The sequence below is a fragment of the Bombina bombina genome, chromosome 4 (assembly GCF_027579735.1).
Source record: "Bombina bombina isolate aBomBom1 chromosome 4, aBomBom1.pri, whole genome shotgun sequence".
NCBI lineage: Eukaryota > Metazoa > Chordata > Amphibia > Anura > Bombinatoridae > Bombina > Bombina bombina.
In genome coordinates, this window is record NC_069502.1 from 947,504,466 (window position 1) to 947,576,554 (window position 72,089).

At 36.6% G+C, this 72,089-nt stretch overlaps 1 protein-coding gene across 1 annotated transcript; it reads right to left on the bottom strand.

The window, feature by feature from the left end:
• Positions 1-23,261: 23,261 nt before the first annotated feature.
• Positions 23,262-52,178, bottom strand: MALL (mal, T cell differentiation protein like). The gene is made up of 4 exons (XM_053709291.1): positions 51,998-52,178; positions 31,961-32,131; positions 26,442-26,588; positions 23,262-23,865 (listed from the first exon to the last, which is right to left on the bottom strand). Exons 1-4 carry the CDS (start codon positions 52,103-52,105, stop codon positions 23,803-23,805), a joined length of 489 nt encoding a protein of 162 aa, XP_053565266.1. The 5' UTR covers positions 52,106-52,178; the 3' UTR covers positions 23,262-23,802.
• Positions 52,179-72,089: the final 19,911 nt, after the last annotated feature.

Sequence of the window (72,089 nt, forward strand, 5' to 3'; positions counted from 1 at the left end):
TAACTAGGGGTTGCAAAAAATAATCTATATACTTTGACATATTGTTGCATAAGGACCCAATCCCTGATACTATGGGCCTACCAGGTGGTTCCCTAGCATCCTTATGCATTTTAGGTAGATGATAGAAGCACTCAACTTTTGGGTATGCTTCATATAAGTAGCCAAATTCATTCTGATTAAGTATTCCTTCCTGTTTAGCCTTACATAGGAATTCGAATATTTCTTTCTTATAGTTCTGGGTTGGATTGTAAGTTAAGAGTTGATACGTATCTCTATTGTTCAATAATTTATGTGCCTCTTTCAGATAGTCGCCTCTATTTTGGACAACCAGACCCCCTCCCTTATCTGCATTCCTATATACTACATCATAGTCATCCATTAGAATTTTTAATGAAGCTCTTTCTTCTTTAGTTAGATTATCATTTTCAAACTTCCTTCCATAGGATAATTTACTAATATCCTCACAGACCAATTTACTAAATATTTTTATAAACTCACTCTGCATATTTTGAGGGTAAAAAATAGATTTTCTCTTTAGGGGGCAGTGAGCCATTTTGGTATAGTCTTCCTCATATATAGAACAATTTAATAGTTCCTCATCTGGATTCATATTAGACATGTTTTGGGTGAGGTTTTCATTGTCCAAGACTTCTAAATTTGCCTGTGTTGTTAGATCATCCTCACTTAGTTCCATGTTATCAGTCATATTTATCTTATCATAATATCTCTTAAGGGTTAATTTCCTAATATATCTCTGTACATCTATGAATAATTCAAAATTATTTGGCTGAGAGATAGGGGCAAAGTTTAATCCCTTGGATAGTAATTTCATTTCATTTTCTGAAAAAGTCTTATCCGATAAATTGAAAATTAACTGGTATCCTGTTTCTAATTCCAACCATTTCTGTTTCTTTTTTCGTTGTTTGTTTCCCCCTCTACAGCCTCTATATCTTCTAATTGTCTTTTCAGTTTTCTTGGGGTGTCTAGAGCTATTGTGTAAGCCCCCCCCCCCATTCTGTTTTGCCCCCTTGTTGCCAGGGGGGAGTTCCTAAAAAATGCCCCTTATTATGATTTCCCTGTCTTTGTTCTTTCGGGGACCAAGTCCTAGACTGATACTCATGGTTGGTATTAATCCCTCTAAACTTAGGTTTAGCTCCCTGATAGTTCCACCTGGGACTATAATTATCATACACCCTCTCCATGTGGTTTTCATTAAAATGGAATCTATTAGAGGTCTCAATATTATAACTATCCCTGTCATTATGATTCCATACACTGTTAGGTGTTCTATACCCACCATTTTTATTAGTGGATTGTCCCTTTTGTTGTTGTTTTCTATTACTATTTCGAACCCTATCCATATTGCCTCTGTGTGGATCATGTGAATCATATTTATTCCCATTTTTATAGGGTATACGGTTGTTTTTATTTTTATTTGCATGTTGATTATTATCATGCACTCTTTGTTTCTGATTATCAATAGGTATAGGTAGTGTATCCTGTATAGTATTAGATTAAGTCCAACTACTCCTAGGGTCATTCTGTTCTACCCTGCTGGTATTATCCTGTTGTTTATAAGTATACACCCTATCATTCCTAAAATCCTCAAGGTCCCTCCTTAGTTCTTTTGCATATGAATTTATTTTAGCTGCTCAATCTCAAAGAATTATCCCCAAATTTCTTTGTTTCTACATTACTCCCATCCATAATTATAGGTGGGTTCTCCATAAATATTTAGTAATAATACGTTTGATAGTGTAAGTTGTATCTTACTAGCAATATACAATTAATAATAAAAACAGGTAACTAACTTAATTGCAGTATAAATACAAAGCTGCAGCCCGTATTGAAATGGTATTAGAAAAACAAAAGACAAAAGGATATACAAGGCGCTGCTAAAAATGCATACATAATAAAATTTCCTAATGGTCTAATTAATTATATTAAAAATTATTTACAAGTTGTGCCCCTGTTATAGAACAGAGAAAACATTTGATGCAATACAGAAATAAAAAAGTTCTTACTGATCCTCCAAAGTCAATTATATGACTGATCAAGATCAATGGTCCTTTAAGGTATTATATATGGGCTGCTCCTTAAATAAGTCCCATCACGAACTTAGCACAGGAATCTAGAAAAATAGAGAATAAAGAGCGCCCAAACGCATCTAAGTGCAGACAGATAGTACAAGTTTATTATACCAAGTAAAAATAACACACATAAGAATCGCACTCACAATGTTTAAAAATAATACAAGCAGTGTATTATATCACCCGCTTTGTTTCCGGTCTCTTCCACTCCAATGTCTCTGTGTGTGACGTCAATTCCCCGGATGGATGTGGGCGTGTTACATTCAGAGCCAATCAGGTGACTTCTTCCGTGAATGGACCCCACGCTATTGGATAGTTATCGTGGGCTTGTAGTCCTAGTACGGATCCTCCTTCAAACGATACAATGAGTCTCTCCACACAATAGAATGCTAGAGAAATAGTAGCATGTACCTACATAGAGACCTAAGTCCTCAGCCCGCTCGGTGTTAGTTAATGGATAAAATATAACACCATATGCGGCCTCACCGGACTTTAACAAAATAGCAAAATAGCAATGTAATGAGCACTAGATGTGCCCCCTCATTCGACGTACGTTTCGTTCCGTGCTGGAACTTTTTCAAGAGTGTCAATTGCCTCTAACTGCCTGCCTTTTATAGGCGGTAACAGCCATTAATTGATAGCATTAACTGTTTCATTGACTTATATCCTAAACTGGGGATTTTAAAATGTATAAATGAAATAAATAAACACTTACTATTATTAACTGCATCGCATTACAAACAAATATATACCATCATTTGATCTTCTATTGGACAGATATGCACATGTTTTGTGAATATGAATAAATATTAAAAATACAATAGAATAAAAATGTGCTTACCTATACCTTCATAAAAATCGTAAATATTGGTCTATTATAAAATGTTGAACCATCTAAAAATAAATATATATTACATTTAAAAACAAAGTAATACACTTAACAATATATAAATACAGATTAAATATTATACCTTATAAAACATTACATTAAAAAGGCCTGTATATCCAATTCAATATTTAACCCTTGTGGATAAAGACACTCCAACTTTGTTATCCAAAATGTTTCTCGTTGCCTTAGCCTGAGTAGCCTATTAGTATCCCATATATTAGGAGGGACCCATTCTATAAATTTAATTTCTAAGTCCTTTGGATCGCAATTATGGGCCAACTTAAAATGCTGGGATACACTGTGGGTATCCAACCCCTTTTCAATATTATTGAGATGTTCCCTGAATCGATACTTTATCTTACTTTTTGTTCTACCTACATAGATATAATTACATTTACACTTAAGATGATATACTACGTGGGTACTCATACAAGTACACCTATCCTTATTAGAGAAATTTCTTGAATTTTCAATAACATTATGGTTATTGGGTATATGTGGACACATTACACAGTCTTTCTTTTTACATTTAAATGTACCTGTGCTAGTCCCCCAGTCAGATATCTTTACTACTGGCTTGCTTTGAAGTTTACTCGTAGCTAAGATATTTTTTAAATCCCTATTCTTCCTAAACACCATTTCTGGTCTCTCTCCCAAGGATTTATTTAGAATGGGGTCTAATTGTAACACCTTCCAATGCTTATTTATTATACCCTTGATCTTATAGTGTTGATTATTATATCTTGTAATGAATTTAGGGTTTTTTTCCTCTATTCCCTGTTGTTTGTTCAATTTCTTTTTACTTATTCTTTCTAGTAATTGTTTTCTGTCCATTGATAGATAGATAGATTAGACAGACAGATAGATATATAGATAGATAGAAAGACAGAAAGATGATAGATAGATATCTCAGAGATATTATTTTTTTAATCTTATGCCTTCATAATAAAAGTGAAATTGATCTGCAAAAGTGCAATTTAATGTTTATCTGCTCCTGCCTTAAGTTCTTAACTCACCTGGTTTTTGTGTAATATAAATCATTTTATAGTAAGATGTCGCTTTTTTTTTGTATATGGGTCTAATTGCCCACAGTAAAATCTATCTATATTTACACTGCTGAATTCTTATTTACCATCCCATAAATGAATGGTCGGCAAACTAGTATTACCGCAATATGAAAAGAACTATTAGCTGTACAAAGGTGGCTTAGAGGTCAATAATAAGAGATGAATTGTACAACACGGTTTTAAGGATATAACATTTCCTAGCTTTGTTTACTAGAGATATGAGTAAAGGAAACTCAATCTTAGTTTTTATGATTTTGAGCACGTGATAGTCATCAGACCTCATATGCTTCCAGATGAAATATGACTCCCTTTGAAAATCGAAGTTTTAAAAAATCCTCTTCAGCACTGTAATTAAGCCATTCACACCCTCACAAACAGATAAGTCAGGATATGTGTATTTCACAAGTTTGCATAACACCAGTTTAACCTGTTACAATTATGAAATGCAACACTAATTGTCCTGTTTTCCGTGAGTGTCATCTCTACACACCTTTCAAGGGAGGAAGCTACTGTTTGAACTTTCACATGTTGACAACTAATGATGAAGACAAATTATTTTTTTCCAGCTGTTTTATCTAATATAAATGATAATATTCAGCTGAATTTGTGAGACAGCTGTTAATGGGAAAACAATCTTTACAATACTTTGAGATTGTAATACATTTTCAATTATGTGTTAAAAAAAACCTTTGTGATATATATTTTTATTATTTACTACAATGCCTGCATTTTAACTGTGAAAACCACAGGTTTTCCTATTCTAAAATATTAAAGTGCACCCAGCAAACTTCACACACCGACAACTGTAATATATATGTCCCTAAATGACCTCTGCAGAGATGATAATATAGTATACTGCAAAACAATAAGGCCTAGATTCAGAGTTTTGTCGGTAAAAACCCGCGTAGCTAACGCTGCTTTTTTTCCCAACGCACCCTTCCAACAACGCTGGTATTTAGAGTTGTCTGAGGGGCTGCGTTAGGCTCAAAAAAGGGAGCGTTGAGCCTAATTTAGCTCCACTTCAACCCTCAATACCAGCGTTGCTTACGGTAGCGGTAAGCTGGGAAAACGTGCTTGTGCACGATTTCCCCATAGGAAACAATGGGGCAGTTTGGGCTGGAAAAAAACCTGCAAAAAAGCAGCGTTCGGCTCCTTACGCAGCCCCATTGTTTCCTATGGGGAGACACTTTCTAAGTCTGCACCTAACACCCTAACATGAACCCCGAGTCTAAACACCCCTAACCTTACACTTATTAACCTCTAATCTGCCGCCCCTGCTATCGCTGACACCCGCATTATATTATTAACCCCTAATCTGTCGCTCCAGACACCGCCGCAACCTACATTATCCCTATGAACCCCTAATCTGCTGCCGCCGACCCCTATATTATATTTATTAACCCCTAATCTGCCCCCCCAACGTCGCCGCTACCCAACTACACTTATTAACCCCTAATCTGCCGACCGGACCTTGCCGCCACTATAATAAATGTATTTACCCCTAAACCGCCGCACTTCCGCATCAGCCAATCAGATTTTTTTCTACCTTAATTCCGATTGGCTGATAGAATCAGCCAATCAGAATTGAAGGGATGCCATCTTGGATGACGTCCCTTAAAGGAACCTTCATTCGTCGTTAGTCCGTCGGTTGAAGAGGATGGCTCCGCGTTGGCTCCTTTGAAGATGGCTCCGCTCCGCTCCAGATGGATGAAGATTGAAGACACCGCCTGGATGAACTCTTCTACTGGATGGAGGACCTCTTCTTGCCCCGCTTGGATGAAGACTTCTACCGGATGAAGGACCTCCTCTGCGCACCTTGGATGAAGAATTCGGCTCGGCTGAGTGAAGACAACTCAAGGTAGGATGATCTTCAGGGGGTTAGTGATAGGTTTATTTAAGGGGGGTTTGGGTGGGTTAGAGTAGGGGTATGTGGGTGGTGGGTTGTAATGTGGGGGGGTATTGTATTTTTATTTTCAGGTAAAAGAGCTGATTACTTTGGGGCAATGCTCTGCAAAAAGCCCTTTTAAGGGCTGGTAAAAGAGCTAATTACTTTTGTATTTTAGAATAGGGTAGGGAATTTTTTATTTTGGGGGGGCTTTTTTAATTTATTAGGGGGCTTAGATTAGGTGTATTTAGTTTAAAATGCTTGTAATTCTTTTTTATTTTTTGTAATTTAGTTTTTGCTTGTTTTTTTGTTATAGAATAGTTTATTTTATTTTAGGTAATTGTAGGTAATTTATTTAATTAATTTAATGATAGTGTAGTGTTATGTGTATTTGTAACTTAGGTTAGGATTTATTTTACATGTAATTTTGTATTTATTTTAACTAGGTAGCTATTAAATAGTTATGAACTATTTAATAGCTATTGTACCTAGTTAAAATAAATACAAAGTTGCCTGTAAAATAAATATAAATCCTAAAATAGCTACAATGTAATTATTAGTTATATTGTAGCTATATTAGGGTTTATTTGATAGGTATTTAGTTTTAAATAGGATTAATTTAGTTATTAATAGGAATATTATTTTGTTTCATTTAAATTATATTTAATTTAGGGGGGTGTAATTAGTAATAAGCCCTAGGGGGCTTAGAGTAGGTGTAATTAGTTTAACATTCTTGTAATATTTTTTTATTTTTTGTAATTTAGTGTTTGTTTGTTTTTTGTAATTTAGTTTAGTGTATTTAATTGTATGTAATTGTAGGTAGTTTATTTAATTAATTTATTGATAGTGTAGTGTTAGGTTTCATTGTAACTTAGGTTAGGATTTATTTTAAAGTTAATTTTGTAATTATTTTAACTAGGTAGCTATTAAATAGTTAATAACTATTTAATAGCTATTGTACCTAGTTAAAATAAATACAAAGTTGCCTGTAAAATAAATATAAATCCTAAAATAGCTACAATATAATTATTCGTTATATTGTAGCTATATTAGGGTTTATTTTACAGGTAAGTATTTAGCTTTAAATAGGAATACTTTAGTTAATAAGATTTAATTTATTTCGTTAGATTAAAATTATATTTAATTTAGGGGGGTGTTAGGGTTAGGGTTAGACTTAGCTTTAGGGGTTAATACATTTATTAGAGTAGCGGTGAGGTCCGGTCGGCAGATTAGGGGTTAATACTTGAAGTTAGGTGGCGGCAATGTTAGGGAGGGCATATTAGGGGTTAATACTATTTATTATAGGGTTTGCGAGGCGGGAGTGCGGCGGTTTAGGGGTTAATACACTTATTAGAGTAGCGGAGAGGTCCGGTCGGCAGATTAGGGGTTAATAAGTGTAGGTAAGGTGTCAGCAATGTTAGGGGCAGCAGATTAGGGGTACATAGGGATAATGTAGGTGGCGGCGGTGTGCGGTCGGCAGATTAGGGGTTAAAAAAATGTATTATAGTGGCGGCGATGTGGGGGGACCTCGGTTTAGGGGTACATAGGTAGTTTATGGGTGTTAGTGTACTTTAGAGCACAGTAGTTAAGAGCTTTATAAACCGGTGTTAGCCCAGAAAGCTCTTAACTACTGACTTTTTTCTGCGGCTGGAGTCTTGTCGGTAGAGGGTGTACTGCTCACTTCAGCCAAGACTCTAAATACCAGCGTTAGGAAGATTCCATTGAAAAGATAGGATACGCAATTGGCGTAAGGAGATCTGCGGTATGGAAAAGTTGCGGCTTGAAAGTGAGCGTTAGACCCTTTCCTGCCTGACTCTAAATACCAGCGGGCGGCCAAAAGCAGCGTTAGGACCCCTTAACGCTGCTTTTGACGGCTACTGCAGAACTCTAAATCTAGGCGTACATCTTTTTAACTTGTGATTGTAGGTTCACATCAGAGCGCCTGTGCTGCAAAATTTGTAAACCGTATGCACAGCTTCATAGGCACTCTCCACTGACACAATCACATCATTGAAATCATGTGATCGCATGAACGATCTCGTGATTTAAGATTTTCACATATTTGTTTACATTGGAACTTTGTTCCGATGTAGACAAATAAGTCAGAGGACTGGAAGGGGTTAATAGATTGACAAACAGTAAGGGAACAAAAATATTTCCTATTTTTGTTTCATACCCAGAATTCATAAAGTTTGGGTGCATTGAACCACTCCCCCAGAATCCTTATTGAATGGTTGTTGTTGGGTTTTTTTTCTCATCTATTTATAAAATTCAATTTCATTCAAGATAAAATTTATTAAAGAGAAAAATTGTTTTAATTAATTAAGTTTCTGTCCTAAATAAAATTACTTTTTTAAACCACTATGGAAGCTTGTGGCTATCCACCAATAGAGCTTTTTTTCCAGGGAGGGAGGAAAAAAACTAACAAACAAACAATTAAATGCCTTAGACATAATAATATCAGTGGTAACATGCAGCAGAAGATAGTTGCTTGTTGTACACAAGAGCTGCACATTATTTTTAAAATTGTGACATCAAAGAATTCTTAGATATAAGTAGTGAAATTCTGTGGAAGGGAGGCCTGTTGCCCTTTTGCCTGTACATTCATGCTCTAAGGGTTATTATCACCCACTAAGTAATTTTTATTTAGGGATCAGTTTTTCACAAAAACATAATTTATGCTTACATGATCAATTATTTTCTTTCGGAAAAATGATGGTCATAAGGGCTCCATAACATATGGGATATATTTCCTAGGAGGAGGTCAGGAAAATACAAGAGCTTAAAATCCCTCCCACCTCCAATCAGTTCAAGGAATAGCTGAGCAAAGGATATAGAATAGGAAACATATAGGTAGGAAAGCCAAAGCAGGGTCTGTAGAGGTGTCATTAGAACTGCTGCCCAAAAATTGTAATAAGCGTAGCCTATGGACCATCATCATTCCTATAGAAAATAATTTATTAGGTAAGCGTAAAAAATGATGGTCCTTAGGGCTCCATAACACATGAGATTAATACCCAAAGCTGATGGTCTATGTTATGGAAAGGGTGGGACATTTTTTTCTGGCAGTTTCTTCGACACTGTGGCCTGAAAGACTTCACTGACAAAATCTGCTTGCGCAGATGCAAACACATCAAAGCGAAAAAATTTGGAAACAAAATGCAGGGAAGATCATGTTCAAGCATTGTAAATCTGCTCCAAATATGCATCATTTTTAAAAGCCCACTATGTTGCAAATGCTCTAGAATGAGCTGTAATATGCTTAGGATGTGACCTTCCACCACCAAATAAGCCTTGTGAATCACTTGTTTGTGCCATGAAGCCAACTCTACCTTAGTAGCCTTTTGCCCCTTATGAATCCCAGAGCAGAGAACAAACAAAGTAGAAGTTTGTCTGAATTCTTTGGTAGCTTGAAGATAGAGCTTTAAAGCTCTGACTATATCAAGATTATGCAATAGTTACTCCTTAGAGCTAGCAGGATATGGACACAAGCAAGGAACAATTATTTCCAATAAAACTGCCTTAGGAAGAAAATCATAAGTAGTATAAAGTACAGACTTGTCTTTATGAATAATTAGAAATGGTGAATCACAGGACAAGGCTGTGAACTCAGAAACTCTCCTATCTGAGGAGATTGCTAACAAGAAAAGCACTTTCCAATATAAAAACTTTATATCAATTGAATGCATTCGTTCAAAAGGAGGGATTTGTAATACGGAAAGAAAGAAATTACAGGGAGGAGAAATAGGTCTCACAACTGACCTAATTCTAACTAGCGTCTGGACAAAAGTCTAAACATCAGGAAGTTTGGCTAACTTCTTATGAAAAAGAACAGATAAGGCAGAAATTTGACCTTTTAGGGAGCTAGCAGTCAAATCCTTGTCAAGGCCATCCTGTAAAAACTGATGAATTCTAGGAATCCTAAAGGAATACCAAGAAAACTCTCTTGAAGAACACCACTCAAAATATAGCTTCCAAATCTTGTGATGATTTTTTGTGTCACAGACTTTCCAACCTTAATCAAAGTTTCAGTGACTGATTCTCAGTAACAGCTATGTCTCAAAACTAGGTGTTCAACCTCCACAATGCTAAACTAAGAGATTTGAGATCCTGATGGAAAAGAGGCCCTTGAGACAACATGTCTGGTCTTAGAGGAAGAAGCCATGGAGAAGATAAGGACATCTGAACTAGATTCATATACCATGTTCTAAGGGGCCAGGTTGGAGCAATTAATATTACTGAAGCTGACTCCTGTTTAATCCAACTATTGACTTTTGGAAGAAAAACAGGTATGCTAGATGAAATTCCCATGGACATAACAAGGCATTTATCATGTGTGCTTTTGGATTTCTTTTTTTATCTTGCACAATACCTTGGAAGCTTGATTTAAGTAAGAGTCCATCAGATCATTGTTCCGGTAAAACCCATTTGATTACTATGCAATCAAAAATGTCCTGATGGAGAGATGACTCTTCAGGATGGACCAATTGATGGCTGATGTAATCCACTTCCAAGTTGTTCATACCTGGTATGTGAATTGATACAGGGAGCAATGACTCCTCTCTGTACAAGACAGAATCTGAAACACTTCCTGCATATCCAGTGGATAGTGGGTTTCACTCTTGATGATTTATATAGGCCACCACCATGGCAAAATGGCCACCGCCTTGAAATGGATAAACTTTTCCGCTTTCAAGAGGGTCCATGACTAAATAGCTTGAAGAATCGCTCGAAGTTCCAGAAAATTAATTGATAACATCGCCTCTAGAGGACACCAGACTCCTTTCACACCACGCCCCAGCCTTAAATACTGGCATCAGTCATAACAAAAGCCCCAGATGGGTGAAGAAAGACGTCTAAAGGTTCAAAGAGGGACCGTGTATCCACCAATAGATATATTGTCTGACAGACAAATCCAGAGTAATCTGCTGTTCCAATTGCAAATAAAATTGTGCCTAAACAGATGAAGAGGTCGCAAGTGAAGTGAAGCCATATGAAAAGCGTCCAAAGCCGCAACCATAGCTGGTTTTAAACTCTCAACCTTCAACTTTCATGCCAACTTAGATAACCCCTGCATCATAGGACGTTTCCCAAAAAAGGTTTAGGTTATCTGGTCAAATAGGAGAAGTCATCTTCTAAGAGAAGGAACACTCCCGGTCTCCTGAAGGACAAAGGAATACATTCTGAAATACATAACCTTATGCATAAAATTATACTAAGTTTATCAATCTGTACATGAATTAAGTATCAGCAAATACTATACGCCTGCATATACTATATAATATGTACATATTCAGTTAAGTAATATGGATTGACTGTTAGAAAAGCACTATATATAGATTATTAGGTATACCGTAGATACTGGAAAGATATGTTAAGATAAGCAGAGACTGCATATACATAAACATTTGCAAAGTGAGTACACTATGTATGTTGCTAATAAAAATATTCATGGTTAATATTCAGTAGCAAAGTTCCAGTGAAAGTAAGTCGAGCAAACCAGCATATTTAAATAAAACGTAGCTTTTATTCCACAACTTTAAAAAGCAGGATCACAGTGACATCCTATGAGAATACTTTACACCTCGGGGCTGGCAGGCTTACGCGTTTCGGCATTGCGCCGTAGTCATAGCATAGTTTGCCAGTCCCAGGTGTGCAATTTATACACAATTCCATTATTCTATTGGTTAAAAAATAGATAGAAGGACATGTGGTTAAAACAAAACACGCCCACAAGGGTAACTGTTTTATAACCGTGTAAGAACAAAGTGGTTTATATGTAACAGAGCAAAACACACATATACGTTGGAGATACATTAATAAGGTGACTTGTTAGTTAATAAATCCACACTTGACATAGGATCAGGTACAGAGACGAATTAAATAGGTCTGCATTCCCTTATTGTTATATAACCCTTGCAAAAGATAGTGTATGGGAACTACAAGTACTATTGCAAAAAAGCATAATTATACATGATTGCTCATACACAAACATATATAAATAAGAACATCAATAATGTGTATTTATAATATATATTTATAATATTGATGTGGTGGCTGTAATAGCCACGGTATTGTAGTTACCCAGACACTAATATCATACAGTACAAAAAATGAAATGAAACCTATAGCATGAGAAGGGAATGGGAATAGCTATCAGCTAACACTGTTGCTAGTATAATGGATTTATATATATTCCACACATGCACATAGTATAATATAGATATACATACACATACAGGTGTGTGCCAGCACCCAAAAAACTACTTCCATCACTCGATAAGCGTATAGGGAAATACACAAATACACCAATATCTGTATATATATATGCATATGCAGAGTACACAGACCTGTACATAAACACACACATATGCACATGTGTAAAGTGGTCTGATAGGGGACATTAATAGACAATATAGTCAATGATCATGAGTATCCAACTTGATGATTGAACACACTGTTTTTCGGATATTACTAATTCACATATACATACAGAACTGCTTCTGACCGCTAAAGTAAAGTGAAGTGAAATTACACTTTTGAATCTAGCAACACTGGGTCACACTGTGAACTAGGCTATATGGCTTTGGGTATATTTTTGAACTTTACGTATATGTTCTGAAGCATAAGTTTTGGTCAGCTTTGGTGCTAGTTTTTCCCCTCCTCTTTCTCTTTTTGGTTGTTTTTTAATATTCAGTAGCTACATAATAAAACCTATGTGTATAGACATAAATTACACATATAATAGGTATAAAAGAGATACTAATAAGTATCTTCTATAGAGGATCTTCACTGTTATACTGAGAACTGTAGAAGTCCTGTACGACTTTATTTGGAATTAATTATGCAGAGTAAGATGTATTAAAGTATTATGTGCACTGCTACACATGCAATAAATATATACACCTTATGTAGATCTGCATATACTGCATATACGAACACATGCATATGTACTTACTTATAAACAGATATTTAATGATGAGTAATATGTAGAAAGACATATATATATATATATATATATATATATATATATACTGTATATACACTAATATATATGATCACATTATATGCACGAAGCACAAAGAAGAAACATATACTGTTCTTAAATAGCTATATATATATATATATATATATACACACAGAAATTCACATGGAAAATAAATGCATTGTTGTGCAATAAGCATATACAGTCTATCATATTAGCATACACCCATAAATGTGTATATCACAATACATTTAGTACATTACTGCAAATTTAATTTGTAAGTACAGAAAATGTACTACAGTATACAATACAAACCTATCTGCATAGGCACAGTTTAAGTGAAAGCAGTAACATGCTATATCACCTCTATGTATAAGCATTTCTCCTTAATTAATTACATATAAGCAGTATGCTGTTTTTACTTACATATAAGCATTACTATTGCAGATAGGTGTAAATGTATTAAATACATATTAAATACATATAGACTGTAATAGAAGGTAATCATCAGAGGACCTTAACACAGTAAATATTAAGATATGGAGTTTGATGCCCCTGTTTCCGCGTGAGCCTTCAGGCTCACTGTAAACAGCAGTTATGAAGCAGCGGTCCACTGCTCTATAACTGGTCCACCTGCTTTGAGGCTGCGCACATCAATCCGCCCGATCCTATACAATCGTGCTGAATGACACCCCCAAAGATAAATGCCGACAGCGTATTTAGCATGTCGGACAGACCGATGATAAATTGGCCCCAATGTCTGTAGTTTCAATGAGACCCCTAATGGTAATTAAATTTGAAGTACAAAGCTCTGACAGAGTTGATTGATCTGGCTTACAGGAAATAAGTTGCAAAATACACAAAATAAAGTAGGGGGAGGGTTATCAGTAGCTGATTCCTCTACGGTGTTAATACTAATATCAGTGGGGACAGAGTCAGTTTGTTCCATAATATGTGTAAAGTTAGAGTACACAATGACACCAAACATACCCCCTCTGACACCTTTATTTTCAATTTAGTGATTGAACACTAAAGCCCCATTATAAATACTAATAGACCCCCCAGACAGGTCCTGCATGGGTTTACTCACCCCCTTCCTGTGATAGGAGCAAGGATTTATGATAATATATGTGCGTATTGCAGGCCAAAAAACGCATTTCAAAAAAGTTATACATTGATTTGCACCATGGCCAAGACCAAAAAGACCAAAGAGCTGTCCAAGGATGTCAGAGACAAGATTGTAGACCTACACAAGGCTGGAATGGGCTACAAGACCATCGCCAAGCAGCTTAGGAGGTGACAACAGTAGGTGCGATTATTCGCAAATGGAAGAAACACAAAAAACTGTCAATCTCCCTCGTTCTGGGGCTCCATCCAAGATCTCACCTCATGGAGTTTCAATGATCATGAGAATGGTGAGGAATCAGCCCAGAACTACACAGGAGGATCTTGTCAATGATGTCAAGGCAGCTGGGACCATAGTCACCAAGAAAACAATTGGTAACACACTACCCCGTGAAGGACTGAAATCCTGCAGCACCCGCAAGATCCCCCTGCTCAAGAAAGCACATGTACAGGCCTGTCTGAAGTTTGCCAATGAACATCTGAATGATTCAGAGGGGAGCTGGGTTAAAGTGTTGTGGTCAGATGAGACCAAAATTGAGCTCTTTGGCATCAACTCAACTCGCCGTGTTTGAAGGAGGAATGCTGCCTATGAACCCAAGAACACCATCCCCACCGTCAAACATGGGGGTGGAAACATTATGCTTTGGGGGGGGGGTTCTGCTAAGGGGACAGGACAACTTCACCACATAAAAGGGATGATGGACGGGGCCATGTACCGTCAAATCTTGGGTGAGAACCTCCTTCCCTCAGCCATGCATTGAAAATGGGTCCTGAATGGGTATTCCAGCATGACAATGACCCAAAATACACGGCCAAGGCAACAAAGGAAAGGCTCAAGAAGAAGCACATTAAGGTCCTGGAGTGGTGGCCTAGCCAGTCTCTAGATCTTAATCCCATAGAAAATCTGTGGAGGGAGCTGAAGGTTCGAGTTACCAAACGTCAGCCTCAAAACCTTAATGACTTGGAGAGGATCTGCAGAGTGGGACAAAATCCTTCCTGAGATGTGTGCAAACCTGGTGGCCAACTACAAGAAATGTCTGGCCTCTGTGATTGCCAACATGGGTTTTGCCAGCAAGTACTAATTATGTTTTGCAAAGGGGTCAAAAATGTATTTCACTCATTAAAATGCAAATCAATTTATAACTTTTTTTAAATATGTTTTTCTGGATTTTTTTGTTGTTATTCTGTCACTGTTCAAATAAACCTACCATTAAAATTATAGACTCTATAAACAGACGGCGCCACAAATGATATAATCAATGGGTACAGTGTTCCTCCAAGACTTGAAGGATAACTATGCAAACAAATAATAATAATAAATAGGCAATAGATATTATAACCACAGAGGATATCTGTAGGAAATACATGTATCCCTTGGGGGAGGCTATGGAATAAGTCCCTGTCTGAGGGTTATGGCTGAAGTCCCATAGGGAACAATTGCGCACATAACAGGGTATTCATATGTCCCTGTATCATTCAGCTGCTGTAAAGTCTCTATTCTGTCTTCTTTGTGAATGATAATTCCCAGGGAATAAGGGTCTCACATTGGTCTGAGTTCCCAAATTTCAATCCATAAGCAAGTAGCTGGAAGCACCTCTATTCTCAACCTACTTCAACAAGGCCAATTACAGATATAATTAAAGATGGTAGGTGGGAGGGGTTTTAAGCTCTTGTATGGGTTCTTGTCCTTCTCCTAGTTGCAGGAAAAATATCCCACATGTTATGGAGCTCTATGGACCATCATTATTTTACAAAATAAATTACATGTTTTCTGGTAGTTTCAGTTGAAACTATTTTAATGTTTTTTCCATTCAAAAATATGCTCCATCTGTTTAATAACTGCTCTTTCATATGCATTATATACTTGTTTTGCATTATATACTTGAAGTGAATTGCCAAATGTGTACTCAACTTTTCCAAAAATTGCAGGCACGGATGTATAGAAAATAATCATCAGAAAAACATCACAAACATAATAAAATCACGGGTAAGAAGTCAGATCTTACGCGTTTCACCTTTTATACCACCTTAATCATAGAACTGTGTTTCCTATCCCTTACCCTGAAATGTATTTACACAGCTGAACACTGATAGGTGAAAATAGAAACCTACACAGTGGAAAGAAAATTAAAGATGAAGTGTCACCATAAAACATAGATATAAGAAGGTGGCATATAACTCTGGAACATATTATCTACATTAAACAATACCTATGGTGAAATAATTTCATCTGATCTGACATAGGTCTTTTAAACATGACCTGATAATAATGCATCAAAATCTGAACTAAAGATAACATTATTTGGCTAAAGTAATCATCATAGCTTTTGTTAGTTTTAAAAAGTACAAATTATCAAGGTGCCAAAATATTTTAAAAATAAAGTTTTCTAAACTTTCTTTGCCAAAAATCATCTTAAATATTAAAGCATAATGGAGCCTGTGAATGTAGATTAAAAATCCAGAAGGTTTCTCTCTTAGGACCTGATGATCAAAGACACCGCCATGGAGAGAAATCACACAAAATCTTGGGATATTTTTTTAGACCTTATATTTTAACCCCTTAATGACCACAGCACTTTTCCATTTTCTGTCCGTTTGGGACCAAGGCTATTTTTACATTTTTGCGGTGTTTGTGTTTAGCTGTAATTTTCCTCTTGCTCATTTACTGTACCCACACATATTATATACCGTTTTTCTCGCCATTAAATGGACTTTCTAAAGATACCATTATTTTCATAATATCTTATAATTTACTATAAAAAAAATTATAAAATATGAGGAAAAATGGAAAAAAACACACTTTTTCTAACTTTGACCCCCAAAATCTGTTACATATCTACAACCACCAAAAAACACCCATGCTAAATAGTTTCTAAATTTTGTCCTGAGTTTAGAAATACCCAATGTTTACATGTTCTTTGCTTTTTTTGCAAGTTATAGGGCAATAAATACAAGTAGCACTTTGCTATTTCCAAACCATTTTTTTTTTCAAAATTAGCGCTAGTTACATTAGAACACTAATATCTTTCAGGAATCCCTGAATATCCCTTGACATGTATATATTTTTTTTTAGAAGACATCCCAAAGTATTGATATAGGCCAATTTTGGTATATTTCATACCACCATTTCACCGCCAAATGCAATCAAATACAAAAAATCGTTCACTTTTTCACAAATATTTTCACAAACTTTCGGTTTCTCACTGAAATTATTTACAAACAGCTTGTGCAATTATGGCATAAATGCTTGTAAATGCTTCTCTGTGATCCCCTTTGTTCAGAAATAGCAGACATATATGGCTTTGGCGTTGCTTTTTGGTAATTAGAAGGCCGCTAAATGCCACAGCGCACCAGACGTGTATTATGCCCAGCAGTTAAGGGGTTAATTAGGGAGCTTTTAGGGAGCTTGTAGGGTTAATTTTAGCTTTAGTGTAGTGTAGTAGACGACCCCAAGTATTGATCTAGGCCCATTTTGGTATATTTCATGCCACCATTTCACCGCCAAATGCGATCAAATTAAAAAAAACTTTAAATTTTTCACAATTTTAGGTTTCTCACTGAAATTATTTACAAACAGCTTGTGCAATTATGGCACAAATGGTTGTAAATGCTTCTCTGGGATCCCCTTTGTTCAGAAATAGCAGACATATATGACTTTGGCGTTGCTTTCTGGAAATTAGAAGGCCGCTAAATGCTGCTGCGCCTCACACGTGTATTATGGCTAGCAGTGAAGGGGTTAATTAGGGAGTTTGTAGGGAGCTTGCAGGGTTAATTTTAGCTTTAGTGTAGAGATCAGCCTCCCACCTGACACATCCCACCTGATCCCTCCCAAACAGCTCCCTTCCCTCCCCCATCCACAATTGTCCCCGCCATTTTAAGTACTGGCAGAAAGTCTGCCAGTACTAAAATAAAAGGGTTTTTAAAAATAATAAAAATTTTTTTAGCATATTTACATATGCTACTGTGTAGGATCCCCCCCTTAGCCCCCAACCTCCCTGATCCCCCCCAAAACCGCTCTCTAACCCTCCCCTCTGCCTTATTGGGGGCCATCTTGGGTACTGGCAGCTGTCTGCCAGTACCCAGTTTGCAAGAAAATATGTTTTGTTTTGTTTTTTTCCCTGGTTTTTCTGTAGTGTAGCTTCCCCCTCCCCACAGACCAACCCCCACCACCTAAATTATGTGTTTTTTATAACATTTTTTAATTTTTTTTTTTTATTTTCCTAAACTTTGTTTTCTGTGTGTAGCGGTTCCCACCCGCTCCCTCCCCGTGCACGCGCCCGCCCCCACCCTCCCGTGCACGTGCGCGTCAGTGCGCGCCCCTGGCATACCCGCCCACGATCCCGCCCCCCTCCACATCACGAGGGCCATCGATGGCCGCCACCCGCCTCCCGGTTCGGCTCCCACCCACCAACGCACTGTAAGCCACCGATCTCCGGTGCAGAGAGGGCCACAGAGTGGCTCTCTCTGCACCGGATGGCTTAAAAAAGTTATTGCATGATGCCTCCATATCGAGGCATCACTGCAATAACCAGAAACCAGCTGGAAGCGAGCAGGATCGCTTCCAGCTGCTTTCCACACTGAGGACGTGCAGGGTACGTCCTCAGGCGTTAACTGCCTTTTTTTTGAGGACGTACCCTGCACGTCCTCGGTCGTTAAGGGGTTAATGTAGGAATCTCTCCTTCACATACAGAACCTTTCATAGTGAGATGAACATTTCTCAATGTAAAAGATGTGTTTCTAAATTTCTTGAGGGACCTCACCGTACTGAGATCATCTTGCCTAAGAGGAGAGCTTTAGTCTTAGTGAGCAAAGCTTCTCTGTCTCCCCCTCTTGGTAACCTCATAACTTGTTTAATAACACACCAGCTAAAATGTTGTGTGGATCCCTGATGGTCTGTGATGAAATAGGTCACCAATATATTGTTTTTTTCTATATCATTAAGATGTTCACATATTCATTCACAGACCTCTCTTATAATATGTAAAAAGAGGGGTACTCCTCTGACACACGGGGATCCGTCCTGCTAGCGGTGGCTGTGAAAGGAAAGACCTCACCTTCAAAACACCTCTGCCTCGATGGCTGCAGTCTCCTCAATACCCGTCCTCGATACTCGACCGTGATCGGGAAACTTTTTCGGACGGCGTCCGACGTCACTTTCTCGTGACCGCACCTAGCCAATCACGGGGCAGACTGGGTGTGCGGTGTCTCACTATTCTCCAGCTCCTACCGGTTACAGCAGTGGAATGAATTACACTTACCCGGAGCTCTCACAGGTAATTTCGGGCAAACAGCCCTATTGCAGCAAGCAATGGCCCCTTCCCTGGCCAGACGATATCCAAAGAAATAAGAATGCCGCTTGAGGTAAAACTCAGTACTTTATTGGTCAATGTAAAAACTTGATGGCAGCGTGCAGTAACAAGTATTTTCAAACAGCTGCTTAGTCACAAACAGGCCAGTCTGACGCGTTTCGGCTGATATGCCTTATTCATAGACTTAATTTTGTAAATTCACCTGTGGGGCTATAAATGCCCCCTCACAATCTGATTGGTAGCCTGTAAAATGTGTCTGTATTAACTCCACCCTTACGTGTAATCGACATTGATTGACATCTGCCTTTGCACACAACATGCTTCTCATTATTAAAGCCTGTCACAGTTGCCTATTACACTCAGAGACATTAGCTTATACCTATACTCTTATAATATATCACACATATTGAATATAACAATTTTTACCCCAAGCTAAGTAAACCACAAATTATTCTGCAATTAGAACAGGAATCTAATGAATACACTTTTTTTGAGTCATATAAGGTTAAAATGTGTATTAAACCCAAGTCTTTAAAGAAACACAATACCCAAAATGTACTTTTGTGATTCAGATAGAACATACAATTTTAAACAACTTTCTAGTTTACTTCTATCAACTTTTCTTTGTTTTCTTGTTATCCTTTGTTGAAAAGCAGGAAGGTAAGGTCAGGAGTGTGCACGTGTCTGCAGCACTATATGACAGCAGTTTTGCAACAATGTAGAGGGCAGCACTATTTCTTGTCATGTATTGCACGCAACCTATCTAGATATCTCTTCAACAAAGAATAGCATGGGTATGATGCAAATTTGATACTAAAAGTAAAGTAGACCCTTTTTTTAAAGTTGTATTCTCTATCTGAATCATGATAGAAAAAAAATTGGGTTACTATATTTCCTGTTGAGTATAGAAGAAAGAGAGTTTCTGAGCATACAAAATTATTTGCTATTGAAAAGAAATCTTTATGTAAAATTAAAAAAATAGCATAACACAAACAGAACTGTAAACACATAAAAGGAAATTAAAATGATATATATTCAAATAATTAATAAATGCAATTTTCTTCTTTTCCATGTAGTTTGGTGTCTTGATCAAATTTCGCCATTGTGTCTATTCCCAAATACCTTTGGATAAATGGGTAAAATAGTAAGCCTGGATTAAAATATTTTATTTGACTTTTAACTAAAGCATGTCTGTTGTAAAATTACAACAAACTAATTCCCTTATCAAAAGTCAATTCAAGTTGGGTTTGTTTGAAAATAGCAGTTTTACTAGTACAAGCATTGTAAAATGGTAATCCAAATAACACCTATTTGAGACTCACTTGTGAAATCCAGCTGACTTTTAGGCCTTAAGTCTATGATTACAAGTTGCATGCGCTTGAATTACTATCTTGCAAATTTAAGCATCTGTTTTTGCTGACAGTAAACAATGCGTGCTATTTATTATTACAGTAAGTTGGACAAATAGACAAATTCAATTATGAAATTCAAATTCAATTAGTAGTACAGTATGTCGGTTTCAAAGTTGGGTTGATCCTATTTTGAATTGATTGAAGCTGCTAAAAATTACTTTAAAGGGACAGAATAGTCAAAATTAAACTTTTATTATTCAGACAGGGCATGCAATTTGAAACCACTTTCCAATTTGCTGTTATCATCAAATTAGCTTTGTTCTCTTGGTATTCTTTTTTGAAAGACAAATCTAGGTAGGCTCAAACTGATTTCTAAACCGTTAAAAAAACGCCTCTTATCTCAGTGCATGTTGACAGTTTTTCACTGTTCGGCGGTACTAGTTCATGTATGTCATATAGATAACATTGTGCTCACTCCCGCCAAGTTATTTAGGATTCAGCACTGATTGGCTAAAATGCATATCTGTCAAAAGCACTGAGATAAGGGGGCAGTCTGCAGAGGCTTAGATACAAGGTAATCACAGAGGTACTGTGTGTATTAATATCACAGTGTTGGTTATGCAAAACTGTGGAATGGGTAATAAAGTAGACTGTCCCTTTAAATAATTTAACGCCTGTTTCAAATCAGTTTTAATTTAGCAAATGCTTTAAAGCCAATCACAATTTAGTTGACTCAAAATCCATATTGGTTAAGGATGGTTTTATTTTATTTTTTTTCGGCTGTTTGTGGATAGCATGCTTTTTGGCTGATAGACCATGTCATTAACTAACTTTATCCAACTTTTTAAGGGGGTCTATTCACAAAAGTAAGACTGTCTATCTGACTTTAAAAAAAAGAAAGAAAAAAAGTAAAAACTTGTAAAACACCACTTAATCGAGTATACAGAATGGTATTCATGTAATACTTTTAAATAAGGTATTTATTTTTTGCTATTGCTGGTATAATATAACATAGTTTTATTTATATTCATGTTACACATTATGGCTAAAATAAGAAGAGAATCAAGCATGCAAATAATAAATAAATATATCCAAACCTGTGTTTATCATAAAAATAGAGAACTATACTTATTATTGCAAGGTAACACATATAAATACACATACCATGTCACTGTTTTTTGTATGTTTTTATTTTACAAGGGTTAATAATATTTTAGGTCATATTTTCTTATTTTTACAGAAAAAAAAATAATTAATGCCTTATACATTCTAAATATTCAAATACAATTTATATTTATAATCATGTCCACATAGTTCGGATTTTTATTGGAGAATTGTCAGCTCAATATTCTAGCATGTTAAGTTCAAGTAGTTTCATCGCTGTCCCATTCTCCCATGAGTTGTCCTACCTTGGAATTATAGTTTTATTTAGTGGACAGTGAACATTTTTGGAAATTCAAAACAAAAAATATAAACTGCTAAATAAACATATTTCAGAAGAGCGATTACTTAGCAGGATGTATGACCATTGCGTATTCTTTTGCAAGTGTCACAAATGTAAATATATAAATATAAAAATGAAAAAAAAAATAAGATATAAAGAAAAATATAGAAAGTTTGTTTCCAAAAAGCACAGTAGTGAGCTGTTGGCTACATTAGTGAGTTAAGTGAGTTGGTGATCTGTATGTTACATAAAATATAACATCACACAGTTGTCCTGCATGTAAACTTGGAGCGGTATACTTCACAGTGTCTCCAGCATTCAGACAAAAACATATGATTTTGGTGACTTTGAGGGCCACATAAAAAAGAAAAATGTTAAACATAATGAATGGCTACATTGCAGGCCCAGGTCCTTAAAGGGACACTGAACCCATTTTTTTTTTTCTTTTGTGATTCAGATAGAGCATGTAATTTTAAGAAACTTTCTAATTTACTCCTATTATCATTTTTTCTTCGTTCTCTTACTATCTTTATTTGAAAAAGAAGGCATCTAAGCTAAGGAGCCAGACAATTGTTGGTTCAGCACCCTGAAGAGCACTTGTTTATTGGTGGGTGAATTTATCCACCAATCAGCAAGAACAACCCAGGTTGTTCACCAAAAATGGTCCGGCTTCTAAACTTACATTTTTGCTTTTCAAATAAAAATAGCAGGAGAATGAAGAAAAATTGATAATAGGAGTAAATTAGAAAGTTGCTTAAAATTGCATGCTCTATCTGAATCATGAAAGAAAAAATGTGGGTTCAGTGTCCCTTTAAGTTGAATAAACCTGCATTGGACAATATTAGCTATGTCTGATAATAAAAATTACAAAAGTGGTAGATCTCTTTATCTTAATATTATGGGGCCGATTTATTAAGGCACGAATGGTGCTGAATGCAGCTGTCCTCTGAGGTGGCGGACAGCAATCAGCCCGATCGGATACGATTGGGTTGATTGACACACCCCTGCTAGCGGCCGATTGGCCGCGAATGTGCAGGGTAAAAAAAAAAAATCCTCAAGTCTCACAAATATAATCAGTTTTACGTCCCTCCATAACACAACAAAACCAACAGAACTACTTTGTAAACCCTGAGTAAAGGGAGTTTAATATACAACCCAGAATAGAATTAAAGCAATTTATGTATGAAAAATAAATACAATTATGACACAAAGAGCATAATACAGTGAAACGTAAATAAGGTTGGATTTCTTTCTTAATACTTTAACGCGCCATCATTATCATTAATAGACCAGATAATGGTATGTTATGTAATATGCTAAGATAATGTTTATAGGCCAAATTTATAATTTTAGTTCACGTTTTAGCCTATTCAGCATTATCAGTGTTAATTTATATTTCGGAAGCATGTAACATTGAAGCCTGGTTAAATTGACCATTTTAAGAATAACTTATAGCAATTTACATATATATATACTGTATACACTATATATATATATATATATATATATATATATATATATACATATATATATATATATATTGTGCTTTAGTTCTCAAGTTATTTATCTTTATCTGCTGTTCAAGTGTTCATTGCCATCTGTTGGTATCCATTAAAGTGGTCTCTGTATTTCATTATATCATCTATGCAAAAGATTTCACTGGACGTAGCCTTGGAAACTGTGCAGGACATATAGCAGAGTTGTCAGGAAGGCAAAGACCTGCACAAATAAAATGAAAGCATTAGAAGTCATGTTTATATTTTCTCATTGAAGTATAGAACTCAAGGCTATGGTTGTCTATTATTTTTAATTTGCTGGGCATAACTACAGTAACAAGTAACAAGGTTTAAGATTTATGGCTACTACTTGCTATTAAAGGGACATGAAACCCACCTTTGTTTTCATTATTCAGATGCAGCCGCTGGCTACAAACTTTATAGTGATGCCCACTTGCGCAATTTACACACATAAACAAAAAGGTATGAAAATAGACGGACGAGGGACAATGGCGCGATTTAAAAAGCTTCAGTGTTGTTATCCTCTTATACCCGCATATGACACAAAATTAATGAATAAAAGTGCCATTCATTTTAATATGTTATTCACATGCAGCATAGCGTATGCACATAGATTACCATCACTTTTAACTTCTCAATTTATTTGCATTATGTCATTTGCTTTGTCCTCTTGGTATCCTTTGTTGAAAAGCACACCTAAGTAGGCTCAGCAATGCACTACTGAGGGGCTAGCTGCTGATTGGTGACTGCACATGTATGCCTCTTGTTATTGGATCACCTCGTGTGTTCAGCTAGCTCCCAGTAGTGCATTGCTGCTATTGAGTCTACCCAGGAATACAAAGCAAATTTGAAAAGATAAGTAAATTGGAAAGTTGTTCAACCACTTCATGCCCGTACAATAGTGCTAGCATTGGAACTCGGAAATGAAATCATGATGATGCGATCACATTATTTCAAGGCCGGGATGAGATCATGGGGGATTGCCTACACTTCTAGGCCCGCCAGTCAGGCTGATTCTTGACCTCGTCAAAGGGTGAAGCTGCGCAACGCTGTATAAGGTAGGACATTCCATGCCATTTTAACAGAGTAAAAGCCCAGAGCTGTTAGAACAACATGGGACGACCTAACAGCATAAAGGGGTTAAAACTGTATCCTCTATCTGAATAATGAAAGAAAAAAATAGGGCTTCATGTCCCTTTAAAGCAACACGTTTGCTATTGGAGACAAAAGCAGTAAGGCTTATGTAAATATAGTAGAGAAATACATTTGTGGAAATCATATTTGAGTTTCTGTGTGGCTTTGTAAAATAAAGTTAGTTCTTTGTAGCATGTAAATAATAATCTATATTTTATGAAATCCTTATTTATGTGATGCCTGTTACTATAGATATACATTAAAAACCCTAGTAAGAACCTATAAATGTATTTGTAAACTCTAGTTCATCTATATATTTCAGAATGTGTGTCTGTGATTTGTGAATGGTTTACTGATGTCCAGATTGTTACATGTGGTTCATTATTTTAACACCGCAAAGCTTAAAGGGACATTGAACCCACATTTTTTCTTTCATGATTCAGATAGAGAATAACATTTTAAACAACTTTCTAATTTACTTCTATTATCTAATTTGCTTCGTTCTCTTGATATTCTTTCCTGAAAAGCATATCTAGATAGGCTCAGTAGCTTCTGATTGGTGGCTGCACATAGATGCCTCATGTGATTGGCTCATCCATGTGCATTGCTATTTCTTTTACTAAGGATATCTAAAGAATGAAGCAAATTAGATAATAGAAGTAAATTGGAATGTTGTTTAAAATTGTATTCTCTGTCTGAATAATGAAATAAAAATTTTGGGTTTAATGTCCCTTTAAAGAGAAATTCTATTCTGATGTTTGAATCATGTATGTGAAATAACAGAGGTTAAAATTAAATATGTTTAAAGTTTAAAATGACATTAAACTCTTGAGTCTGTCTAAAAATTCTGCTTGTCCCACACTCCCTAGAAGGCCAAAAAGCAAATTCTGTAAATTGAAAATGCTGCAAATCAAATAGCTAATATAAGGAATTTACAGCATTTCGAAGACGTAGGTTAGAGATTTTGATTTTTGGCCTCATTAGGAATTGTAGGACAAAACACTATGTTTACAGAACAGTAGCATGTGTTTAATGCCCTTTAAAGGGACACTAAACTAATGGGCATAACCAAAATAGCATGGTAACTACTCACTACACATATAAATTTCCACCTGTGCCTGTAACTATCTTCAATTCATTCTATTACCTTAACTCTTTATACTGCGTATAAAAACAGCAAAAATTATACTACCCTCTCTATATTGTGTGTGCTAACCCAAAGTGCTTGAAAAAGCTGACAATATCACTGATCTGTGAATATTCATCACTTTTATCATACAGTGCAAGAATACGCGAGCGTGAAGATGGCGACTATATAATAGCATGATGAATAGTAACTATTCTGTTGAAGTTGTGTGCAGCAGTTTCATGTCCCTATAAGTAAAAGCTATTTAAAGTGAAACTAGCCAGAAGTGCAGTTTATACCTAGGTATTTGTTGCCTATTGGCTAATACAGGTAACCTCCATAGGAGAAAAAATGGTTTATTCAAAAAGCACTGTAATACATTTTTAAATACTCATTTCAACCACTATACATAAAGAATAGAATAACAATTGTTTACTAATTTAAGTTTGTTAGCTTCAAAAATGTTATCAGGCTAGCAAGTTTAATACAAATGAAAAAAAATCATGTAAATAACTTACTGAAGCTGCAGCATTCAAGTGATAGTTAACAATTCCACAGTTAGGCGGAGAAGCAAATATAGCATTGTTACATGTTATTGTTGCGCTAGCTTGGAGGACAGCAGCGCTCAGATAAAAAATGGCAGCAATTCCATGGTAAATGACATCCTGTATAAAAAAAAACCCACAACAGAGCAGTAATCAGTGGCTGTATCATAATATAAAACGTTTCATAATAATTTTCTAGACACTTTCCATATACCAACATTATCTTCATGAAAAAATGCGTTGGTACTAACGGGCAGTAATGTTTACATTGATACACTGACTTAAAGGGACAGTCTACTTGATTTTTTTTTATTGTTTTAAAAGATAGATAACACCTTTAGAACCCATTCCCCAGCTTTGCACAACCAGCATTTTTATTTTAATATACTTTATGACCTCTAAACCTCTAAATCTCTGCCTGTTTCTAAGCCCCCGCAGGCTCTTATCTCAGTGCATTTTATTAGCTTTTCCCAGCCAGACAGTGCAAGTTCGTGTGTGACATATAGATAACATTGTGCTCACCCCGTGGAGTTATTTATGAAGCCGCACTAATTGGCTACAATGCAAGTTTGTAAATAGCACTGAGATAAGGGGGGAGTTTCCATAGGCTTAGATACAAGGTAAATACAGAGGTAAAAATTATATTAAAGGGACACTGTACCCAAATTTTTTCTTTCGTGATTCAGATAGAGCATGCAATTTTAAACAACTTTCGAATTTACTCCTATTATAAAAATGTTTTTGTTCTCTTGCTATCTTTATTTGAAAAGAAGGCATCTAAGCTTTTTTTTGGTTCAGACTCTGGATAGAACTTTTTTTATTGGTGGATGAATTTATCCACCAATCAGCAAGGACAACCCAGGTTGTTCACCAAAAATGGGCCGGCATCTAAACTTACATTCTTGCATTTCAAATAAAGATACAAAGAGAATGAAGATAATAGGAGTAAATTAGAAAGTTGCTTAAAATGTCATGCTCTATCTGAATCACGAAAGAAAAAATTTGGGTTCAGTGTCCCTTTAATGTAACAGTGTTGTTTATGCAAAACTGGGGAATGGGTAATAAAGGGATTTACTAGGTTTATAAAAATAAATATTTTGGTAGACTGACCCTTTAAAGACACTATTGCAAAATGATATGCATAGAATATAAATGTTTTAAAAATCATTAAACATTGTAATATTGTTAGCACAGTTAACAAGGTGTTACAAATCAAGAGTAGTTCAGGGACATTCCCCTTGAAAAGCCAGGTAGAATTAATACTTCAACAAATTATTTACTGTTATGTCCCCTTAATTTCCTGCGTTAGCCTTTGGAGCAAATTCTCTAGAGCAGTAGATATGCTGTAAATAGGGATGGGCGAATGTGTTCATATTCAAATTCGAATGTTAGAACAAATGTTATTGTCAAAATTCGATTTACATAATCGAATGTTGATAAGAACGAATAGTCTTAAAATTCTATAATCGAATGCTATTTACAGTTTACAAATGTCACTTTCGAATTCGAATCTTTATAATTAGATTGAATGCCCACATTCAAAATTTCGAATGTAACATTCGATTTAACAAATACTATTCAGAAGTTCAATAGTTCATGTGGTAGGGAATTTAGTAAATTTATACATAATAAATACAAATATATCAATTCAAATCTTTCTATTTCGAATATTGCATAATTTGAATATTACATTTAAAGAGAGCGTTACAAATACTATTACATTAAACGAATGTTAGAATGTTGCACAAACATTCAAAATTCAAAACAAACTAACTAATGTGTTAAAATTTGTTTCATTTTTTTAATTGTTGCAAAACATTCGCCCATCCCTAATGGAAATTATGCATATCACATACTATCACAAAGTTGTATCAGATCTATTAATTAAATAAAATATACACGCATCAGATATTTGTTTTAAAATCCAGTTTTACTGAACTGATGCAGCAAATCTTTGGAAATATTAGAACAATAAAGATTAATGAAAAGACACACAACAGATATATAGTCCATCTGCATAAGAAATACTATTACAAATATACAGGTGAAACTCGAAAAAATTAGAATATCGTGCAAAAGTTAATTTATTTCACTAATGCAACTTAAAAGGTGAAACTAATATATGAGATGGACTCATTACATGCAAAGCAAGATAGTTCAAGCCGTGATTTGTCATAATTGTGATGATTGTGGCTTACAGCTCATGAAAACCCCAAATCCACAATCTCAGAAAATTAGAATATTGTGAAAAGGTGCAATATTCTAGGCTCAAAGTGTCCCACTCTAATCAGCTAATTAAGCCATAACACCTGCAAAGGGTTCCTGAGCCTTTAAATGGTCTCTCAGTCTGGTTCAGTAGGAATCACAATCATGGGAAAGACTGCTGACCTGACAGTTGTGCAGAAAACCATAATTGACACCCTCCATAAGGAGGGAAAGCCTCAAAAGGTAATTGCAAAAGAAGTTAGATGTTCCCAAAGTGCTGTATCAAAGTACATTAATAGAAAGTTATGTGGAAGGGAAAATTGTGGAAGAAAAAGGTGCACAAGCAGCAGGGATGACCTCAGCCTGGAGAGGATTGTCAGGAAAAGGCCATTCAAAAGTGTTGGGGACTTTCACAAGGAGTGGACTGAGGCTGGAGTCAGTGCATCAAGAGCCACCACACACAGACGGATCCTGGACATGGGCTTCAAATGACATATTCCTCTTGTCAAGCGTCTTACCTGGGCTAAAGAAAAACAGACCTGGTCTGTTGCACAGTGGTCCAAAGTCCTCTTTTCTGATGAGAGCAAAAGTTTGCATCTCATTTGGAAACCAAGGACCCAGAGTATGGAGGAAGAATGGAGAGGCACACACTGCAAGATGCTTGAAGTCCAGTGTGAAGTTTCCACAGTCTGTGTTAATTTGTGGAGCCATGTCATCTGCTGGTGTTGGTCCACTGTGCTTTATTAAGTCCAGGGTCAACGCAGCCGTCTACCAGGAGATTATGGAGCACTTCATGCTTCCTTCCGCAGACGAGCTCTATGGGGATGCTGACTTCATTTTTCAGCAGGACTTGGCACCTGCCCACACTGCCAAAAGCACCAACACCTGGTTCAATGACTGTGGGATTACTGTGCTTGATTGGCCAGCAAACTCACCTGACCTGAACCCCATAGAGAATCTATGGGGCATTGCCAAGAGAAAGATGAGAGACATGAGACCGAACAATGCAGAAGAGCTGAAGGCCGCTATTAAAGCATCCTGGTCTTCCATAACACCTCAGCAGTGCCACAGGCTGATAGCTTCCATGCCACGCCGCATTGAGGCAGTAATTGCTGCAAAAGAGGCCCAAACCAAGTACTGAGTACATACAGTATGCATGCTTATACTTTTCAGAGGTCCGATATTGTTCTATGTACAATCCTTTTTTTATTGATTGCATGTAATATTCTAATTTTCTGAGATTGTGGATTTTGGGTTTTCATGAGCTGTATGCCATAATCATCACAATTATGACAAATCACGACTTGAACTATCTTGCTTTGCATGTAATGAGTCTATCTCATATATTAGTTACACCTTTTAAGTTGCATTAGTGAAATAAATTAACTTTTGCATATATTCTAATTCTTCGAGTTTCACCTGTATAAATTAAAAATTTTCAAATTCTAAAATTGTATAATTTGAATATTACATTTAAAGAAAGTATTAGAAATACTATTACAAATATTTAAATTAAAAAAAATTAATTTGAATATTGCATAATTCAAATCGAATTATTAGAAAATTTGAATAGAAAATTACATTTAAAGAAAGCATTATAAATACTATTACATTAAACGAATGTTAGAATTTGAAATTCTAAACAAACCAACGAATGTGTAAAAATTTGTTTCATTTTTCAAAAGTTGCGAAACATTCGACCATCCCTAGCTGCAAGGCAGAGGTTCACAACACTAAAGTAACCTTAAAAGGTCATTAAACTTTAATGAGAGAAGTAATGACACTAAATACAAATCACATGAATCAGGTATATTAAAAAAGTTAATCAGTGGCTAAGTTATTTGGAGTTAACACTTGTGCACAGTTTACGGTATTTTCAAGCCCTGCTCTGTTACGGCTCACTAAAGGCAGGTATGGAAACCATTGTCCCAGCTTTCTTTGTTCACTATGCTGCCAAGTAATCGCGTTGTTCAGAAGCAATCATGCTCAAAATGTATTGACGTTCATTTCATCTATCTTTTCTAGCCAATTACAGTTGTTTAAAGAGACACTCAAGTCAAAGTCAAGTCAAGACACTTTCCAATTTACTTCCATTATCAAATTTTGCAGTCTTTTTATTTTCACACTTTCTGGAGAACAATATCCAACTGAGCATGTGCATAAGCTCACAGGTTATAAGTATACTAGTCTGAGATTGGCTGGTGTCTGTCACATGATACAGGGGGCCGGAAAATGGGGGGGGAAATACATTTGACAAAAAAAAACTACTGCTTCAATGAAATTCAGAGTAGGTGTTAAATCATTGTCTTTTTATTTTGCACATTTTAATTATGCTGTTCTACTGCATTTAGTGGTCCTTTAAGACCAATGCATGATATTTTGCACAACAAAGGTTATCTGCTAGAAATGTGGAAAACCAATAAATGCAACCACATCACTTTGTGAAAACAGGATCTGTAAATGCATGTAAATGTTACAAATTTGCACGTCTGCTTTGTTTTGTTAAAGTATTATTAACTATTATGGTTCAAACTACTAAACCTGTTTTTTAGTGCTGTGTAATAGAAATGGGAAATAGACATATTCCAAAAATATTTATTAAAGGGATAGGTAAGTCAAAATTAAACTTGCAAGAATCGGATGGAGCATGTAATTTTAATACACTTCACATCTCTTTTAAAATGTGCTTTGTTTTCTTGGTGTCTATTGTTGAAAATGAATATGCACATATCCTACACTAGTGGGATCTAGCTGGCGATTGGTGCCTGCAAACATTTGTCTTGTGATTGGCTAACTTGATGTGTTCAGCTAGCTTCCAGCAGTGCAACGCTGTTCCTTCAGCAAAGGATAACAAGAGAATGAAGCAAATTTGTTAATAAAAGTAAATTTGTAATTTGTTAAAAATTGTATGTTCTATCTGAATTATGTAATAAAAATTTGGGATTTCCTGTCCCTTTAAGCTGAAAGGTTTCTTTCATGCAAATGAGAGTACACTATATAAACTTGGAAATTATTCTTGTACAAAGAAGCATTAGATAGAAGCTTCCTGGCTAATAACTCCCATATCTTTATTGATGGTCATAAAAAGTTGGGGGGGGTTCAGCAAAGGAACATTCATTAAAATGTTTATTACATTTTTAGAGTCCTTTTTAGATGTAACAGAGAAAAAAAATACTGTAAAGCCTATTTATAGCTCATTATGAAGAAGTGTAATAACTTACTTTTATTAAAATACAAGTACTCTGTGCATGTTTTAAAATACTAATATAAAATAAAGGCAATCTTACCACTATTCTCCATGTGCCGCAATTGTTTCTGTGGAATCCAAACACGTAAACCATGAGCAGTATTAATGAGAAGAGGAAACAAGACACTGAGACGTACATGACCCATCCTTGGATAACAGGAAAAAATACTCTGGTTGCGGCTACCAGGATCCAAACCCATGATCCAAGTATCTGTTAGATTTTAAAAAAACAGGTAAACATTATGAGGAATTCGTTTTTGGACAGAATTATTGTAAGTAATACACCAAATGTATGTAAAAACATGCTGATACAATTTAATATATAACACTGGGTAATCATAAAAACCTGTGCACACAAAGGCTCATATATACATGGAAGGTTTGGTTTAAAGGGACATAATGCTCATTGTATTCTCTCTGTACTGTATAAAAGGGAATATTTCATAACTGCATTATAGTTGTACACACTTATGCACTTCATGTTTATTGTACATTAAGGGGCATATTTATTAAAGTGCGAGCGGACATGATACAATGTAGCATATCATGTCCGCTGCACATCGATAAATGCCGACAAGCATACGCTGTCATCATTTATCATTGCACAAGCAGTTCACAAGAAAGGCTTGTGCAATACCGCCCTCTGCAGATTCACGGCCAATTGGAGCTTGATAATTAGGCCATCAGATGTAAACAGCTTTAACTTAACCCCTTAAGGACAAGGCCATTTTTCAATTGTCTTACCTTTAAGGACCAGGGCTATTTTTACATTTCTGCTGTGTTTGTGTTTAGCTGTAATTTTCCTCTTACTCATTTACTGTACCCACACATATTATATACCGTTTTTCTTGTCATTAAATGGACTTTTTAAAGATACCATTATTTTCATCATATCTTATAATTTACTATAAAAAATATAAAATATGATTAAAAAATGGAAAAAAAAACTTTTTCTAACTTTGACCCCCAAAATCTGTTTCACATCTACAACCACCAAAAAATACCCATGCTAAATAGTTTACAAATTTTGTCCTGAGTTTAGAAATACCCAATGTTTACATGTTCTTTGCTTTTTTTGCACGTTATAGGGCAATACATACAAGTAGCTATTTCCAAACCATTTTTATCCCCAAAATTAGCGATAATTACGCTGTAACACTGATATCTGTCAGAAATCCCGGAATATCCCTGTACATGTATATTTTTTTTTTTTAGTAGACAACCCAAAGTATTGATCTAGGCCCATTTTGGTATATTTGATGCCACCATTTCACCGCCAAATGCAATCAAATAAAAAAAATTGCTAACTTTTTCACAAACATTAGGTTTCTCACTGAAATTATTTACAAACAGCTTGTGCAATTATGGCACAAATGGTTGTAAATGCTTCTCTGGGATCCCCTTTCTTCAGAAATAGCAGACATATATGGCTTTGGCATTGCTTTTTGGTAATTATAAGGCCGCTAAATGTCACTGTGCACCACACTTGTATTATGCCCAGCAGTGAATGGGGTTAATTAAGTAGCTTGTAGGGAGCTTGTAGGGTTAATTTTAACTTTGGTGTAGTGTAGTAGACAACCCAAAGTATTGATCTAGGCCCATTTTGGTATATTTCCTGCCACCATTTCACCGCCAAATGCAATCAAATAAAAAATTGTTAACTTTTTCACTAACTTTAGGCTTCTCGCTGAAATTATTTACAATTAGCTTGTGCAATTATGGCACAAATGGTTGTAAATGCTTCTCTGGGATCCCCTTTGTTTAGAAATAGCAGACATATATGGCTTTGGCGTTGCTTTTTGGTAATTAGAAGGAAGATAAATGTTGCTGCGCACCACACTTGTATTATGCCCATCAGTGAAGGGGTTAATTAGGTAGCTTGTAGGGTTAATTTTAGCTTTAGTGTAGAGATCAGCCTCCAACCTGACACATCCCACCACATGATCCCTCCCTGACCCCCCTCAAACTGCTCTCTTCCCTCCCCCACCTCACAATTGTCACTGCCATCTTAAGTACTGGCAGCACTAAAATAAAAGGAATTTTTGTATTTTTTTTATATATATTTTATTCAGCAGTGATGGGTCTCCCCTTAGCCCCCAATATCCCTGATCCCCTCCATACAGCTCTCTAACCCTCTCCCTTCTACCTATTCTCCACCATCTTGGGTACTGGCAGCTGCCAGTACCCAGTTTGCTCAAAACTAATTGCCCAGTTTGCTGAAACCCTTCACTTTCTGTAAAGTAGCTGCCCCCGACCCCCTACCCTCCAAGATCCCTTTAGAATTTATTTCCCACCCTCTTCCTCCCTCTACCTCCACCTCCCTCTACATCTCCCTACCTTACCGGACTAAATGGAGCGTGCACACACACACGTGCATGAGTGACCACCCCCTGCGTGCTCCTGATCACTTGCATGCTCTGAACCGGAAATCCCTCCAACGATGGGCCGCCCACCCGCCTCCTTGCTACGGCTCCCACCCACCAACGATAGGCCCTCTCTGCATCGGTGTGCCAAAAAAGGTATTGCAGTGATGCCTCAATATCGAGGCATCATGGCAATATCTTGAAAATGGCTGGAAGCAATCAGGATCGCTTCCAGCCGCTTTGAACCCCTAACGACGTATAGGGTACTTCATTGGTCTTTAATGACCAGTTTGTGTAAGACGTACCCTTTAAGACGTGTGTCGTTAAGGGGTTAAAGGAATAGCCTAGTCAAAATGAAACATTCATGATTCAGATAGAACAGGTAATTTTAAGCAACTTTCTAATTTACTCCTATTATCAATTTTTCTTCATTCTCTTTGTATCTTTCTTTGAAAAAGCAAGAATGTAAGCTTACGAGCCGGACCATTTTTGGGTAGCACTTTCTGATTGGTTTCTAAATGTAGCCACCAATCAGGAAGCGCTACCCAGGCGCTGAACTAAAAATGGGCCGGCTTCTAAGCTTAAATTCAAATAAAGATACTAAGAGAACGGGGGGAAAATGATAATAGGACTTGCATGCTCTATCTAAATCATGAAAGTTTAATTTTGACTAGACTATTCCTTTAACTTTTTCCGTGCAAATTAATTGACCACCATAAACAAGTATTTTTTTATTTTAGTATAGGAAGCCCTGGATGAGACCCATGCAAGGAAGGGGTTTGACCCCTGTATAGGTGTATGAATAGGATAGATGAAATGTGCTGTAAGAGGAGGGGATAGGTGGGGCCTGCAAGGTGGATAAAAGTTGTGTCTGGTGGAATAGCAGTTGAATGGGTACCTCGTGATTTTGCAGGAGAGGAGTAGGTGGGAATTATTTATCTTGGCTGCTATGGGGCAAGCACTATTTTGGGGGTTTAATATGTTTGGTTATTTATGGTTTGTAATGTATTTGTTATAAATAAAAGCTGCGGCCCTTGTAACTCAGAAAAGCGCAAAACGCTTACTTTGTAAATACTGCTCCACTTGTAATCTGGCTCTTAATAGATTCTAGTGAGAACACTGTATTGCATCTACATGCAAGAAAACAAGTCACAACACAACTTACTTAACTTACATTTCCATAAATAATTATGCAGCATTAATCAGAAACTAAAGCTGATTTTAAATAACAATTTATTTCTAATTACACTCCATCCCACACCATTAGAAGCAATTTCACCAAAGCAGGGCATTTACAGTATGTCCATTTATGGCTATATTTATTCTTTATTTTTAACATTAACTTGCATCTTAAAAATACTGGCCATGGTAGAATGGCTGGAGCCTATTCTTTGGAATGCAGAATGATAAATCTGCAACATTCTACCAAGTGATTGCTTGATCAGTGCAGTAGCTCCTTAACCCCTTAAGGACCGGGAATTTCAGAGAAAAACATGCCCATACTACCAGGGAATTTTTAACATTATAGCTAGCAGTATGAAGGTTTGTTTTTTTTATTTTTTTATTTTTTTTTTGCAGTGTAGGACCCCCCTTACCCTCCCACCTACATGATCCGTCCCAAACAAATCTCTAACCATCCCCCCTCCTAATGGTCTCCGCTATCTTAGGTACTGGCAGCTGTCTGCCAGTACCCAGTTTATACATGTTTATATATACATATTTTTAATTAATTTATTAATTAGTTAGAGAACATTTCTGTAGTATTGGGGCCCCCCTCACTCTCCCCGCCTCCCCCTTCTAAGCGATCTTGCTTTTGGGCCACCTCTCCCCTCTAAAAATCCCTTTTCCATAGTGTAGTTGATCCCTCCCTCCGTGTAAAAATGTTCTGCAGTGTAGTGATCCTCCTGAACCTCCCACACCACCAAAGGCACCACCCCAGACTGATGTAAACAGTCACACAGAGTGTCACTGTTTGCATCAGCGATCTGCTTCATATGGTAACAATCATAGTTCCCTTACTATTTAAAATCAGATGTCTTCTCCCTCTGGCTGCAGTCTTAGCTGTTAGAGCTGACAGTCAGGACTGCAGCATGAGGGAGATTGTACGTAGCTACTACATTAACAGGGTACACTAGCCAAAGTACCCTGTGACGTAGTAGCTATGTCCAATAGGCATAAGAGGTTAATGTCTATCCCTAGTTGGCTGCAACAAATTCTATCAAATAAATGTATTTAAAAGGTAAGCCTCTGGACTGCAAAACAATTGAAATATTGCTACTAAAATTACAGTTAAAATGTTCATAAAACACTTTTTTATATCAATACAGGTAAAATAAATGCAATGTCCCTTTAAAAGACAGACCTAAGTGGTAATGAAAACTTTTCATTTGCTACTTTGACAGGAGTTAATGTTGCAGGAGGAGTGAATCAAATGAGCCAATTATAGTCTCAATGGTACAATTACTTACTGTAACTAAAGAGGAATGGAATGTTCAAATTATTATTTTAGATTATTTAATATTTGGGAAACAATGAATTAGTGCAGTTAGTAAGGCTAGTCAAATTATTGGTTGCATTGGGAGAGGTAATAGTAGCAGACATAGCAAGGTTCTTATGTCACTTTACAGATCGCTAGTAAGGCCTCATCTGGAATATTGTGTATAGTTCTGGAGACCATATCTTCAGAAGGATATTAATAAACTAGAAACTGTCCAAAGGAGAGCTACTAAACTGGTACATGGACTAAAATATAAAACATACAAAGACAGACTCTTTGATCTAAATATGCATAGTTTAGAGGAGAGAAGGGAAAGAGCTGATATGATAGAAACCTTCAAATATATGGAGGGACTTAATACAGTGGAAGTTTAAATCATTTTACACAAAAAAAGAAATTCCAAAACAAGAGGTCACAATCTTAAGTTAGAGGGTAGAAGATTCAGGAGAAATGTAAGGAAGCATTTTTTTTATTTTTTTTAATATAGAAAGGGTGGTGGATTCACAGAATAAACTTAGGTGGTAAATACAGGGACTGTAAAAGAATTATAAAATGCCTGGGACATGCATAAGGCTATAATAAGAAAACAGTAACATGTTATATGAGTAGACTTGATGGGCCTTTTGGTTCTTATCTGCTGTCAAATTATATGTTTCTATGATTCGAAATGTATACATTTATCTCAGGGTCCTATTTTAAATACACAGTCTTGTTTCCAATTTTTTTCAAAACTATTTTGTATTTCGACTACATATTTTATAATCAATAAAATAGAATATATACAGTCGTATGCAAAAGTTTAGGCACCCCTGACAATTTCCATGATTTTCATTTATAAATAATTGGGTGTTTGGATCAGCAATTTCATTTTGATCTATAAAATAACTGAAGGACACAGTAATATTTCAGTAGTGAAATGGAGTTTATTGGATTAACAGAAAATGTGCAATATGCATCAAAACGAAATTAGACAGGTGCATACATTTGGGCACCCCAACAGAAATATTGCATTAATATTTAGTAGAGATTCCTTTAGCAGAAATAACAGCCTCTAGACGCTTCCTATAGCCTGTAATGAGTGTCTGGATTCTGGATGAAGGTATTTTGGACCATTACTCCTTGCAAAACATCTCCAGTTAAGTTAGGTTTGATGGTTGCCAAGCATGGACAGCCTGTTTCAAATCACCCCACAGATTTTCAATGATAATCAGGTCTAGGGACTGGGATGGCCATTCCAGAACATTGTACTTGTTAATCTTCATAAATGCCAGAGTAGATTTTGAGCAGTGTTTTGGGTTGTTGTCTTGTTGAAATATCCAGCTCCGGTGTAACTTCAACTTTGTGACTGATTCCTTAACATTATTCTCAAGTATCTGCTGATATTGAGTGGAATCCATGCGACCCTCAACTTTAACAAGATTCCCAGTACCGGCACTGGCTACACAGCCCCACCGCATGATGGAACATCCACCAAATATTACTGTGGGTAGCAAGTGTTTATCTTGGAACGCTGTGTTCTTTTGTCGCCATGCATAACGCTCCTTGTTATGACCAAATAACTCAATCTTTGTTTCATCAGTCCACACCACCTTCTTCTAAAATGAAGCTGGCTTGTCCCAATGTGCTTTTGCATACCTCAAGTGACTCTGTTTGTGGCGTGTGTGCAGAAAAGGCTTCTTCCACATCACTCTCCCATACAGCTCCTCCTTGTGCAAAGTGCGCTGAATTGTTGAATGATGCACAGTGACACCATCTGCAGCAAGACGATGTTGTAGGTCTTTGGTGGTCTGTGGGCTGTTTTTGACCGTTTTCACCATCCTTTGCCTATCCGATATTTTACTTGGCCTGCCACTTCTGGCTTTAACAAGAACTGTGCCTGTGGTCTTCCATTTCCTCACTATGTTCCTCACAGTAGACACTGACAGCTTAAATCTCTGCGATAGCTTTTTGTAGCCTTCCCCTAGACAATAATGTTTAACAATCTTTGTTTACAGGTCATTTGAGAGTTGTTTTGAGGCCCCCATGGTGCCACTCTTCAGAGGAGAGTCAAAGAGAACAACTTGCAATTGGCCACCTTAAATACCCTTTCTCATGATTGGATGCACCTGTGTATGAAGTTCAAGGCTTAATGGGCTCACCAAACCAATTGTGTGTTCCAATTAGTCAGTGCTAGGTAGTTACAAGTATTCAAATCAACAAAATGACAAGGGTGTCCAAATTTATGCACCTGTCTAATTTCTTTTTGATGCATATTGCACATTTTATGTTAATCCAATAAACCTCATTTCACTACTGAAATATTACTGTGTCCTTCAGTTATTTGATAGCTCAAAATTAAATTGCTGATCCAAACACCCAATTATTTATAAATGAAAATCATGGAAATTGTCAAAGGTGCCTAAACTTTTGCATACGACTGTGTGTGTATATATATATATATATATATATATATATATATATATACACTGTATATATATATATATATATATATATATATTTATTAGAGGCAGATCAGCAGAGAAAATAGGTGCATTCCTGCACTGTTTGGACATTAAAGGATTGCTTTAAATGTCATTTGAGAGTTGTTTTGAGGCCCCCATGGTGCCACTCTTCAGAGGAGAGTCAAAGAGAACAACAACTTGCAATTGGTCACCTTAAATACCTTTTCTCATGATTGGATGCACCTGTCTATGAAGTTCAAGGCTTAATGGGCTCACCAAACCAATTGTGTGTTCCAATTAATCAGTGCTAGGTAGTTACAGGTATTCAAATCAACAAAATGACAAGGGTGTCCAAATTTATGCACCTGTCTAATTTTGTTTTGATGCATATTCCACATTTTATGTTAATCCAATAAACCTCATTTCACTACTGAAATATTACTGTGTCCTTCAGTTATTTGATAGCTCAAAATGAAATTGCTGATCCAAACACCCAATTATTTATAAATGAAAATCATGGAAATTGTCAGGGGTGCCTAACCTTTTTATACAACTGTATATATATATATATATATATATATATATATATATATATATATATATATATATATATTAGAGGCAGATCAGCAGAGTAAATAGGTGCATTCCTGCACTGTTTGGACATTAAATGATTGATTTAAATGTCCCTTTACTGAAGCTAGAAGGAGACTTAGTTATATGCAGGGTATATTATTACATTCCAATGACTTAATCTGCCAGGACGTTTTACAGCAATATGCGACTGTTAAAAAAAAGAACTGCTAATCTAAGTAACTGGGCTATTAGTTAAAGGGATATAAACACAAAATATACAAATACAAAAATCATTGCAATATGTATTATTATTCATTTTAAAAGAATTTTACCTTTTATTTATTTTTTATTATTTTATATTTTGTTGTGAAGTGTCCATTACTTCCTGTCACAGCCCCACATGAGGGCTGGGGTCTCTACAGGAAGGCAAGGTAGCATTTTTTCCTTTAAAGTGTTGCTAGGAGACATCTAATCTAGCTGCAATCAGTTCAGTAGAGAAATTTTGCTACAAAGAGCATGTGACAAGGGAATGTAAGCTCTGCAATGTCTGCTTGCTTATCTAACTGTAGGTAGTGGTAGGTAGTGGCCGCAATGAAAGAAGTAAGTTGTTTACTGTTTTTAACAAAATCTGTTTATTTTTATTTTTACTTTGATTTAACATATTTTTTGTCTACTATAGGAGCACTGTTTTATATATCTTTAAAGAACATCCTGTATTCATTTTTTTATTTGTTATATTGAAGGTGTGACATACGCAATTTGATACAAAAGTGATTATTCAAAATATGACTTTAAGGGACAGTATACTGTAAAATAATTTTCCCTTAATGTATTTCCAATGACTTGTTATACTAGCTGCAGAGTATACCATGTATGAGAAATTGCATTTCAGGTTTATTTGTGTATGTGAAATAGCTGTTTTTGTGCTTTGAAACCACAACCTATTACACTGGGTTGAGCTTGCAGGTAAAATCAGATCTCATTATGTAATTACTTTGTGTACAAACACACATGCTTCCTTATCTTATATCTGTCTGTAGACCAAAGACCAATACTTAGAGAGAACAATGGAAAATTAGAATTTTATTAGGTAACTCTGCTACACCCCACTGGGAGTGTAATTTCTTCTGCTGGCTGTGTTTACATAGCTTTTCAATTGCCTATACTTAAAGGGACAGTCTACACCATAATTTTTATTGTTTAAAAAGATAGATAACTTATTACCCATTCCCCAGTTTTGCATAACCACCACAGTTATATTTATATACCCTATGTTTTACCTCAGTGATTACCTTGTATCTAAGACTCTGCAGACTGCCCCTTTATCTCAGTGCTTTTGACAGACATGCCGTTTAGCCAATCAGTGCAGACTCCTAAATAACTCCACTGGAGTGAGCAGAATGTTATCTATATGACAAACATGAACTTGCACTGTCTAACTGTGAAAAACTTTCAAAATGCACTGAGCAAAAAAGGGCAGTTTTCAAATCAGTTTGAGCCTACCTAGATTTAGCTTTTTAAAAATACCACCAAGGGAACAAATCAAATTTGATGATAAAAGTATACTGGAAAGTTGTTTAAAATTGCATGTCCTATCTGAATCATGAAAGTTTAATTTTGACTAGACTGTCCCTTTAAGTATAGGAACTTTCAGTAAAGGTGGGGATACCACCGGCTAAATCAGCTATTTGAAATGCCAAAATAAGGGTAAAGGAGTTACTTGTAAACAATTTAATACTCCAGCAGGCAAAATGGATAATTAGGAACAAATTAAAGGGGAGAACGTTTTTGGGTAAACTGTCCCTTTTTAATACCAATTATATCTATAAGTCTAAGTTATGGTACAATTTGGAATGAATGGCAATATTTTAACTAGTTATTGTTTATTCTTTATCAAGCCACAACCTGTTATACAGGGAAATCTGTGTATAAATTGTTTCCCCAGCTATACATTTACCTGCCTATAATCTTAACTATTTTTTTTATTCAGCTATATTTTATGTTCTTCTCACATTTGTTTTCTGTCTAGTCAATAGATCTAATGGCAAGCATCTGATTAAATTGACCAAAGCCTATTTGTGAATCTAAACACAGATATACAGTCAGAATTTACTTTATTTTCAATTAAGAATTTAAAAATGTGGGTGTAATCCTGAACATCATTTGGAATCATAAGCAACATGTAAAAATATTTTTATTTTAAACAATATTTTACGCAAACTATACCTAAGAGACACATATTAATTACTGTAAGTACTATGATTTCATGAGATTTTATTGTAATGTTCCTTAAACTGAGTAGGGAAATAACATGAATCTGCATGCACATACCAGATGCATGTTCCCTTGCAAGTTCCAGGGCTAGCATCCTGATTGGATGTCCTTTTACAGTGTTTGTTGGCTAGTGAAGAAATGTTGAGATAAAAAATCTTCCCTTTTTTACATACAGATTTTTACAGATAGTGATTCAACATTTGGGATTTATGTCCCTTTAACTCCTGATCAGATTGATATTAAAAATATGTTAATAATTATACAGATAGCAAAGCTCAGAAATGTAGTATCCAAACAGACTTTTGACACATTGTCCATTATTTAGTTCAAAAGAAAATGAAATAAAAGTGTGTGCAATTAGTTAATTTGTAATTATCACATATGTGGTATAAAAAATTATAGCCAGCAAAACTGATTTTTCTAGATTATTAAACTGCACTTTTAAAGTTCCATGCCCACTTAATAAGGCCAACAAAATATGGTCACACTAAAATAAATGATCTAACATACATAAATAGAATATTTTGTGCCAGAAGTGGTGTGCTAAATAGTTTTTTCACTCGCGCGTAAATACCACTCACAGTAAACTGTTAACGCAAGCGGGTTAGCGCACGTATAGTTGAAAGTAAATTGTTTGCGTGCAAGTGAAACCTGATGCACTATAACTTTAAGACTTTAGATATTGCGAGCGTGTAAACTTCTTCCCTCTGTAGATCAGTGAATCGTGATGAATAAAAGAAAAACTAACACTTATTGCTCCCGCACTCACATGACACCGTTTTAGATGTAGAGCACTAAACCCGAAGGTAGTTATGAATATTTCACATTCCAATATTCTTCACATAGAAGACAATGTTATTTTTATGTTTAAATATATAATGCATGTGTATATATATATAATTATTTATATGAATATATAGATGTAGATATATACTATATATACAGATATATATAGAAATACATATTTACAAATTCTAAGAAGCTTTTCTTCTAAGTAAAGGACATTGGAATGTTAAATATTTACAGTAAAAAAACACATTAAAACCCGTTATTAAATATTAAAATTGATTATAATTTTTTTTCAACTTTTTTAAGGTATTTGAGTGGAAAGGACTCCAAATGATATATATAAGTGTACTGTATATAGGTATATACATGTATATACATATATAAGCACATAAATACACATATTTATACATATCTGCACTTATAAATACACACTTAGACATATTAAGACACACATTATAGCCCTATCCAGTTAAATACCTTGTCATATACCATATACATTTAAGCCCTTACAAAAACTTTTTTAATATTTATAGTAATAATTGTATTCAGATAGTGTACATATAAGTGTAACACTTTATTTTAATGCACAAATGTTGTGGTTGGTGCACATTTATTTTTTTCTCTTACTGTTTATGCTAGGTCCCAACGTGCATTCATTTAGCTTGCGCTGGAGTGAGCACATTTACTTTCAACTTGTATTACGCACGCAAGTTAGCGCAGTCGCGATATTGGTTAGCGTGCCACTTGTAATGTTTATGTGTACATTTAAAAGGTCATTGATATGATTCTCATATGACTTGATTTTTATGACTATAAGCGGAAAACCCCCCCAAAAAAAACAACAATATTTTGTTTTGTGATATAAATTGATATAACAGCAGTTTTTTCTTAATGTGTTTAATTCACAGAAGGTATTATGACGTTAATTCTATCTATGCATTTTTGTATTAGGTAATACATTTTAAAGGACCAAGTCAAATTTGTGTTTAAGGGGAAATTACAATATTTATTTGATGTATATTTTAGGTTAAAGTTTCTATTCAAGCTAAGGAAATGTATGTCTGTGTAAAACTGATCCCCAAATATAAGATGTAGTAATGTCTACAGTAAAGATCAGTTGCTTACCAATTTACAAATAATATCTGTTGGTGAATAGGGACAAACCTTTAAATTTCACAAAACTTTTACTAAGCACTAAAACAACCTTTCAAAAATGCAACATTATAAAATGCACTCATTTCTCAGCAACAAAGAAAAACAAAAAGACTATTGATCTTGTAAGTAAGGTATATTTTAAAAACTTAAAGTTTTTTCTTGAGATATATTACAAAAAATATTGTACTATATCTAGTTTATTGACTTTTTGTGCAATTTTGAATTTACAGTTCTCATTAAAAAACCATCTTATTTAACCCTTATTTTTAATGTTTATTTTTTGAACAATTTTTTTTTAACTTAAATTTTTTCAGACCCCCAATACTTACACTTTTGGAAAGGTTAGGCAATTACCTTTCCTATGGTGGATCTTGGGGGTCTGTAGCTGCTTAGATGCCTGATATACAGGCTTCTAAGCAGCATGCCCCCTGCTCCTATACTTAACATTGTTAAGTATAAATAAAGTTGCGCTGTGACGTCATCACGTTATTGCGCGTGACGTCACCACACAAAACGGGAAGCCCCGGCGATGCCTGTCACTCTACAGGCACGATCGCTGGGGTAGGAGCGGGTGGAAGCACCCAGATATCCCTCAAGGTGGGAGAGTGCTAGTGACCGTTCTGAGCCGTCATTAGCACCAGAGTGGGAAGCTCTGAGACGGCTCAGAGCCATCATTAGCACTCAAAGGGTTAAACCACAGCCAAAGACCAGCTCATGAATGATCCTATTCCATCAGTCACGTCCCTTCTAGTGATGGAAAGTTCGGTTCATCTAGATGAATCGGTTCATTTCAGACAGTTCGTGTAACTGAACCGGTTCATGAACCGATTCATCAGTTCACCTATTGGAAAGTGTGATATGCGCGAGGCAGAGCTGCAGATTCAAAGAAACAGTTCAAAAGAACGGTTCGTTCATGAACTGGACATCACTAGTCCCTTCTTCTCACACAGCAAAAAACGATGAGTAATTCTAAACTCTGCCAAAACAGCCTGCAATGCATGTTTTGTTTTATCCCATGGAAACAAAGGGGTTAATTAAGGAGAGGCTTCAGTTTATCAAGAGTTCACCATATTTTTGCAAAAGCTTTTGTTTATAAAATTAATCTGTTTGCTAAAGAAAAAAAACATATGGCGTACAAAGTCACTTATTTTGAGCATAGAGCCATTTCTTTATTTATCTTTTGTATACATTTTGCGTGATCGCTTATATAATAGATTCCTCTTCAACATAAAACCTACGTACAACATGATTACCCCTCCCAGAAAGCTCTTGTGCTCTCCCTTTGGGTGCGACAAGCAAGGCGTGTCTCTAAATAACTTTGACAATGAGTAATATTAAATATCTGCCAGGCAGTGGAATGCAGAACAAGAGCAACAGGTGGACAAATGTAATGACAGATGCACAAAAGGGAGACAAATGCTAAATAAGACAAGACAAGCCCATTGTTTGGCTTTCTTGATGCTGTATTGCAACACAATTCTGACTATGCCAGTATTCTCAATGAGTTTTTTGCACAGATTAAATTCAAAGCCAATTCAATCTATTAGAAAACAGGTTTGATATTGGCAGAGGTAACCAGTGTGACAATCCCTTTGACATGACCAGATTATACGTCAGAACTACTATTATTATTTTTCACATATATTAAGACTCCTGAAAGATAAAGTAAAAGCAGCCAAAAAAGAAAAAAACATAACAGAGCAGTAAAAGAAAAGTCTGTGTTGTTCAAAAATGGCTATGTAGCTACCACAAATAGTTTAATCTATATACAGATTAGTTTGTATTTTTATTTTATTGTTTTATCAATTTACTAAACCATGAGTATGGGGCAGATGAGAAAATGCTAAACTGACATCTCTCTGGAATCCTCCCAATAAAAATAAATGTTGTTTGCCAAAAACTGCGCAATGTTAAAAGATTATAGGGATACTAAACACAATTTTTTTTTTCTTTCATGATTCAGATAGAGCATGAAATTTTAATAATTTACTCCTATTATCATTTTTTCTTTGTTCTCTTGCTATCATTATTTAAAAAGCAACAATGTAAAGCTTAGGAGCTGGCCCATTTTAGGTTCAGCACCCTGGATAGCGCTTTCTACATTTAGCCAACAATAAGCAAGCGTAACCCAAGTTCTGAAACAAACATGGTCCGGCTCCTAAACTTTATATTTTCTGCTTTCTAAATAAAGTTAATTAGAGAACGAAGAAAAAATGATAATAGGAGTGAATTAGAAAGTTGCTTAAAATTGCATCTGAATCATTAAAGAAAAAAATTGGGTTTAGTATCCCTTCAAGACCTAGATTCCAAGTGGAGCTACAGTGCTACTATTTCTGCGCTTATACTACAAGTTCAAAGTTATTTTTTTGATCGCTCAGACAGTGGTCTAGGGCGCACTGACATCTGCACGGGGGATAGCACAAAATCCCTCACATAATAGTCTTCTATGGGGCAAAGTTCATGACAGATATCTCTTGAGCTCTAAGTCATGATTGTGCACAAGTAGTGACGTTCTTCATGTAGTTCTGTACTATACTATAAATTATGATGGTGCTGAGGGGGCATCCTCACCAAGTGCTATGGAGAGAGAGATCATTGTTTGCCATCCATACCTAGTGTGTGGAAAAGCAAGCAATGGGTGTAGCTGTGTTTAGTGTCTGCAGGGCTAAGGAGAGGCCAGCTTTGCTTGTTCCACATATGTAGGTTCATTTTTCCACTTTTTGCCCAGCCTGGTTTATGACATCTGTGCAGTGTTTTACTCTGTTGAACAATGCATTGTGCATTTTCCTCTATTGTGCATGTGAAGCGTGGAGCAAAGAGGTCACATGCACAGCTAAAAAAAAAATTAGACTTGTGCACGGTGGAAAAATTCGTTTTGGATGGATTCGGATATTTTAGAATTTCGGGTTCGGATCAATTCGAATTCGGAAAAATTTGAATTAATTCGTTTTGGATTAGTTTTGGATTAATTCGGATTCGAATAAATTCGTCTAAATTCGGTTCGGTTCGGAAATTCGGAATTTCAGTATGTGATAGGTGGGATGTGCTGTGTATAGTATTATGTACTGTATATTAGGTGTAACCCATAGCAGAGTGATATAACCTAATATACTGTACAATACTAGTGTAATTCATGTAATTCATGGCCATCCGAATGTAACAAATAAATCTGAACTAATTCGGATTTATTCAGTAGATTCGGTACTAATGTAATTCGGAAACTCGAATCGATCCGAATCTCTGAATTTAACAAATTCGTCCGAATTTCGATTCGGAACGATTCGAACCGCACATGTCTAAAAAAAATCTTTTTTTTCTTTTTTATAAAAAGGTTGAGCAAAGAGTGGCAGTTTTGCCTAATAATCAAAGACTGTATGTGAAATCTGTGATAACTCAAAAATACAGTGATAAGGAGCCAACACAAGGTAACAAACAAACAGAATTCATTAACTAATTTATTAATTAATTAACACGATGAATGTATATTATTTTAAAAAACATGTTTTAATTGTTGTTTGGTAATTATTTTGTTTACAAGTTTCTGTATCTTTCAGTTTCAATAGATGTTAAATACATTTTAAAATGAACAATCCCCCTTTTGTTATATATTTTATATAACATGTCAAAGGTTAATTTCACAACATTTTTACACCCCAAATGGATTCAGATGTGAAAATTAAAATATTTTGCCAACACTTCTTCTTGTGCTTCATTTCTGTGAGGACAACGTACCACTACAACAATGTTGCATGTGCAGCAGCATCACAGGCACAACACGATAGGGCGCTTAGGGCAAAAGAAAGGGATTAACTCTTTATGTGACACAGAGGGTTTTAACATGACATGCCTCCCCGATTGTTATAGATAGGGCGGTATCTATGTCAGAAAAATACCTGTGACCATAGTAACAATAACATGCTATCATCAGGGCAGTATCATCATTGTGGTATTATTATGGACAAGAAGCATAAAAACATGAAATTTATTGTCATCCAGATTCCAAACCTTCCCTTTCCCTGCTGCAATTCCTCATCAGTTAGATCACAAATAAGCAATACAAGCATTCCCTCTACTTATGTTCTACTCAATAATGTCTCTGCTCCACCTTATAAAGTTACAGAACTACTTCAGAGCTAAATTCATACAGATTATAGTCCTCCACCCCTGCAATATTTTGTTTGAGGGCTAGTTTCTTCTATGCTTTAATATCTTAGAGATAATATATAGAGAGAAATATGACAATATAAAAAAATGTTCAATTGAATTACCCCTTTTTCATGTCTACATGTCTTACAAGGTAAGTGAAAACCAAGTTGCTGTACTGGCAAGAAACTAGAGACTAACACAGATGAAAAGACCGTTGTCCAGAACTGAATCAGAAAGGCACTGTGTTACCCATGCACCAGATGTATTTATGTGCATCCCCACTTCATAGTGCAGTTCCTGCAGCTGTGCAGCTCCCCAACATTGTGGGCTCAATTTATCATGCTCGTAAATATTCGCCCCTGTCCACCCAGCTTCTCCTCCTTACCATTGCACACAAGCAATCCTGTGTGTTCGTATGCAATCATGCCCCTTGAGGAAGCAGTACTAATATACCGCAAAACGCGTCCGAATTGTTTTTAATATTAATTTCACATTTTTATTGAATAACATGAGTGTCAAGGGGTTTTATTCACAGTGGTTTTTAGACTGAGTGTGGTTTTTTACACCGGACACTGTATAGTGTGTGTGATAGAAACCTGAAGAATCTAAGGCATTTGTGAACCGTGGTGAGCCAGCTGGGTAGCTTCTAATTCTAAAAGAATACAAAAAAGAAATATTGTGCAATAAAAGTACTGAGGCTCTTTAAAAAAATGAGAATTTAGAGACTCTCAAAAAAATGACTAATGGAATGTAAAAGTAGTTTTAAAAAGTGCCAGTCTATTATGGACTTAAAAGGATACAAATCCTTAATAAATAGGCTAAAACAGTACACAGCAGACTGCTACAGAAATATAATATATATGTTATATATATTTAAAGTGTAGTATCACACAAACATACAATTAAACTAGTATGTTGTACATGCTCAAAGCCATACAATTAAAGTGATATATATATATAGTATTAAGTCTAACATCAATACAGAATCAAGGAATACTTAAAGGTATAGAAAGGCCAAAGTTTAAATGTATATGTGTGCATTTACATTTTAAAATAGAAGCAATTTTATACGTCCATTAGCAAAAATGCTTCTAGTAAAAGTTATTATTACTGTTTTTCAGTGGCATACACACATAGAGGCCTATTTATCATAGGTCTTGCAGATCTGATCCGACAGTGCGATCAGGTCCGCCAGACCTCGCTGAATACGGAGAGCAATACGCTCTCCGTATTCAGCATTGCACCAGCAGCTCACAAGAGCTGCTGTTGCAACGCCGCCCCCTGCAGACTCGCGGCCAATCGCCAATCGCCCACCAGCAGGGGGGTGTCAATCAACCCGATCGTACTCGTTGAATTCCGGCGATTCCTGTCCGCCTCATCAGAGCAGGCGGACAGTGTTATGGAGCAGCGGTCTTTAGACCGCTGCTACATAACTGCTGTTTCTGGCGAGCCTACAGGCTCGCCAGAAACACGGGGCGTCAAGCTCCATTCGGAGCTTGATAGATAGGCCCCATAGGCTGTGAGGGCCCTGTTCACAATCATTCAAACACCACACCTGATCAGAGAGTCAGCGGTGGCTTATATGACACAAATTAAGCCTTGAGTGATGCAATACAGACCACAGCCAGCTCTCTGAGCAGGTATGGTGTTTGCAAACTGAACCTCTAGTCACACGTAGCATATGTGTGTATGCCATTGAAATTTTAACTAGAAGCATTTTTGCTCATGGAAGTATATTGCAAAAATACATCGATTTAAAACTGAAATTCATTCATGCACATTTCAATTTTCCCCTTTCTGTCCCTTCAAACAGTTGGGATAGACATGCCTAAAAGAACGTTCTCATAGTGTAGCAGTTACATAATGCCCCAGAGGAAGCACTAACAAAATGAGAGAAGTACTGTAATATATCCAGTCTTCCCACGCCAGTCTTTAAAACTATAATGAATGTAGAGTTGCCTTGCTATCATTGTCTCAGAAAGGAGCAGTAGCGACCTATTCATACATATTTCTATAATTGTTCTAGTATAAAGTTCATGTAATCAGGGGCGGAACTACCATTTGTGCAGTTGCCCTAGGGCCCAAGTGCTGGGGGGGGGGGCATAGCAGCCAGTCTATACATAAGCATGTGCAGAATTTATACAATCCTAATGCAGGGGAGTCTTTTATTAGTGCAGTTTGTAGGTCTATCTATATAATCATTATACAGAGCAGCATGTATATTATTAATGTTGCTGACTACTGAGTTACCTTGGAGGGGCATTTTTTTTCAACAGGGCCCTTTGTTGAACATGGAATATTCTATATAATTGACAATATCCATGAGGCTTTACAAAACAATGATATGCCAAATGGAACAAGTTTATACAACAAACATATGGAACCCAGACCCACAAAAACGTATAATGGGAATTATTAGAAAATGACACTTAGAAAAACAAATTAATATTAATACATGCATACATATAATCTGTAGCACTGGACAACTTGTTAACAAAACAAAAAAAAATTACAACTGCAAGTATTCAAGTCAGTATTTATGATATTCATCAGATATAATTTCAACAAAAAACACAACAGACAAATGCTTTGACAGAAGGCACTAAATAAACTAGTATCTAGTTATTTCTCACCAAAACAGATATTGAAGTTGAGGTTTAGAAATATTTTTAATGATTTCCTACAGAAAATCACCATTAATATCTATGGAAAGTTTTGTAGATGAATCTTTTGATACGTTTTTGTAAAAGCTTGTGATTGACCCCATATTTACAAAATATAAATTGCTTATAACTTAAGAACTATATCATAAAACTGTCAATATGTCTTATTCAAGTAGTTTGTTATAAAAGCATGCATCATAAAAGCATGCAGAATTAGTGAAAGGCAATACCTTGTATAGCCTGAAGGCACTTACTGAATTCCAGTAAAAATGTCTGTATTATCTTTGTAACTAACTACTGAAATGTAAATGTACTTGTTCTACGCAACTGTCTCCCAAAGCAGACGCAATTCTAGATGATATAATTTGGGGTAGAATATGTTGACCATAAGGCTAAATATCAGGGGTGCAGCAGGTACTAGTGTGGGGTGGTAAAATCTTGTTAAATTGCCCTTCATCTTCCTTTAAGTCTTTTCTTGCCAACTGTAGATCACTGGACATGTGAGATTTGGGGTTTTGGCAGCATCCTCAGCAACACAGCTCAAATAACAACACAAATGTCAATATCATAGCAGCAGGGTTCTTTATGTGTTAGCTATGGACTGGAAGAAATATAGCTTATAGATGTGTATGGGACAATCTGAAGCGATGAACATAACTGAAGACAGAACAAGTATTGATACTGATGGCAAAACTGTCAAAAGAAGTAACTACTATTAGAGAATGTGGATTATATCCCAATATATTAAAGGGATATTGTAAAATGCTATACTTTTAGAGCATTTTATTTTTAAACAAATCATTTTTATTAACCGCTGCAAAAGGAATATAAATATTTTGGCAAATGATGTACCCTTGTGCCACTCCAGATAAGGATGAACAAATGAGAAGCAGGCATATATGTGTATGCTCCCATCACTGCACATCTTTGTTTGTGTGTTTAACCATTTTCAAAGAGTTAACATAAGCAAATTTGTTTAAAAATAAAAATCTTTAACAAAAAAAGATCATTTTATTATTGCACAACCCTTTAACAATGATCCCAGTGCATAAAAGATCATATTAGCTCAGCATTTCTTCAAGTCATATCAGTTCAGAATAGTGTCCAAAAACTGATTACTAAAGACTGCCCATCATTTCCCATAAATCCAAATGCCCAATAAATGAGATAACTTACCAATTCTGGTAGTATAAATGCATATGGTAAACATCTGAAAACACCCAATCCGTGAGGGATATCTGGAACCTCACAGCTTCCAGGCATCTGAATTCCTTGGGACCCCATTTTATCTCACTGAACTCTGCTTCTCTCTCTGGTTTTTAGCCTGCAGCTCCTCAACACCTGTCTGTTCTATGTACAAAAAGTAGCAATCAGTTAAGTTTAAAACATTATTCACATAGACACACCTACAAAGACGTAGTTTGAAAAACCTGTTTTTACTCTGGCAGGCCCTTCAAGATAAAACATGGGCAAGGTGATCCACATCTGTACAGTCAGGGTGAAAAGAATTATGACACACACACTTACTATATTGAACAATACTTTATTTCTTAATGCAACTTCTATCAAACATATTTTAGGAATGAGTGTGAGAGAATACCTTAGTGTGTCATAAATATTTGAAGGTCTGCTCTAGTATCAGCTGAAAAAGGAATTATAGTTCAAAGATCCAGTTTCACAACATGATTACATCTTTTCATGCTTTCTGTTAGATAGAAAGAAAGGCAAGAAGAAAGATTAGAGAGATATGAATAATGAGAAAAATGCAGACTATTGCATACAACCTACAAATGAGATTGGTAATAATATTCCCTATCACTTCAAAAGAACATAATTGAGGAGATATTTCATGAAATTTGTGATATATTCCAATCCATGCAAAGTGCATGCATTTTTCACATACCCTGAACATCGCTGGTCATTAAGGGTTTTTCAGGTCATAGAATCACAAGTCTTGCCACCAGCAGCAGGACCACGCTATTATGACCTCCCTTCCAGGTGTAAACTGCACGGTCTCGCCAGCAGCGAGACCGCTCTATAAAAAAAGGAATCCCCATTCAAAGACCGGCGACGTACAGGGTCATTGCTGGTCATTAAGTGGTTAAAAATGTAACGATAATTCTGCATTTCCAGTGCATCTGTGACATGATGACTCCCATATACCTTGTATGAGACAACTAAACATCACTTTGAAATAATATTACAGACTGCTTTTTGCGTATTAAAACGTTAAAGATATTTCTCATATCACGCTTTAAAAATAAGAAATTAATTATAAATAGTCAGAATTATATAACATTTTTAATTGCACAATTTTTATAGATTGACATTAAAGGGATATAAAACAGTTGCAGCAATAATTTTGGTCAATAATCTTATTTGCTTTTAATTGCAATAGCAAAGCATGATAAAACACACACTACATCAAATATGTGCATTTTATTAAGTATATGACCTATTTATTCTTCTTCGGTAGCAGGCTCTATAGTTTCTGGTAACAGGAAATGGGCGGAGGCTAACAAGTGCACAGAGAATAGGTGTTCACTCAAGTACCATATTTGGCAAATTTCAAATTTATATTTTGTCTTATTTAAAAAGTACTTTCTTAAAATCCCCATTGCCAAAAATAAAACTTACAAATACCACAAAATGTATGACCGACAAAGCAATGACTGACTACCATAGACTTTCACATTTTTAAATTTTCTTATATGCACAATGTAAACAAAAATTATATATATATATATATATATATATATATATATATATATATATATATATATATAGAGAGAGAGAGAGAGAGAGAGAGAGAGAGAAAGAAAGAGAGAGAGTAGCCAAGATGTGCACTTTCACTCCATCTGTCAACTGCCAGGGTGCTAGTGGGATCAATAGAGACGAGCAAAAAACTTGCACTCACTGGTCTTTTCAAAACAAGTAAAGTGTTTACTGTGAAAAGTGATGTTTCGGGTACAAAGTATCTGAGATACTTTGTCCCCGAAACAGTAAACACTTTACTTGTTTTGAAAAGACCAGTTAGTGCAAGTTTTTTGTTCGTCTATATTTCTTGTCACCCGTGCATTTTTGTCAGATAATGCACCACTTCGCCCTGAAAATAGTTCCAATTACAAATGTTTAGGCATTTTCATGTTTATTTTTGTTTGTATTGGTATGACACAAAAAAGTGGAGAAAAAAAGCTAAATCTGACACATTCTGTGCAAAACTCCAAAAATGGACTGAAAAAATTATTGGCACCCTCAATGTAATATTTGGTAGCACACCCCTTGGAAAAAAAATAACTGAAATCAATCACATCCTGTAACCAATAATAAGTTTTTTAAACCTCTCTACTGGAATTTAGGACCACTCTTCTTTTGCCAACTGCTCCAGGTCTCACAGATGGGAAGGGTTCCTTTTGCCAACTGCTGTTTTGAGATATCTCCACAGGTGCTCTATGGGTTTGAGATCTGGACTCGTTGCTGGCCAGTTCAATACTCTCCAGCGCTTTGTCTTAAACCATTTCTGGGGTCTTTTTGACGTATGCTTTGGATCATTGTCCTGCTGTAAGACTTATAACCTCTGACGGAGACCCAACTTTCTGACACTGGGCCCTACATTGCACCACAGAATTCTTTGGTAGTCTTCATATGTCATAATGTCATACAAACACCCAAAACATCCAAGTGCCTAAAGCAGCAAAGCAACCCCAAAACATCAGTGAACCGACACCATGTTTGACTGTAGAGACTGTATTCTTTTTTTTAAAAGCCTTATTTCATTTTTTTTAAAAAATAATAACAGCTGTAATTTTGTTTTGTCTGTCCACAGCACTTTCTCCATTAAGGATTTTTGGCTTCCTAAGGTAAGTTTTGGCAAACTCCAATCTGGCTTTTTTATGTTTCAGTAGGGTCCTCCTGGGTCTCCTACCATAGAGTCCCTTTTCATTCAGATGGCGACGTATAGTGCGAGCTGACACATTTGTACCCTGTGCCTGAAGGTCAGCTTGAATTTGTCTGGATGTTGATCAAGGTTCTTTATCCACTATTCGAACAATCCTTCGTTGCAATCTTTGATCATTTTTTATTTTTTGTCCACGTCCAGGGAGATTAGCTACAGTGCCATGGGCTGTAAACTTCTTGACAATGTTGTGCATAGTGGACACAGGGGCATTAAGATCTCTTGTAACCTTTAGATTGCCCATGCTTTTCCACAATTTTTGTTCTCAAATCCTCAGACAATTATTTGCTACTCTTTCTCTTTTCCTTGCTCAGTGTGGCACACAGAGACACACAAAAGAAAGGTTGAGTAAATGTTTCACCATTTTAAATGGTTGCCAGTGTGATTTATATATTGTAAGCACCTGTTTATTGATTCAGATGAGTTTAATTACAAATTACAGGAGCATCACAAACTTGGAATGCAATTATTTCTTACAATTTTGAGAAGGTGCCAATAATTTTGTCCAGTCCATTTTTGGAGTATTCCGTGGAATGTGTCAGATTTGGCTTTTTTCTCTCCACTTTTTTGTGTCATACCAATACAAACAAAAGAAATAAACATGAGAATGCCTAAACATTTGTAATTACAACAATTTTCTGGGCAAAGTGGTGCATTATCTGAGAGAAATGCAGGGGTGCCAATATTTTTGGCCATGACTGTGTATATATATATATATATATATATATATATATATATATATATAAATATATACAAATATATAGGAATATCTATTTATAAATACTTAGAACACATTCTTCTATGTGCCAAACATTGGAATGTGAAATATTTACAGTAAATACACAGTATAACACTTTACTAAACATGAACATTGTATAAATATTATTTTACATGTTTTTATCTACTTGACAGCAAAGGGCTACAATGCACTTATTTATATGTCTATATATGTGTACATATGTATTTATGTGTTTATATGTGTGTGTGTATATATACAGGTAGCCCTCAGTTTACGCCCGGGTTAGGTTCCAGAAGGAATGGTTGTAAATCGAAACCGTTGTAAATTGAAACCCAGTTTATAATGTAAGTGAATGGGAAGTGAGGGAGTTAGGTTCCAAAGCCCTCTCAAAATTGTCATAAATAACACCTAATACATTATTTTTAAAGCTTTGAAATGAAGACTTTAAATGCTAAACAGCATTATAAACCTAATAAAATAATCACAAAACACAGAATATATAATTAAACTAAGTTAAATAATAAAAAAAAATTGCTAAACAGCATTATAAACCTAATAAAATAATCACACAGCACAGACTTCACTTGCATTTTTCTGCAAACAGTTCTTTCTATGCATTCCAATCTGGACTGATTTATAGACAGGAAGATCTTGTTCCTTTGAAATCTGCTCAATAGCTCAGGTCTGGTTAAACTGATTAATTTCAGCTTGCTTGGCTTTGCTGCAACACAAGCGGACAGCTCCACCTATTGGCTATTTTAATAAATGCACTGCTTCTCAATGCTTTTCAATAGCAGTCACATGACTGGAAAAAAAGGTTGTTATTCTGAAACGGTGTAAATTGAACCATTGTAAAATGAGGGCCACTTGTATATATATATACATACATACATACTGTAGATATCTTTAGACATGAATATTTATGTATCTCTATGTTAAAGCCCTTTGCCTGCCTTTTGTTTCTAACACCTGAGATCTCATATCTCTGAACCCTTATAACTTTTTGTGCGCCATTCCATGGAAGATTATCATACAGAGCTACACAGTGGAGTGGTTTTAGGATATACTGAATCCATATACATCCGCGTAGCTAGACTGCACCAAAAGACTTTGGACTAGCGCTCTGAATAGAAGCCCTCAGTGACTATATATCACACTGTATATGGTTTGCTTTTATCATTTTATATTTTATTACATTTCTTTTTTTACAGGAAGAATGTTCCGGATGTTATACGGGTAGCCCGACAGAATAAATCAGGCAGTCACTTCAGTCTGAGCATGTTTTAATGCTCAGAATCACGAGTACACAAATAGTTTAATCTTATGTTCCCCTGTATGCATATGGAATTTCACTATTTTGCACCATATATTTCCTTTTGAGGGATATCTGGAAGTTTTGAAGCACTTGACAATGACAAAGTGTATCTTGTATTGGGACTATTCACATCACTTTATTATTATAATTTATTTTAGTTTGTGATTGTATTTGTATCACTTTAGTGCAAAAATGTTTCACTAATTAAAAAGGACAGTGTACTGTGATTTTGTCTCCTTTAATGTGTTCCCAGTGATCCATTTTACCTGTTTGAGTGTATTAAGGGCAGATTATAATTTGAGTGCTAATTTATCGCGCACCCCTAAACAGGCAAATTTGCGTGATAAATAACCGGTTATTGCTACCGCAAGCTCAGAAAATTAACCAGAGGTCAGATTCTATGGTTATTTTTCAAAATAACCACAAATAATTAAAAAAAAAACCTGCACAAAGCAGTTATGAGGGGTTAAAGTTGTCAGGCGCGGTTTGTTAGAAAAAACGACACTGAAATGTGCCTTTAGATAGCAGTCTATGGGAACTTTGTGTTCCCAGTAAATATATATATATATATATATGCTTATATACATATATATTTAGATGTTAATATGTGTATATATGCATATATATATATAATTTTGCTGTGCGACTTACCCTCCTCACTGCGCTAATTCTCATGCCGTCTCTGGCGGTATGAGAATGAGGCTCCTATTGGAGCTTATGGAAGCGTACTCTCATGAGTGCACAGCTTCCATGCAATGTGAATGCAATGTCGCGTTTGCACTGCTCCTAACTTGTAATACCAGAGCACATTTGCATGCTACGCTTATTCACACAATGACCCTCATCCATGTGTTACGAGTGGTCACATGATGCGGAAGCGGTGACGCACTCTCAGAGATCAATCGAATCCGGAACCTTAATACCAAAATAGAGATGTGGACACACGGAAGGAAGGTGATTCTTTTATACACACGTTTATATTGATTGATAAATATATGACGTATTTAAAAAAATTGATGGCGCAAAACTTGCCAATATATTTGTATTCTGTTTTTGAAGCGAAATGCAGGTTAAAAGGGTTATTGTGAATGTGTATTATCCATTGACTTGAAATTGGATTAGTAGTCTAATATGATTGGTCAACTTTCTAGGTTGTAATTGGATGTCCAATGAAGATAGCCATTGGTTAATGGACATAGATATATAAATGTTACTATGTGAAATTATTTTATATTCTGCCCGAGGAAACAGTGCCAGCAGCACTGTGAAATGTATTGCAGCTGTTTAAATGTTATACTTTTTATTGGAATAAAATTCCCCTTTTGAAACAGGGGTTTTTATAATCATGATTACGCAGTGGTGAGTTTATTCTTGCAGTTTGTACTGCTATTACTCATCTGGTGAGCTGTGTAACCTGCACTCCGGAGGGAGCCAGCTGGGGGGGGGCTCTGATACATCCAGCCTGCATGACTAATAGCACTGCATTATAGTGCAACTCTCTTGTGAGTACCTATGTAGTGGGCTTACACATGGGTCTGGTTTGATGATAATCTGCTTGATATCCTGTACCATTGGAGCGCCTTCTTGCTTTTTGTATTTTAGTATTCTTTGTGACAAGAGCTGATCCTGGTGCACAGCAACTACAGCCTCTAGGGGCGCCTTTGAACATTTGAACTATTTTTATAGACTTTATGTGGTGAACTTTATATTTTCATGTTGGATTAGCGCAAATGAGTAATATGAGATTGTGTGTACGCGAGAGTGGGGTGTTAGGTTTTTTACCATTTTTTTTTTTCTAATTTGATTTCTATTGGGATGGGGAATACTTGCATGCGATACATGCGATATTCTAACTTCTGCTTTTGTGCTAGTTGGGTTACCACTAGAGTGAAAACAGTTTACTTTCAACTTGTAATACGAGCACAGCCTGGCAAGTGAAAATTCTTTACTTCTAGCACAATAAACGCTCAAGCGGAAGTGTTAATTTACCCTTCACTCGTAATCTAGCCCTAATTGTTTTAATTAATTGTAGAGCTGCTGAGTACATTTTAGAAATTCTAACAAATTGTAAAAAAAATGCACTGATGCGTTAACAGATACGTTGCGAGCGATGCCTGGTTTATTGCGGCTGTTTGTGCATGTCAGAAGTAGCATGCTTATTAAAAGCTGAAAGTAAACATGATCGCTTAAGCGCAATTGAATTTAACACACGTCGGAAAAGTGCGACCTCATAGCTCTAGTTAACTGTTACACTCGAATAAAAAGTGTCACACAACAAAAATACATTTAAAAGTACATTTACACTCATAATAACACTATTAAATAAAAATTATAATTTTTTTAAAATTGCATATCCATGCTTAAAATTGTATACATTATAAGATTAAAATTTTCAAAAAAAATCCTACCTGGTTCAAGCACACAGAGCATTCAGTTCAGAAAGTGCATTAGGTTGTCCCAATGTGGCCCCAGGGCCTTAGTTTGGACATATGTCACCTAGACAAAATGTGTCAAAAGGGAAGCAAGTCATGTATGAGTCAGTACAATTAACTTGTGATTTGTTACTATGGATTACAAGTATTACTGTTTTATTTTTAAAACAGCTAGCCATAATTACACGTAAGTTGACTAAGTGACATATTTCTCAGATAAAACACGATTTGCAAAACAACTTCTGCCAATCAATTGTACTTCCTCAGAGCAGATATATAGAACAGCAGGCAAGTTTCTATACCATTTTCAGTGTCAAATCACACACACACACACACATATATATATGTTTCCACAACATTGGTGTGTCCGGTCCACGGCGTCATCCTTACTTGTGGGAATATCTCTTCCCCAACAGGAAATGGCAAAGAGTCCCAGCAAAGCTGGCCATATAGTCCCTCCTAGGCTCCGCCCACCCCAGTCATTCTCTTTGCCGTTGCACAGGCAACATCTCCATGGGGAACGTTTTTTTAACGTCAGGCACTATGTTAGACACCTTTTCCAGTCAGGAAGGGCCTTCCCAGTTGTAGGCTGAGCCTCATTTTCGCGCCATTACTGCGCAGTTGTTTTTGAGAGCAAGACATGCAGATGCATGTGTGAGGACCTGAAAGTAGTTGGAAAAGTTCCTAAAAGGCGTCATTTGGTATCGTATTCCCCTCTGGGCTTGGTAAAGTCACAGCAAAGGCTGTAGCTGGGACTGTATAGGGGTTAAATCTGTAACCGGCTCCGGTTTCGTCATTTTAAGGGTTAAAGCTCTGAAAATTGGGGTGCAATACTTTTAATGCTTTAAGACACTGTGGTGAGATTTTGGTAAATTTTGAACAATTCCTTCATATTTTTTCACATATTCAGTAAAAAAGTGTGCTCTGTTTAAAATTTAAAGAGACAGTAACGGTTTTGTTTTAAAACGTTTTTTGTGCTTTATTGACAAGTTTAAGCCTGTTTAACATGTCTGTGCCTTCAGATAAGCTATGTTCTATATGTATGAAAGCCAATGTGTCTCCCCCTTCAAAATTGTGTGATAATTGTGCCATAGCGTCCAAACAAAGTAAGGACAGTACTGCCACAGATAATGAAATTGCCCAAGATAATTCCTCAGATGAAGGGAGTAGACATGGTTCTACATCATCTCCTTCTGTGTCTACGCCAGTTTTGCCCACGCAGGAGGCCCCTAGTACTTCTAGCGCGCCAATGCTTATTACCATGCAACAATTGACGGCTGTAATGGATAACTCCATAGCAAATATTTTATCCAAAATGCCTGCATATCAGAGAAAGCGCGATTGCTCTGTTTTAAACACTGAAGATCAGGAGGGCGCTGATGATAATTGTTCTGTCATACCCTCACACCAATCTGAAGGGGCCATGAGGGAGGTTTTGTCAGATGGGGAAATTTCAGATTCAGGAAAAATTTCCCAACAGGCTGAACCTGATGTTGTGACATTTAAATTTAAGTTAGAACATCTCCGCGCACTGCTTAAGGAGGTGTTATCTACTCTGGATGATTGTGACAACTTGGTCATTCCAGAAAAATTATGCAAGATGGACAAGTTCCTAGAGGTTCCGGTGCACCCCGACGCTTTTCCTATACCCAAGCGGGTGGCGCACATAGTGAATAAGGAGTGGGAGAAGCCCGGCATACCTTTTGTTCCCCCTCCTATATTTAAGAAATTATTTCCTATGGTCGACCCCAGAAAGGACTTATGGCAGACAGTCCCTAAGGTCGAGGGGGCAGTTTCTACTCTAAACAAGCGCACTACTATTCCTATCGAGGATAGTTGTGCTTTCACAGATCCTATGGATAAAAAATTGGAAGGTTTGCTTAAAAAGATTTTTGTACAGCAAGGTTACCTTCTACAACCCATTTCGTGCATTGTTCCTGTCACTACAGCAGCGTGGTTCTGGTTCGAGGAACTAGAAAAGTCGCTCAGTAAAGAGACCCCATATGAGGAGGTTATGGACAGAGTTCACGCACTTAAGTTGGCTAACTCTTTTATTTTAGATGCTGCTTTGCAATTAGCTAGATTAGCGGCGAAAAATTCAGGGTTTGCAATTGTGGCGCGCAGATCGCTTTGGCTAAAGTCTTGGTCAGCGGATGTATCATCCAAGACAAAATTGCTTAACATCCCCTTCAAGGGTAAAACTCTCTTTGGACCAGAATTGAAAGAGATTATCTCAGACATCACTGGGGGAAAGGGTCACGCCCTCCCACAAGATAGGCCTTTCAAGGCCAAGAATAAGTCTAATTTTCGTTCCTTTCGTAATTTCAGGAACGGACCGGGCTCTAATTCTGCATCCTCTAAGCAAGAGGGTAATACCTCACAGACCAAACCAGCCTGGAAACCGATGCAAGGCTGGAACAAGGGTAAGCAGGCCAAGAAGCCTGCCGCTGCTAACAAAACAGCATGAAGGAGTAGCCCCCGATCCGGGACCGGATCTAGTGGGGGGCAGACTCTCTCTCTTTGCTCAGGCTTGGGCAAGAGATGTTCAGGATCCCTGGACGCTAGAAATAGTTTCTCAGGGTTATCTTCTGGAATTCAAGGAACTACCCCCAAGGGGAAGGTTCCACATGTCTCACTTATCCTCAAACCAAATAAAGAGACAGGCGTTCTTACATTGTGTAGAAGACCTGTTAAAGATGGGAGTGATAAACCCAGTTCCAATGACGGAACAAGGAATGGGATTTTACTCAAATCTGTTCGTGGTTCCCAAAAAAGAGGGAACTTTCAGACCAATTCTGGATTTAAAGATCCTAAACAAATCTCTCAGGGTACCACCGTTCAAAATGGAAACCATTCGAACGATTCTACCCACTATCCAGGAAGGTCAATTTATGACTACCGTGGATCTAAAGGATGCGTACCTACATATTCCTATCCACAAAGAACATCATCAGTTCCTAAGGTTCGCCTTTCTGGACAAACATTACCAGTTTGTGGCCCTCCCATTCGGATTAGCCACTGCTCCAAGGATTTTCACAAAGGTACTCGGGTCCCTTCTAGCGGTTCTAAGGCCGAGGGGCATTGCAGTAATACCATACTTGGACGACATTCTAATACAAGCGTCGTCCCTTTCAAAATCAAAGGCTCATACAGACATCGTTCTGGCCTTTCTCAGATCTCACGGATGGAAGGTGAACATAGAAAAAAGTTCTCTGTCTCCGTCAACAAGAGTTCCCTTCTTGGGAACAATAATAGATTCCTTAGAAATGAGGATCTTTCTGACAGATGTCAGAAAGTCAAACTTCTAAGCGCTTGTCAAGTTCTTCATTCTGTTCCACGTCCTTCCATAGCTCAGTGCATGGAAGTAGTAGGGTTGATGGTTGCAGCAATGGACATAGTTCCTTTTGCGCGAATTCATCTAAGACCATTACAACTGTGCATGCTGAAACAGTGGAATGGGGACTATACAAACTTGTCTCCAGTGATTCAATTAGATCAGAAGACCAGAGATTCACTCCGTTGGTGGATATCCCTGGACCACCTTATCCCAGGGAATGAGCTTCCGCAGACCAGAGTGGGTCATTGTCACGACCAACACCAGTCTAGTGGGCTGGGGTGCGGTCTGGGAATCCCTGAAAGCTCAGGGGCTATGGTCTCAGGAAGAGTCTCTTCTCCCGATAAACATTCTGGAACTAAGAGCGATATTCAATGCTCTCAGGGCTTGGCCTCAGCTTGCAAAGGCCAGATTCATAAGATTCCAATCAGACAACATGACGACTATTGTGTATATCAATCATCTGGGGGGAACAAGGAGTTCCCTGGCGATGAAAGAAGTAACCAAAATAATACAATGGGCGGAGAATCACTCCTGCCATCTATCTGCGATCCACATCCCAGGTGTGGAAAACTGGGAAGCGGATTATCTGAGTCGTCAGACATTCCATCCGGGGGAGTGGGAACTCCACCCGGAGATTTTTGCCCAATTGACTCAATTATGGGGCATTCCAGACATGGATCAGATGGCGTCTCGTCAGAACTTCAAGGTTCCTTGCTACGGGTCCAGATCCAGGGATCCCAAGGCGACTCTAGTGGATGCACTAGTAGCGCCTTGGACCTTCAACCTAGCTTATGTGTTTCCACCGTTTCCTCTCATTCCCAGGCTGGTAGCCAGGATCAAACAGGAGAGGGCCTCGGTGATCTTGATAGCCCCTGCGTGGCCACGCAGGACTTGGTATGCAGACCTGGTGAATATGTCATCGGTTCCACCATGGAAGCTACCTTTCAGACGGGACCTTCTTGTTCAGGGTCCATTCGAACATCCAAATCTGGTCTCCCTCCAGCTGACGGCTTGGAGATTGAACGCTTGATTCTATCAAAGCGTGGGTTTTCAGATTCTGTGATTGATACTCTGGTTCAGGCCAGAAAACCGGTAACTAGAAAGATTTACCATAAGATATGGAAAAGATATATCTGCTGGTGTGAATCCAAGGGATTACCTTGGAATAAGATAAAAATTCCTAAGATTATTTCCTTTCTGCAAGAAGGTTTGGATAAAGGATTATCTGCGAGTTCTCTAAAGGGACAGATTTCTGCTTTATCTGTCTTACTACACAAACGACTGGCAGCTATGCCAGATGTTCAAGCATTTGTTCAGGCTCTGGTTAGGATCAAGCCTGTTTACAGACCTTTGACTCCTCCCTGGAGTTTAAATTTAGTTCTTTCAGTTCTTCAAGGGGTTCCGTTTGAACCTCTACATTCCATAGATATTAAGTTGTTATCTTGGAAAGTTTTGTTTTTGGTTGCTATTTCTTCTGCTAGAAGAGTTTCAGAGTTATCTGCTCTGCAGTGTGCTCCGCCCTATCTGGTGTTCCATGCAGATAAGGTGGTTTTGCGTACTAAGCCTGGTTTTCTTCCAAAGGTTGTTTCTAACAAAAATATTAACCAGGAGATAGTTGTACCTTCTTTGTGTCCGAATCCAGCTTCAAAGAAGGAACGTTTGTTACACAATTTGGACGTAGTCCGTGCTCTAAAATTCTATTTAGAAGCTACAAAAGATTTCAGACAAACATCTTCTCTGTTTGTCGTCTATTCTGGTAAAAGGAGAGGTCAAAAAGCGACTTCTACCTCTCTTTGCTTTTGGCTTAAAAGCATCATCCGATTGGCTTACGAGACTGCCGGACGGCAGCCTCCTGAAAGAATCACAGCTCACTCCACTAGAGCTGTGGCTTCCACATGGGCCTTCAAGAACGAGGCTTCTGTTGATCAGATATGTAAGGCAGCGACTTGGTCTTCACTGCACACTTTTGCCAAATTTTACAAATTTGATACTTTTGCTTCTTCGGAGGCTATTTTTGGGAGAAAGGTTTTGCAAGCCGTGGTGCCTTCCGTTTAGGTGACCTGATTTGCTCCCTCCCTTCATCCGTGTCCTAAAGCTTTGATATTGGTTCCCACAAGTAAGGATGACGCCGTGGACCGGACACACCAATGTTGCAGAAAACAGAATTTATGCTTACCTGATAAATTACTTTCTCCAACGGTGTGTCCGGTCCACGGCCCGCCCTGGTTTTTTAATCAGGTCTGATGAATTATTTTCTCTAACTACAGTCACCACGGTACCATATGGTTTCTCCTATATTTTTCCTCCTGTCCGTCGGTCGAATGACTGGGGTGGGCGGAGCCTAGGAGGGACTATATGGCCAGCTTTGCTGGGACTCTTTGCCATTTCCTGTTGGGGAAGAGATATTCCCACAAGTAAGGATGATGCCGTGGACCGGACACACCGTTGGAGAAAGTAATTTATCAGGTAAGCATAAATTCTGTTTTCAAGTCCTTGATCACCTTTGCATTCCCCCTCTCCCTCACTATACAACTACCTCTTTATGCTCCCATCTCAAACACAATATCTTCGCACTCACACACGTTTCTTTACCTCTCACTCACTCACTCTAACTCATCTTCTCAGCATTCTCTATCTCACACCATGCTCATTCTCTCAATCCTACTATCCTTCACACACCAGCTTCTGTACATCTCTTTAGCCCTCTGTTATTCCCTGGCGCTGGGGCAATCGCAAACTAGGTCTCACAGTAGTATTGAAAAATGGAAGAAAACAGACACACGAGAGTGCAGTATAATAATAACAACAGTGTTTATTATTAACTTATAGCAAAAAGTCAGTAATCAACTTATAAAGCAAGGCAGTGATTAAACTATAAACACATTTCTTATCTTCGGGTTTTAATAAGGCATTAATATCAGCCTACAAGTGTAGACAGGCAGAGAACTGTAGTTACAGTCAGCATTATCACTCAGTGGGACACACGCAGAAGATTTCACAGATGCTAAAGTCTTCAACTTCTCTCTAAGATGTTGCCCAAAACTCTCCTGCCCCCCTCACAGCAATTCTTATAATTAAAGTACAGTTTAGCAGGTGTGTCTAAAGTTATGTCAATCACATTATTTAATTTAGCGAGCATTTAACAAAAAGTGTTCTCAAAACAATTGAATATTCTCACAGCAGAGCATAGCACTATCTCTCTTGGAATGTGACATTCCACTCTTTTTAGATAATAACACTGCTTGAGAACAGGATAGTAGAAAGAAATACTAGTATAATATTTCTTAAAAGCATTTCTCTAAAAGGAATACATGTGATTTTATGTTATAGATATGTATACATGTACTATACTGTATATGTTTGCATACTGTGTATATGTTGTGTGAGGAATTACTAATTGTCTATCCCCTACATCCTCCTCCTCAAACACAGCTACCTCCACCACCTCTCTTTCCACTTCACTGATATCCAGTATTCTCCTCATCCTCTCACGCAGCTTCCTCTACACCCCGTCACCTCACAGTCTGCTTTGTACCCTCTTATTCCTCTCTCTTCCATGCACAGTGCCCTCCTCACCAGTTGTCTGTTACACACAACATCCACCTTCTCCTCTCACCCCGTCTTCTTTACACACAGTCCTGCTTACCCACTTGGCTTTATCCCCTTTAGACCCCTCTCCCTCACATACCAGTGCTCATCCTCTGAGGGCTAGATTTATCAAAGGCTAGGCGAACTCTGTATGTGCTTCGTCTGTAACTGTACCCCAGCTCGCCTCCGGAGAAGCGCATATGTGCGCCTGAATTCATAAAAAAAATAGATGTAACTTTGCACAGGCGAGCTGGGGCGTAATAATGATAAATTTCGCCTGTCGGAAAAACCATTTACTCCCTATTTACTCCCTATTTATCACAGTACATCCCTATAAATATTTACGCTGCCATGTTTTGATTATTAAAAAAGCGTTTTTTAGGTAACTATTTAGCTCATATTTATATTATATAATGTTTCTGTGCTGTTTTTCCCACATGTTAATAATGTAAGATCACAAAAATAAATATATCAATGTATCGATATATATATATATAAAACTGTTGGTACCCATATGCGCCTGTGGAAGCACAAATTTCTGGCAATAACAGTCTCTTCTTGGTGCTGAGCCTTTGAAAAATTAGTTAAAAGAAGAAAGTACTGCATCACAAGATGTAAAAGCATGTATTATAATGGTGTTCGCCTCAGTCTGTATGGCGAAATATACAACACGCAATTGAAGACGAAATTTCAGTTCCCTATCGGCGCCAAGCAATGATAAATTGTAGGTCGGGCTGTTAAATTACACCTATTACTAATGTATATTGTTGCACTCGGGAGCGCGTCCGTGCACCTAGGTGTATGCAAGCGGAGACAAAGAAGTTTCTTTCAGATTTGCGCAATTATAGGCGCAGAGTGGTTTGATGAATATGACGATCAGTTCGTATGCGCTATTTTGGACGGAATTATAGGAGAATGGCTTTGATAAATCTAGCCCTTAGTCCCCCTCTCCCTTGCACACAACCTCTTTCTCCTCTCATCTCCTCTCCCTAGCATACAATTCCTGCCCACCCTGCCAACCCTACATTAACATATTTCTTTAGTGATGTCAAAGATGATTTAATCAACAATGTTACCTGCAATGTCAGCAGTTATGTCATGGATCATGCCATGCAAAGCTCCCAAAGGGCAAGTGAAGTTAGGAATTAAAGATTTAATAGAAAACTTAAACTCTGAGTCTAACCAGAGTTTTTGTCATTCCCTATCCTTGTTCTTTTCCTAAGAAATGAAAGCAAATAAAATATCTCCATATATGCTTTAAAAAAAAAGTATTCCTTAAGAAAAAAGAATCAATTAAACATTAACATAGCTAACTCTTCAACAAAGAATACCATGGGAACAAAGCAAAGTTGATATTAGAAGTAAATTAGATTTTTTTTTAAATGTATTATATACGGTTAACAATGGATTTGTTTGGTATTTAATGCCTGACTTGCTGGCCCTCACGTCAATTTAGTGATGCTCTGTCAGAATTAGACAGGGCAAGTTGTACACAGGAATGGTCAGACACCCTCCTGTACATCACTGCAAATGGAGTTGATTTGTCAAACAATCTTGGTGCCTTCTCTCTCTCCTGTATCCTCGGCCCATTTTATTGGCGCTCAAAGTGGCAAACAAAAACTTAACAAATGCGACTAATAAACATGAACAATTTTGTAACGTGCCTGATTCGGTCCCATTTTAATTAGTCTACTGCTGAACTCGTTATGCTGCTAAATGGGTCAATTCAGAGGAAAATGTATTAATCCGAAAACGAATACACATATATATTATATTGCATAGGAGGCTCATATGCATAGATAAGTTTCACTGTAATACAAAATAAACACCCTATAACAATGGGCTGGAGTTAAACATTATTATATTGCTGAAATAGACATGAAACCCAAATGTTTTCTTTCATGATTCAGAAAGATTATACTTTTTTAAACAACTTTCCAATTTACTTCTGTTAGCAATTTTGCTCCATTCTCTTGGTATTTTTTATTCAAAAAGCAGCAATGCACTCCTGGAAGCTAGCTGAACACATCTGTAAGCCAATTAAAATGGGCATACAAGATCAGCCACCAAGCAGCAGCTAGCTTCAAGCTCCTGAGCCTATCTAGATATGATTTTCAACAAATGATACCATAGAAATGAAGCTAATTAGATATTAGAAGTAAATTGGAAAGTTGTTGAAAAGTGTATGCTCTATTTGATTAATGAAAGAAATATTTTGGGTTTCATGTCCATTTAATTAGGTTTGTTAACTTTTGACAATCAAACAGCTCAGGCAACATTTCTGAGCACCCTCTGCAGCCTTAAATAACAATTCTTTCTATTTGTTTTTCTACCTCTCGCATGCATCATTTGTAAAATTGTGGTTACTGGGGATAGTATCTTATGTAATAGTTAAGCTACTTATTTAATAACATCTCATTTGGAAGAAAGTGCTAGATTTATGTTAGACAGTAATGTTTTCCTAACTCCTGATTGTATCTCCTTTCTAAACGCCACTATTGTTTCCACCTTGCAAACCTTGGTTCTCTATTTATTCAACTGATCATCTACTTGATTTCTGCTAATTTACTGGCACTTAGTTTTCTGATTAACAGAAGAATCTGTGTAAATCCAAGTATTCAGTATCTCCCCAAACTTGATCCAGTAGCTAAAAGGCTTCACAATAGAGCTTATTCTGGAAGAAAGAGTATCAGTACGGTGGCTAATCTTTTTGTGTAAATTTAGAGTAATAGGGATTTTAGGTCTTTTGTCACAATTATTGAAGAATAGTACTAGTTGTGCTTAAAGGGACATTAAACACATTGAGATGGTAATATAAATTGATAAATTATATATATATAAACCACTTTGCAATATGCTTTCATTATTTATTTTGTCCAATTTTCCTGCAATTCCATTCTGAAATTGTGAGCTTTTCAGTTCCTGTTAGAAATGGCAGTGCAGAACACTGTTATATTCCACACAGCCATTGGCTGTTCACTCTATTGACCTATTTATAACTGTCTCTAATTGGCCACAGCAAAGAAGGTAATCTAAGTTACAACCTGGCAGCTCCCATTGTTTTATACACACTAAAACTTTACACTTATTTTGTCAATATTTAAAATCTACATGTTATTCTCAGAGTAATCTTTTCTTTGAATGCATCGTTCAAGCTAGCATGTATTTAGTGTTTAATGTCCCTTTAAGATAATATTCCATAGTACATTTTAATCCTTTTTTTCTGAAGCAATCTTGGTAAATATGGAAACATGCTCTTGCAGTGGATGCATCTTTCCTATGGAAAGGTAGGTAAGGGAGGTCCCTTTAAAGTTTTACAGGCTGTAAGCTACATTTCGATTAGTAATTTCAAATGAAAGCATTGCCCATTTGTTTCAATTAGTGTTTTATTTATTAGACCTGCTTCTACTGTCACTTTTAAGGGAGTATTTCTTTTTAGAGCTAGTTGACGTAAGTTCTTGTGTTCTAATCAAGGCAAATGTAGAGCAGGATACCAGACACAGAGTATTTAGAAAAAGCAGGGGTCAGAAATCCAGGCGGACCAAATAGGTACAAAATCTTCAGTCAAAAGAGTTGTTGAAGGCAGATAGAGGTATCAATCTAAGCGAACAATAGGGGTACCAAATGAAGAATCGTGATTGGCCATGAATGTGCAGGGGGCGGCATTGCACAAGCATTTCTAGTGAAATGCTTGTGCAATGATAAATGCAGACAGCGTATGCTACAGCGGATCATGTCCGTCCACACATTGATAATTTGGCCCCTATGAGCCTACCTAGGTATAGCAATTAACAAAAAATATCAAGAAAAAAAAAGCAAAAGTTGACATGCTCTATCTGAATCACGAAAGTTTAATTCGGACTTTACTGTACCTTTAAGTTGAGGAAGAGAGATTATTTGAAATAGCTTCCAATGTCTCAATGCTTCATTCATCACTTAGATGTTGCATAAGGATTAAAATCTTATCTCTCATAGCAATTATACAATAAATGTTTGTATTGTGCATAGTCATACTAAATGGCATTTCAGTTATTTTAAAGGAATTACTAACAGATATATTGTATATATTATATATATTCATGGAAAATCTTAATTAACTTTAATTCAATTTATTTTTATTATATGTAGTAGAAGATCAAAAGCAAAACACCAATAGTGCATGTGATGGCTTATGTAGTCTGAAGATGTTCTAGGTTACAAATTACAAACAATCGGCTAGATTACGAGCCTTGCGTTAGGCTTAAAAAGCAGCGTTGGCCGGTCCCAACGCTGCTTTTTAACGCCCGCAGCCAATCAGAATTAAGGTAGAAAAAATCCTATTGGCTGATGCAATCAGCCAATAGGATTGAACTTCAATCCTCAGCCAATAGGATATTTTCTACCTTAATTCCGATTGGCTGATAGTAGGGTTGGTTGTGTGGGTAGTGGGTTTTAATGTTGGGGGGTATTTGTACTTTTTTTTCAGGTTAAAGAACTGATTACTTTGGGGCAATGCCCCCCAAAAGGCCCTTTAAAGGTTTATTTGTAATTTAGTGTAGGGTAGGGCTTTTTTTATTTTGGGGGGCTTTGTTATTTTGTTAGGGGGATTAGATTAGGTGCAATTAGTTGAAAAATCTTGTAATTTGTTTATTATTTTCTGTAATTTAGTGGGGTTTTTTTGTACTTTATTTAATTGTAATTAATTGTATTTAATTTAGTTAATTTATTTAATTATAGTGTAGTTTTAGGTGTAATTGTAACTTAGGTTAGGTTTTATTTTACAGGTGAATTTGTATTTATTTTAGCTAGGTAGTTAGTAAATTGTTAATAACTATTTAGTAACTAGTCTACCTAGTTAAAATAAATACAAAGTTGCCTGTAAAATAAAACTAAACCCTAAGCTAGCTACAATGTAACTATTAAGTAACTATTAGGGGCCGCAGATTAGGGGTTAATAAGTATAATGTAGGTGTCGGCGATGTCCGGAGCGACAGATTAGGGGTTAATAAGTATAATGTAGGTGTCGGCGATGTCGGGGGCGGCAGATTAGGGGTTAATAAGTGTAAGATTAGGGGTGTTTAGACTCGGGTTCATGTTAGGGTGTTAGGTGTAGACATAACTTTTATTTCCCCATAGGAATCAATGGGGCTGCGTTAGAAGCTGAACGCTGCTTTTTTGCAGTTGTTAGGTTTTTTTTCAGCCGGCTCTCCCCCATTGATTCCTATGGGGAAATCGTGCACGAGCACGTTTTACCAGCTCACCAATAACGTAAGAAGCGCTGGTATTGAGGTGAGATGTGGAGTAAAATTTTGCTCTTCGCTCACTTTTTTGCGGTTAACGCCAGGTTTCTAAAAACCCGTAATTCCAGCGCTGTCTGTAAGTGAGCGGTGATCATAAATTGCTCGTTAGCACCGCACCCCTGTTAACGCAAAACTCGTAATCTAGGTGAATACTTGGATAAAACCTTAAAAAACATGTTATTCCTAAAACCATATGACCTATGAAGACATTCACCTCACATGTGTATGAAGCCTCATTTTCTACACCTGTGCACAATGTTATGATGTATTGTACTTATATATCTACTAAATAATAAAGGCAAACATAACAGTTTAAGCTCTGCTCGCCAGACTTTCCTTTTATTTAAATATCCAGTGTTTCCTAAGTAAAACCAGGGACCACCCATGACCTGCCGCCATTTTTTTGCAATGCTGTGCATGGGTCATGCTGGATTTGGGCATTGTGGAAGTATTTCTGGGTGGTCTGTGGGTTTGGATCGACATTACTTGGTAGAATTTAGATGGTAACAGATTTCTGGATAGGACACACATAAGGGCAGAGTCGAAAGTCTTAAATAACACAATTTAGCGAATTATAACGCAATTTTTTTACTATTATGACCCTTTAAAGAATATTCATTTAA

Bases quoted from the DNA above. Each gene is read 5' to 3' on its own strand.
- MALL (XM_053709291.1), bottom strand. From the start codon at position 52,105: ATGGGGTCCCAAGGAATTCAGATGCCTGGAAGCTGTGAGGTTCCAGAT. The intron at 32,132-51,997 runs GTAAGTTATCTC...AAAATCTAACAG, and splicing joins CATTTATACTACCAGAATTG to ATACTTGGATCATGGGTTTG. The intron at 23,866-26,441 runs GTAAGTTATTTA...TTATTTGTGCAG, and splicing joins ACTTGAATGCTGCAGCTTCA to GTCTTTGCCTTCCTGACAAC.